A 60,948-nucleotide genomic window follows, 5' to 3' on the forward strand; every position below is an offset into this window, starting at 1 on the left:
GAAGAGGCCTCTGGTAGATGAGACAGGAGAAAGGTCAGGAGGTGCAAGCTGCCAGCAGGGAGCGGGGAGAGGTTATTAACCCTTTATGACATCCTTTAGGACACTGGTCCTATACAGTTTCCTAATTTGAGGCCCAAAGCTCCCCCTCTGCAATGGCCACCGAACATCCCCCTCACCTGTAGGCGATGCCCTCATCCTCCTTGAGGACACCGTATTCCTTGGCAATTTTGTGCTGAAGGTCAGACACCAGGGGGATCTTCATGTTGCCCAAACCGCCATCAGTGCGGGCAGTGTTGGTCCTTAGAAATGGAGGAACACAAAGGTGTTAATAACAACACGTGCTTGATGGATCAGGATCAGGTGTAGCAGAGCTGGTGTTGTGCCACACAGTTGAGCAGTGGTCACCCGGGACCCCCACACATCAGCTGTGTGATCGTTGGAAAAGCTCGGAGGTGTTCAGTTTCATTTAGTGAAAGAGGCAGATATGCCGAACCAAGCATGGCCACTACACAATGTGCGGCGCTGTGTCTTGTAGGATGGAAAGAGGCTGCAGGACTTGTCTGAATGCGGTCATCCCTTCATTCAGAGGATTATAGGGGTGCCAGCGTACGGTCTGATCAGATAAGCACTCTCTAGGATAGGGGATCAATATCTCCCGATCACCTCTTGAAGTCACACAAGTGCAGCATTAGAGCTCACTGACAGGAAGCAGAGATGTGGACAACAAGTCATTCAGGGGGGCACCTACCAGGCCAAGTGACTGAAGTGAGAGTCCACGGATGCCCCAATGACCTCACAGTTCAACTTCTTGAACTCCTCCGCGCGTTCACTGAAGGAGATGATCTCCGTGGGACAGACGAATGTGAAGTTCAGAGGGTAGAAGAAGAAGACCACGTACTTCCCTGCAGGAGGAGAGACCACGATGAGATCAGGCTACACACATTACAGGTGGGGAAGTCACTTTCTTATGGAAGTAGCGCCTCCCCTCTCCGCAGGTTGTATGTGGTACTACACTACAGTCTCCTTTACATTCAAAGGAGCTGAGCTGTAGTACCAGGCACAATACATGGACAGGGGAGGCGCCGTTTCTATAAAAAACGCTCCCACGTCATTAATCCTGGACACCCCATTAACAGGTCCCTGGCTCCGCACCTCTATAGTCCGAGAGCTTCAGGTCCTTGAATTGTCCATCTGGCATCAGGGCTTTGGCGGTGAAATCAGGAGCAAGAGCTCCAATCTTCGCGTTTCCGGCAGACATGATGATTTTTACTCTAAGGATGGGGAAAAAAAATCCATTATTATTCCCTCCGGAGCTGAACTTCCATCATTATTAAGAATTAACAGCCACAATTTAGTAAATTAATTGGAATCATGTGACGCAGAGCGCAGGCAGAATACGATAATGTTCTAAGCCTTAGGGTGATGGCACACATGGCGTTTTGAACACGTTTTTGGTGCGTTTTTAAACAGTCTTAAAAAATGCATGAGTTTTTACCAATTATCTTAATTAATACTGGTAAGAACGCAAGTGTTTAACGGACTGCTTAAAAACGGACCAAAAAGGGGTTCAAAACGCCATTTGTGGCATCACCCTTAACGGCGCTTCACCCAAACCAAACACCTGGACAAGGGGCAGGATACAGCGCAACACAGGAGGGGGAATCTAAACGGATCTGTTACTTTGTGTCACTATAATAAGAGGTCATCACCTTGGAGATTGATGGTGGTTCCCACTCCAGAGCAACAGGATTCTCTCCAATACAATGTAGGGTAATGTACTGCACCCCCTCCCCAACACAGGAATCATCCTCTCCAGCAAAGCGGGGCCCCTCTCCCACCATGACGTATGACCCCAAATACAGAAGAGCTCGGGGGTGTATATAGCACCCCCCAATGTATTACAGCGACCATACAAACACCTGTCATACACTAGTGGATTGTGACCACAATAAGATTGAATAAAGTTTTAGTATTTGGAATAGGATTTATCCGATGATTCTGCAGGATAATGAATAATGCAGACGGAATTATTCGGGAGATGAGGATCTATTAGATGGGATATAATCCGGTCTGTATGGGGTTCAGATTTTATCTCTTCTTTGTATTATGACATTTTTCATGCTGTGTCAATTATACTCAATATCATGTTATCTAACGACTGGAAGAATTCGGAGTCTCCTAGATGACAACCCACATCCGGAGCTTCTCCTGGTACTGGAGATATGTGTGTCTCTCCCCTCCCCCCCCCCCCCATGTACATTCACCCCCAGATTATCTGACCCTTAATGGTAATTTGGATACATTTTACACCAATGTCCCCCCTGCATACACCGTGTAGCACCCCCCAGGTCTATTGGTGATGTCCAGCCCCACACTAACATCTGAGGTTCAATCAGAGATAACATGGCCCCACAGCAGGTAAATGAAGCGTCAGCTCTTCTGCTCCCGCATTTTACGCCGCACTTCAAGTCATTCATTAACTTTATCTTATGGCCAAGGTTCACGTCTTCAACCTCTACACATCAGCATCAATAACATGATCCAAAGGGCGACAGACCCTGACCCCAGCGCGGGCGCACCAGTGGTCATACACAGATAGGGGGCATCAGTATACAGGGGGTACATGATACTTGGTCCCCCCTCCCACTTGGACACAGCAAGACCCACCACAGGTCACGCCAGTCCATTAGCCCGTCCACCATGACGGTCGAAAATGGGTCCATGTGGAAAACTAATAAGTCTGTGGTGTGTGAATGAGCTCCCGTGAAATAAACATGGCCTCTACCCACTGACAGCAAGCAGATTATAGGAAGCAATAAGAATGTGCCCCCCACCGCAGAGGCTCCGAAATCTGAGGAAAGTTATGGGAAAACTCTAATCCTCCTCATAAATAATCACAATGTGACAGACAGATCCAGTTACCAGAGGAATATAATCCCGGGATATAATCCGATACAAAGTTACACTGCCAGAAAGACACAATCCTATATACAGCCTGATACATTGTAACACTGCCCAGGGCCATCTATACACAATACTATAATCATCTCCACTGACTGACACATTGTATCTGGTGCTCTGTCTGCCGTTACAATGTATCAGTCAGCGAGTCCTGGTCCAGGCTCCACTGACCGCGCCGCTGCCAAGAGACAGAATTTCTCCATCCAAATCTCCTGCCAAATCCAGAGACATCAGCCTCACCGGGATCAGGAGACGGATACAATCACTACAGGGGCTGCCGGACCACAACACAGGGGGACCCTCACCTTACCGGATCAGGAGACGGATACAATCACAGCAGGGGCTGCCGGACCACCCCAACACAGGGGGACCCCCACATTACCAGATCCAGAGTCAGACAACATCTCTTCAGAGAGCTGCTGGACCCCGACAATTCTTCCAGCGACACATTATTGATCAGGGTGTGAGGACGTTGGTAATGCCCCTGGCACCGGGTGCAGCCCCCCCTCCAGGATCCAGAAGTTTCTCTCACTGAAGTTTGTAGTTACAGACAAATATCCAGCAGCTGAATCCTCCTGGTTATAACTGCAGCAAGTGTCCCGAGACATTAAAGGCGGCTCCCGGGGGCCTCCATGTACTACAGCCCCCAGCATGGACCCCCAGGGGGCAGCCGCACCATCACCCCCAGAGAGGCTCCTGGAGCGCTCCGTGTACTGCAACTCCCATCATACTGACAGCCGGAATAGGAGCCAGAAACTTCTGTGAAATAACCAGAACTTAATGTACAGAGAAGACAAACTGTATACAGCCCCCCCTCAGATAAATACCATATACTAGACGCCAACCTATATACACCATATACCGCCCCCCCCCCCTCAGATAAATACCATATACTAGACACCCATTATATACCGTACACCGACCCCCTCACACAATATATAACAATCCTCATATCCCACATGGGCCCCCCTATAGGTACCGGTATATACTGGGCACAGGCCCCCCACATATACTGTATACAAGCCCCCACCAGGACCCTATAGGGGGCACGTGACGCCAGATATTTGGGGAGGGGTCACATGCTGCGGTTTTGAAAGAGGAAGTTCTAGTCATAAATCTCTGCTGGAGGGAGGGGGCCGGGGGGCTGTCAGTAACATTTACCCCCCTGCCTCCCCGCGGTCATGTGACGGGGGGGGGGGGGGGCAGCCGGTACCGGGATGTGGAGGGGCACGTGGTGGAGGCTCCAGGTCTCCCCCCGGGCGGACACTCACCGGTCTCTGGGCTCAGGCGCTCGGTCTGTACAGGCGGGAGGAGAAGCGGCGGGAGCTCCTTATATCCTGCTGCTGCATGACCCCGCCCCCTCTGCAGAGCATCACCCCTCCTACTCTCATCCTGTATCTCCTACCCAAGAGCATCTCACCCTCCTCCTGCACCTGCTGCAGAACATCTCACCCTCCTCATCTCACACTCCTGCACCTGCTGCAGAGTATTTCACTCTACTTCTGTACCTGCTGCAGAGCATCTCACCCTCCTCCTGTACCTGCTGCAGAGCATCTCACCCTGCTGTATCTCCTACCTAAGAGCATCTCACCCTCCTCCTCCAACACCTGCTGCAGAGCATCTCACTCTCCTTCTGTACCTGCTGCAGAGCATCTCACCCTCCTGCTGCAGAGCATCTCACCCTCCTCCTCCTGTACCTGCTGCAGAGCACCTCACCCTCCTCCTGTACCTGCTGCAGAGCATCTCAGGGCGCGTTCACACGTTCCGCTATCCCCTACCCAAGAGCATCTCACCCTCCTCCTGCACCTGCTGCAGAGCATTTCACTCTCCTTCTGTACCTGCTGCAGAGCATCTCACCCTCCTCCTCCTTTTGTACCTGCTGCAGAGCATCTCACCCTCCAGTATCTCCTACCCAAGAGTATCTTGTTCTTCTCCTATACCTACTGCAGAGCATCTCACCCTTTTCCGGAACCTCCTGTGAGTTCTGCAGAGTATCTTATTCTCCTCCTATACCTGCTTTCAAGAATCTCACCCTCCTCCTGTACCTGCTGCAGGACATCTCACCCTCCTCCTGTACCTGCCGCAGACCATCTCACCCTTCTCCTGAACCTGATGTAGATTATCTCTCCCCCTATGCATGCTGCAGAAACTTCTCACCCTCCTGTGTATTTTGCAGAACATCTCACCTTCCTGTTCCTGCCGGTGGTCCTGGAGGTCCTGGGAATGAAGGGGTTAACCCACTGATGTTCAGTCACAAAGTATAATACAGGTAAAATATATAGATAGGAGCAAAGGAGCTGACAATCTAGACGCAGCGCGTCTACTGAATAACAGCCACTACCATGGAACCTACCGCAGTGCGGAAAATACAATCTATTACTCTCTGTTATCAGCCATTTCATCCCCAGGGAGGGAATACTGTACAGGGGGATACAATCTATTACTCTCTGTTATCAGCCATTACATCCTGGGGAGAGGAGACTGTACAGGGGGTTACAATCTATTACTCTCTGTTATCAGCCATTACATCCCAGGGAGAGGAGACTGTACAGGGGGGGATTCAATCTATTACTCTCTGTTATCAGCCATTTCATCCCGGGGAGAGGAGACTGTACAGGGGGGATACAATTTATTACTCTCTGTTATCAGCCATTACATCCTGGGGAGAGGAAACTGTACAGGGGGATACAATCTATTACTCTCTGTTATCAGCCATTACACCCCGGGGAGAGGAGACTGTACAGGGGGGGATACAATCTATTACTCTCTGTTATCAGCCATTACATCCTGGGGAGAGGAGACTGTACAGGGGGTTACAATCTATTACTCTCTGTTATCAGCCATTACATCCCAGGGAGAGGAGACTGTACAGGGAGATACAATCTATTACTCTCTGTTATCAGCCATTACATCCCGGGGAGAGGAGACTGTACAGGGGGGGATTCAATCTATTACTCTCTGTTATCAGCCATTTCATCCCGGGGAGAGGAGACTGTACAGGGGGGATACAATTTATTACTCTCTGTTATCAGCCATTACATCCTGGGGAGAGGAAACTGTACAGGGGGATACAATCTATTACTCTCTGTTATCAGCCATTACACCCCGGGGAGAGGAGACTGTACAGGGGGGGATACAATCTATTACTCTCTGTTATCAGCCATTACATCCCGGGGAGAGAAGACTGTACAGGGGGATACAATCTATTACTCTCTGTTATCAGCCATTACATCCCAGGGAGAGGAGACTGTACAGGGGGGGATTCAATCTATTACTCTCTGTTATCAGCCATTACATCCCGGGGAGAGGAGACTGTACAGGGGGGATACAATCTATTACTCTCTGTTATCAGCCATTACATCCCGGGGAGAGGAGACTGTACAGGGGGATACAATCTATTACTCTCTGTTATCAGCCACTACATCCCGGGGAGAGGAGACTGTACAGGGGGGATACAATCTATTACTCTCTGTTATCAGCCATTACATCCTGGGGAGAGGAGACTGTACAGGGGGGGAATACAATCTATTACTCTCTGTTATCAGCCATTATATCCCGGGGAGAGGAGACTGTACAGGGGGATACAATCTATTACTCTCTGTTATCAGCCATTTCATCCTGGGGAGAGGAGACTGTACAGGGGGATACAACCTATTACTCTCTGTTATCAGCCATTTCATCCTGGGGAGAGGAGACTGTACAGGGGATACAATCTATTACTCTCTGTTATCAGCCATTTCACCCTGGGGAGAGGAGACTGTACAGGGGGGATACAATCTATTACTCTCTGTTATCAGCCATTACATCCTGGGGAGAGGAGACTGTACAGGGGGATACAATCTATTACTCTCTGTTATCAGCCATTTCATCCTGGGGAGAGGAGACTGTACAGGGGGGATACAATCTATAACTCTCTGTTATCAGCCATTACATCCCGGGGAGAGGAGACTGTACAGGGGGGATACAATCTATAACTCTCTGTTATCAGCCATTACATCCCGGGGAGAGGAGACTGTACAGGGGGGATACAATCTATTACTCTCTGTTATCAGCCATTTCATCCTGGGGAGAGGAGACTGTACAGGGGGGGATACAATCTATTACTCTCTGTTATCAGTCATTTCATCCCGGGGAGAGGAGACTGTACAGGGGGGATACAATCTATTACTCTCTGTTATCAGCCATTTCATCCTGGGGAGAGGAGACTGTACAGGGGGGATACAATCTATTACTCTCTGTTATCAGCCATTTCATCCTGGGGAGAGGAGACTGTACAGGGGGGGATACAATCTATTACTCTCTGTTATCAGTGAGTTGCAGTTGTAGTGGTATAGAATCCTTCCTCCCCTCGGATCATACATCACGTGTCTCCGGGGCTGTAAGCTTCCAGCTTTTAGGGTAGTGGCTCTTTAAGAAAACCTGATGCGTCAGATTTGTAACTCTATACTCGGTGTTCTTGGACCACAACACCCATCATCCCTATCATTAATGTATGAGGTCGTTGAATAGCAGCGAGTGTCTTGTGCGGTGTCATGCTGTCTGGAGTCCCCCTGATGTTTCCTGGGCAGCCCCCTCCCCTGGGTCATCTTCCTCTTCCTCTCGGTCTGCACAGGCAGCATGACTCTGCACTTTGCTGCTGCGGCCTGGGTCTGGGGGACGACTCCCCTGAATCTGCAGGGCTGATACTCGGCTGGAGATGACTCTGAACCTGTTGCTGCCTGTTCCCCCTGGGCGTCCGCAGAGAGTGGAGAAACCTGTTTCATTACATTATAAGGCGATTATTTTATTGTGAAGTCCTGGAGTCGGTGACAACCCTATGGCTGCAAATAACACATTCCTGGGGCCCCTGAAGATCAGGGGCCCCAAACAATATAACACATCCCTGGTTTCCTCATATGGGGCCCTCCAGGCTGGGCGCAGCTGCTGTCATTGCACCTCCACCCCTGGCGCTAGGCCAGGTCCGCACATCACTGCACTTCATATATATATAGAAGCCACTGCAGGTGGCAGCCGTATACAGGTCACATGACCAGAGAGTATATTGGCTGCCATTGCTTCCAGTGATCTAAGGTGTATGTAGGACTGGTCTCTATATATGGGGAACTGACACCTAAGGGTCCTGCTATGGCTACACAGTAAGGAGATGTGGCCCCAGGGCCCCACGTGCCTCTGATCTGGCAGATTTGCTTGGCATCTGCTGGGATGAATGGAGCCATTGTGTGACGCCGCTGCCATTGTCAACACGAAAATATTTCAGGAACTGGATCAACACAGCAGGAAAGCTCAACGTCTTCATTGTGTCTCCGCGAGTCACTTGCCCGATGGCCGCCGAGATCTTAGAAACTTGTCACTGCAAATATTGTTATCTGATGTGAGGACAGAACTTCCTAGGAATCAGCAGATCAGCGCCAAATCATTTATACCGAAGTGCCAGCCGCACCTCACCCATCTGTTACATCACGACGCTGACACATTGTATATAGGGAAGGGTTCACACACAGAGTTACTGCTCTTAAAGGGGCCTCCACCAAGCTTTCCTGGAGAGCTGAATGGCAAATCTGAAAAATTAAATGCCCCCTCATTAAAAAAAAAAAAAAAAAAACAAGTTAACAGCTATGGGATCGTCTACAATTAGGACTACCAGCAGTAAATCCCCCCCCCCCAGTATATATATTACCCAGTATATAGGTAATCCCACACATGCCCCCAGTTTATAGGTAAACCAGTAAACTCCACAGCATACAGGTAACCCAGCACACTCCCCCCAGTATATATGTAACCCAGCACATGCCCCCAGAATATAGCTAACCCAGCACACTCCCCTAGTATATATGTAACCCAGCACATGCCCCCAGAATATAGCTAACCCAGCACACTCCCCCCAGTATATATGTAGCCCAGCACATGCCCCCAGAATATAGCTAACCCAGCACACTCCCCTAGTATATATGTAGCCCAGCACATGCCCTCAGTATATAGGTAACCCAGCACATGCCCCCAGTATATAGGTAACCCAGCACACTCCCCCCAGTATATATGTAACCCAGCACATGCCCCCAGAATATAGCTAACCCAGCACACTCCCCTAGTATATATGTAACCCAGCACATGCCCCCAGAATATAGCTAACCCAGCACACTCCCCTAGTATATATGTAACCCAGCACATGCCCCCAGAATATAGCTAACCCAGCACACTCCCCCCAGTATATATGTAGCCCAGCACATGCCCCCAGAATATAGCTAACCCAGCACACTCCCCTAGTATATATGTAGCCCAGCACATGCCCTCAGTATATAGGTAACCCAGCACATGCCCCCAGTATATAGGTAACCCAGCACATGCCCCCAGAATATAGCTAACCCAGCACATGCCCCCAGAATATAGCTAACCCAGCACACTCCCCCCAGTATATATGTAGCCCAGCACATGCCCCCAGTATATAGGTAACCCAGCACATGCTCCCAGAATATAGGTAACCCAGCACACTCCCCTAATATATAGGTAGCCCAGCACATGCCCCCGATATATAGGTAACCTAGCACATGTCCCCAGAATATAGCTAACCCAGCACACTCCCCCTAGTATATATGTAGCCCAGCACATGCCCCCAGTATATAGGTAACCTAGCACATGCCCCCAGAATATAGGTAACCCAGCACACTCCCCCTAATATATCTGTAGCCCAGCACATGCCCCCAGTATATAGGTAACCTAGCACATACCCCCAGAATATAGGTAACCCAGCACACTCTCCCTTTTATATATGTAGCCCAGCACATGCCCCCAGTATATAAGTAACCCATCACATGCCCCCTGAATATAGGTAACCCAGCACACTCCCCCTAGTATATATGTAGCCTAGTATATAGGTAACACAGCATATGCCCCCAGCATAAAGGTAACCCAGCACATGTACCCAGCATATATGTAGCCCAGTATATGCCTCAGTATATAAGTAGCCCAATAGATACCCCCAGTATATATTTATCCCAGAGCATTCCCCCAGTATATATGTAACCCAGTACCCCCCTAGTATACAGGTAGCCCAGCACATGCCCCCAGTATATAGGTTGCCGCAGCACATGCTCCCAGTATATAGGTAGCCCTGGAACATGCTCCAGTATAAAACTAGCACTGGAACATGCCCCTGTATATTGGTTGCCCAGCACATGCCCTTCCTGGTGGAAGACACAATGAGGAATAATGTAAATTCTTTTTATAATGTCAACAGTTTAACCCAGGAAGAGGTACGGCGCCGCCTCGCAACCACTAAGATAGATAAATCACCTGGGCCAGATGGCATACACCCCCGGGTTCTGCATGAATTATGTACGGTGATAGACAAACCGTTATTTTTAATATTTGAAGATTCACTGAGGACTGGTTATGTTCCACAGGAATGGCGCATAGCAAATGTGGTACCAATATACAAAAAAGGATCAAATAGCGATCCTGGAAACTACAGACCCGTGAGTCTAACTGCTGTGGTGGGGAAAATATTTGAGGGGTTTGTTAGAGATGCTATCCTGGAGTATCTCACTGTGCACAACCTTATAACCCAGCGTCAGCATGGGTTTATGAGAGATCGGTCCTGTCAGACTAATCTGATTGGTTTCTACGAGGAGGTAAGTTCAAGACTGGATCTGGGGGACGCTGTAGATGTTGTATATTTGGACTTTTCAAAGGCATTTGACACCGTGCCACATAAAAAGTTGGTATATAAAATCTGCTGGGAATAGGAGAAAATCTGTGTATTTGGGTAAGTAATTGGCTTAGTGATAGAAAACAGAGGGTGGTCATTAATGGCACATTCTCAGATTGGGTTGATGTTACCAGTGGAGTGCCACAGGGGTCAGTATTGGGCCACTTCTTTTTAATATTTTTATTAATGACCTTGTAGTGGGTTTACACAGTCAAGTTTCAATATTTGCAGATGATACTAAGCTGTGTAAAGTAATAAATACTGAGGTCGATAGTTTAGCATTACAGAGGGATTTGTGGAAGCTTGAGGGATGGGCAGAGAAATGGTTGATGAGGTTTAATGTAGATAAATGTAAAGTTATGCACTTGGGCCATGGAAACAAAAAGTATAATTATGTTCTAAACGGTCAATTACTTAGTAAAACTGAGGCTGAAAAGGACTTGGGGGTATTGGTGGATGGTAAACTTAATTTTAGTGACCAGAGCCAGGCGGCTGCTGCTAAAGCAAATAAAATAATGGGATGCATCAAGAGAGGAATAGATTCTCATGATAAAGACATAGTTCTGCCCTTATACAAATCCCTGGTCAGACCACACATGGAATATTGTGGACAGTTTTGGGCACCAGTGTATAAAAAGGATATAGTAGAGCTGGAACGGGTGCAGACGAGAGCAACCAGGATTATTAGGGGAATGGGGGGACTAGAATACACTGACAGATTAAAAAATTTGGGATTATTCAGTTTAGAAAAAAGACGACTGAGGGGAGACCTCATTACAATGTACAAATACCTGAACGGACAGTACAAGGATCTCTCCAAAGATCTTTTTATACCTCGGCCTGTGACCAGGACAAGGGGGCATCCTCTGCGCTTAGAGGAGAGGCGATTTTACCATCAACATAGACAAAGGTTCTTTACTGTACGAGCAGTGAGACTGTGGAACTCTCTGCCGCAGGAGGTTGTTATGGCGGACTCTATGTACATGTTCAAGAGAGGCCTGGATGACTTTCTGGAGAGAAAAAATATCACGGGTTATGGGGATAAAACATTTATTTAATTCTTAAAGGTTGGACTTGATGGACTTGTGTCTCCTTCCAGCCTTATATACTATGATACTATGATTATATAGGTAGCCCCAGCATATGCCCCCAGTATATTGGTAGCTCAGTACATGCCCCAGTATATAGGTAGCCCATTACATATCCCCAGAACATAGGTATCCCATAACATTCCCCAAATATATATGTAACCCAGTACCCCCCCCCCCCAGTATATTAGTAGCCCAGTACATGCGCCCAGTATATAGGTAGCCCTGGCACATACCCCCAGTGTATAGGTAACCCTAGCACATGCCCCCCAGTATATTGGTAGCCCAGTACATGCCCCCCAGTATATTGGTAGCCCAGTACATGCCCCCCAGTATATTGGTAGCTTAGTACATGCTTACAATATACAGGTAGCCTAGCACATGCCCCCAGTATAGGTAGCCCAGCACATATGTCCAGTATATAGGTAGCCCAGTACATGCCGCCATTATGCAGATATCCCAGCTCAAGCCGCCAGTATACAGGTAGCCCAGCACATGCTACCCTTGCATGCCCCTCACAGCTCTCTGATCCAGCTCCACTCTAAGTCACTGCTGTCATTACATACATTGAAGCAATGCAGCAGTGTGAGGATACAACTGCAGTGCTTTTGGAACAGCTACAATATTGGAATATTAATCCATATATCACAGTCCTGCTGATACACACAGGTAGGAATACACATCTCTCCAGGGAAAGGACCTACCATTGGCTGCAGTCTACCAAACCAAAACACAAAAGATAGAAGCTTGTCACCAAAAATGTATAGTAAAAATGTATTATCTTTATAAAAAGTCATGTCATGAAACAGTAACAGCACTGAACGGCACTTTATAAAATGACAGAAAAAGGACATATTAATGTAAGTAACTGTGCCAAAGACATATGATTACAAGCACAAGGTATACAAAGAAACTGTACAATTATACAGGGTTATCCTAACAAACATGTCAGATTGGAGTGATAGATAAACTACCTGAGCAGCTACTCCAGTCTTCTTCCAATGGGGCAGTATTATTGGTGAGCACTTTCCTGTGTAATTAACAGAGATTAGTGTAATAATATGGGAACAGGGAAGGCTCATTGTATAACTATGTATAGCATTATCCTATTATCCTAAATAAAGCTTTATTAGCAGCCATATTTGTGCTCGGTCACTCAGCTTTCTCAGGAGCAGATAGAAATAAAGGTTTTATCAGTCCGTTCCCAGGACACTGAGGTGTCGGCGTCCAGGCACGTAATGGCTGGTCCCCCCAGGTATCAGTCCCCGTATTATACAGTAATGAGGACGAGGTGTGATCCCATAATGAGAGGCCGCTATCTGATCAGGATCCTGGGAGAAGCGGCTCAGACCATCACCTTTAATAACTAGCAGGATTTCATTTCCTCTTCAATGATGCAAAGAAGATAAAATCTTACAGCAACTCTAAGAAAAGCATCACCAGACACCAGTATTAGGCTACATTCACACTGCCGTATGGGGGACGTATATACGGTCGACGTATATACGGCCGATATGCGTCCCCCATAGACGGCAATGGGCGCACGGCGCCCAGGGGTGTGCCTAGCCTGTCTGCTGCCTGAGGCGAGCCATTGAGAGACGCCCCCCCCCCCTGCACATATATGTAATATATCAGGGAGTGTAAGGACCAGATCCATCATATTGGTTTGGGGTAAAAATAAAGCAATGCAAAATGCATACAGCGTGCCGCATAGCATAAAATGCATACAGCGTACCGCCATGTAGTATAAAATGCATACAGCGTACCCCCATGTGTATAAAATGCATACAGCGTACCGCCATGTAGTATATAATGCATACAGCGTGCCGCCATGTAGTATAAAATGCATACAGTGTACCACCATGTAGTATAAAATGCATACAGCGTACCCCCATGTGTATAAAATGCATACAGCGTACCGCCATGTAGTATAAAATGCGTACAGCGTGCCGCCATGTAGTATAAAATGCATACAGCGTGCCGCCATGTAGTATAATATGCATACAGCATGCCGCCATGTAGTATAATATGCATACAGCATGCCGCCATGTAGTATAAAATGCATACAGCATATCGCCACGTAGTACAAAATGCATACAGCATACCGCTATGTAGTATAAAATGCATACAGCATACCACCATGTAGTATAAAAATGATACAGAGTACCACCAAGTAGTATAAAATGCATACAGAGTACCACCAAGTAGTACAAAATAGAAGCCCTGATAAATATCAAACAGCATATACACACATACACAGATATATACATATATACACATATATATATACACAGATATATACATAGATATATACATATATACGCACATATATATATATATATATATATATATATATACACACATATATACACACACATATATACATATATACACATATATACACATGTATACAAATATACACAGATACACACATATATACATATATACACATATATACACACATATATATATATACACACATATATACACACACATATATACATATATACACATATATACACATGTATACAAATATACACAGATACACACATATATACATATATACACATATATACAAATATACACAGATACACACATATATATACAAAGATACACACATATATACATAGATATACACACAGATACACACATATATACATAGATATACACACAGATACACACATATATACATGCAAAGATAAATTTACTTTACCTCTCTGTTGTGTTCTTGTGTTCGGCGCCTAGTCCTGCAGCGGCGGTGTCGCGGTGGAGAAACCGGGAGCGGGAAGACTGGATAGCCGGTCCGGTGAGGGGGGGTGCGCTAGGGAGCTCGGAGCTTGAGTGGGGGCCGTCGGAGCAGGGAGCCGAGAGCCTGGAGTGGTGGGGGGAGACGGGAGCGGAGCGGGGCTGACACGGGAGCGGGGTTGACACGGGAGCGGAGGTATGCGGGTAGTGGCAGGCGGGAGCACATTGTCGGCCGGGAGAACGGTGTCCCCGGCTGGAAAGTGGCGCTGGCTGGCAGGGGGGCGGAACATCAGTGCCGGCGGGGGCGGGCGCAAGGTGCCGGCGGGGGTGGGCGCAAGGTGCTGGCGGGGGGCAGGCGCAAGGTGCCGGCAGCATCGGGGAGAAAGGTGCCGGGCGGAGGGCTGCAACGCGGTCCCATCGGTGTGCGGAGCGGAGCTCAACTCGCCTCATGGCAGGTGCGGCCCTGACGGCGCCCTACGGCACCGTACCGCTCCGTACCCGGGAAAAAGAGAGGACCTGTCCTATCTTTTCCCGTAATACGGCGCTGTGCGCCATGTATCTCTATGGAGAGGGACGGGGGTGAGCTGCGCTCACCTCCTCCTCCTCTCCCCGTCCACTGCCGTTGCCCGCTACGGTACGGTATGGGCGGGCAACAGCAGTGTGAATATAGCCTTAGGGCCTCAGACTCAAGGAGACTTTAATAACATGGCCCAATATTAAGACTGTGAATAAGGGTTTAAAAAGTTACAATGTAACCATCTCCTATAATACTCTGCGCTACAGGGGAGATACAATGTAACAATTTAAAAACACACACATATGCGCATGATCAATGACCAAAATCAATGGTCAATGCGCATGACCAAAATCAATTTCCCCTATGGGGACAATAAAGCATTCTATTCTATTCTATTCTATGAAAAAAATGGAAGTCTGAAAAAAAACATTGATTACAATGGGTCAGAGTGCAATGCAAGTTCTGCACATGAAAAGCACGTGCAGAACGCATGCGTGAAAAACACAAGTGTGAAAGGGGACTAGGCATCTCCTCTGTCACATACCTCCCAAACTTTCATAGTGGTGAAAGAGGGACAAAAGATAAGGATTTCCCTCCTAAACCATGCCTTTTGCTCCGCCCCTTGTGCCACCCCCTCACCATATAATTCCCCCCTTAGTGCCACCTTCTCGTTCACATTGTGGCCCCTCCGATATTGTACTCAGCAGTTCCCTCTCTTATTTTGCCCCCATTTCCTCCCCCTCGTGTTGTGCTTCCGCAGCAGCTTCCCCTCTTATTGTGCTTCCCAGGAGCTCCCTAACTTATTGTGCCCCCTCAGCAGCTTCCCTTCTTATTGTGCTGCTCAAGCAGCTTCCCCTCTTATTGTGCCCCCAGTAGCTCCCCCTTTTATTGTGCCCCCCAGTAGCTCCTCCTCTTATTGTGCCCCCCAGTAGCTCCCCCTCTTATTGTGCCCCCCAGTAGCTCCCCCTCTTATTGTGCCCCCCCAGTAGCTCCCCCTCTTATTGTGCCCCCCAGTAGCTCCCCCTCTTATTGTGCCCCCCAGTAGCTCCCGCTCAATTTGTCTCCCCACAATAAAAATATCACTTTAATCAGCCCTGGATTCTGACAGAGTTTAAGTCCTTTCACATACCTCCAGCCGGGAGGACAGCGCTCAAAAACCATGACTGTCCCGCAAAATCTGGGCCGGTAGGGAGTTATGCTCTGTGATGCAGAACAGATTCATTGTAACAACACATATAATATGATGAGACCATCACACAGGATGAGTCAATAGAGGGTTACTTGTCATCAGTGATAATGAGGCGTCACCTTCAGATAATTATCTTCCTTGTTCCTCTCATTGAGTTCTGTCTATTCCCAGTACTCAGGGTTCAGATGTCACAGTCATGATGAAACCTGTAACATCCTCCAGAGACGTGCGGCGTGGCACAGTGATACCTGTACCTGGCAGCCCGGGCACCTTATATAATCTCAGGGTATAGACTGGGTGGAGGGGACTGTATGTAATACACTGCATATAGGGGAGCATTACATCCTGGAATATAAATCCATATTTCACAGTCCTGCCACTAGTAACAGCAAATACAACCCATAACACATCTCTCCAGGGAAAACACCCAAGATGGCTGCAGACAGCACAGAGCACAACAGTGTGAGGATACACCCGCAGTGCACTTGGAGAAGCACTAGAAATCCAAATAGCACAGTCCTGCTGCTGTCATAGAAAAAGGTCTGATTACACATCTCTCCAGGGACAATACATAACACTGCAGTCTCCAGAATCATACCTACAGACAGGGCCGGCGTTTTGGTGCGGCAAACTGGGCATTTGCTCAGGGCCCCCTCTTCTAAAGGGGCCCTTTGCAAGTGGACTTTTGTGAGCAGAGGATGTATTGCTCCTTTAATACCTCTTGGTTGAATGCCCGGGTGAAGATACTTATCATTTACCTCCTGTCTATATACAGTATCTATTATCTATCGGTCTAGTTATCCATCTTGCAAAATTTGTATATTTCCTATCTATATATCTTTTCCTATCCTATCTATGTAGCTTTTTGTCTACTTATCTCTCTCTCTCTTTCTCTCTCTCTTTATATATATATATCTTCTATCTGTCTACCTATCTCATTTCTATTATCTATCCATTAATCAATCTTCTATCTCTGTTCCACTGTATCTTTCATATCTATCATTTATCGTCTATCATCTATCTAGCTATATATAATCTACTTTGTATTTCTCCATCTATAAAACTATCATCTATCTATAAATCTCTATCATCTTTCATATGTATCTTCTATCATCAATCTCCCTATCATCTGTCTATCTCTTACAGTTCCATATTACACATTGCCTTACCCTACTACTGTGTGTAACTACAAAGTGTTATTATTGTGCAGGGCTAAAGGAGCCTCTTACTGACTGTGGCTGTATAGTTTTATTTAGGGGCCCCACTTTTAGTTTTGCTCAGGGCCCCATTTTGTCTAAAACCAGCCCTGCCTACAGACAGGATACCTCTATGTGAAAAACAAAAGGCGTTGCAGAATATTTAGCAATATAAACAGATATCTATTAGTAGCATGCTGATTATTATCCCAGGTGGAGAGAGTCATATTGGAAATATCACCATACAACTATTGCAGAGGAGCCACAAGAGCTTACAATCTATACAGGAATGTAATGACGGCTGTATACATGGGCCTCCTCTCACAGTCCAGGGATTCTTGGTGCAGCTGTGTGATCTTATATCATGATGGATGTAACAGTGATATAAACATGTGTGTGCACAGTGTGTAGCTGCCCCCTGGTGTCTCTGCACAATCCTGATGGCTCATCACTGCCTGCAGGTGGCGCTCTGTGATCACTAGTGAATGGGGTGCAATATACAGGTGTCAGAAAGGGGGCGCAGTTGGGCAGAGAGGTGCCAAGTGATCCAGGATGGGAAAAGAAATTCCCCTGTTCCACCGTACATATTGCAGCGGCTTCAAAACCTACACCCAATGTGTGACTGACACCTTCCGTGTGATTTAGACATTACAAAGAGTTCACGCTGCAGATTTAGGACCCTGGCAGTAAAAGTATTTATTGTTGCTGGCATCTCAGGTACTATTCCTAAAGCTAACACAGCCAATATCCAGACGGGACACGCACATAAATTACGCATAGCTCCCAACCGTCCCGATTTTGCCGGGACTTTCCCGCTTTTCGTACCCCTGCCCCGCGTCACGGGCAGCTATGATATTGTCACGAATTTTCCCCCCAGGTCCCGCTTTGTCCCGGCGCTGTGTCCGCATAGTAAATACTTTGAAAGTCTGAACTCACAGTACAGAATGGCTTCTACAGACATCGGGCAGGGAATCCTTTTCAGAGAAGTGTCGGGCTTAGCGCAGAGCAGGGACCACGTCATCAGCTTCAGATCTGTCCATATATGGTCGCTGCATCTCCTAGGGTTCCCCAGAGCAGACATCGGGCAGGGAATCCTTTTCAGAGAAGTGTCGGCTCAGCCGGAGAGCAGGGACCACGTCATCAGCTCAGATCTCTATCTGTCCATATATGGTCTCCAGGGCTTCCCCAGACACAAGCTCTTTTTATAATTAAATTAAATAAAGTTTTGGCCAGGCTGAGATTCGAACCTGGGACCCTGTGCACTGCAGACAGGAGCTTAACTAACTGAGCTATAAGCCCAGTGATACATAGCTGAGGATTTCTGGTAACTAAGACATGTTATCTGCCATTTACATTGTGACACAGACTTACTGCACTAATATATAGAGAGGGATCTTCTCAGAGATTATTATTGTAATTATTCAGACTATTATTATTATTATTATTATTATAAATTTTATTATTATGGAGATGATTATTAATAATGGTAAAAATAATAATAATCATCTCAATAATAATAATAATAATAATAATAATAGTCTCAATAATTACAATAATCTGAGAAGATCCCTCCCTATATACCAAGGCAGTATATAGTTCTTAGTTACCAAAATTCTCCACCTTGTTAATCACTGAGGTTATAGCTCAGTGGGTTGAGGCGCTGTGTTATTATTGTACATGGACACTGCAGGTTCTGGGTTCAAATCCCAATGAGGATAATTTTTTTTTTTTTTTAAATTATGATTTTTATTATTTTTAATATGGTTAAAATTTGGGGCGTGGCCAGGGAGTGATTGGGGGTGTGGCTTAGGGGGATCGCCGCGGCACGCTACGCGTGCCGCCATTTTGTCCCTCTTTCCTTTTCCCAAATGTTGGGAGGTATGAAATTACATCCCAGCAGAGCCGGGGACAGTTCAAAAGAGAGCACCTCAGGTTACCATGAATATTTAAAAAACACAATATAACAAGCTAAGATTAGTGATAAGACAGTGTGTACTAGTATCTACCATCAAAGGAAGTGACTATTGACTACTGGGGACACTGTGACTACTGGCTAAAATGTAAGTATTGCAAAAACATTGGCTACTGTGGGGGTACCGTGACTACATTGGCTACTGTGGGGGTACCGTGACTACATTGGCTACTGTGGGGGTACCGTGACTTCAATGGCTACTGTGGGGTACTGTAAATTCATTGGCTACTGTGGGGTACTGTAAATTCATTGGCTACTGTAGGGGGTACCGTGACTACATTGGCTACTGTGGGGGTACCGTGACGACATTGGCTACTGTGGGGGTACCGTGACTTCAATGGCTACTGTGGGGTACTGTAAATTCATTGGCTACTGTGGGGTACTGTAAATTCATTGGCTACTGTGGGGGTACCATGACTACATTGGCTACTGTGGGGGTCAGGGCAGCCAGTAGGAATTTTGGGGCCCCTGAATGGAATATTTTTGTGGGCCCCCCTCCATTAGCACCTACATATCCCCACTCACTATATAGCAGTGATGGCGAATCTTTTAGAGATCGAATGCCCAAAATGAGACCTAAAACACACTAGCTTTTCCCAAAGTGCCAACACGGCAATTTAGGCTGTAATAAACTTATTGCGACCAGAATCTTTGAGCTCCAATCCGGCCCTGTCCACACCTCCTCACTCTTCAGACAGGACCAAGCAGCACAGGATGGGTCACTACTTGGACTGCCTGAGACTGCAGGAAGGTGTCATGTCAGGCAAACTCTGTGCCTGGGAGACAGCCCGTGTGCCCACAGAGATGCCTCCGAGTGCCATCTCTGGCACCAGCGCAATAGGTTAGCCACCACTGCTATATAGATAGCATATGCACGTGCCCACTCAGTACCTAGATAGCCCCCCAGTCCACAGGCAGCCCCCCCCCCCCCCCGCAGTCCAAAGATAGCCTCCCTCCAGTCCATAGCCAGACCCCCAGTCCATAGACAGCCAAGTCCCCCCGCGCTACTGCTACCCCCCTTCCCCCTCGGTCCACAGGCGCCTGGTGATAAGTATTCAGCCCCTGGTGACAAGTATTCACCCCCTGGTGATAAGTGTTCACCCCCTGGTGATAAGTATTCAGCCCCTGTTGATAAGTATTCGGCCCCTGGTGATAAGTGTTAGGCCCCCGGTGATAAGTATTCGGCCCCCGGTGATAAGTATTCGGCCCCTGGTGATAAGTATTCGGCCCCCGGTGATAAGTATTCAGCCCCCGGTGATAAGTATTCAGCCCCTGGTGATGAGTATTCAGCCTCCGGTGATAAGTATTCAGCCCCTGGTGATAAGTATTCAGCCCCTGGTGATGAGTATTCAGCCTCCGGTGATAAGTATTCAGCCCCTGGTGATGAGTATTCAGCCCCTGGTGATAAGTATTCAGCCCCTGGTGATAAGTATTCAGCCCCCAGTGATAAGTATTCGGCCCCTGGTGATAAGTATTCAGCCCCCGGTGATAAGTATTCAGCTCCTGGTTATAAGTATTCAGCCCCCGGTGATAAGTATTCAGCCCCTGGTGATAAGTATTCAGCCCCCGGTGATAAGTATTCAGCCCCTGGTGATGAGTATTCAGCCCCCGGTGATAAGTATTCAGCCCCTGGTGATAAGTATTCACCCCCGGTGATAATTATTCTGCCTCTGGTGATAAGTATTCAGCCCCCGGTGATAAGTATTCAGCCCCCGGTGATGAGTGTTTTGCCCCTGGTGATAAGTATTCAGCCCCTGGTGATAAGTATTCAGCCCCTGGTGATAAGTATTCAGCCTCTGGTGATAAGTGTTCAGCTCCCGGTGATAAGTATTCAGCTCCCGGTGATAAGTATTCAGCCCCCGGTGATAAGTATTCGGCCCCCGGTGATAAGTATCCGGCCCCCGGTGATGAGTATTAAGCCCCTGGTGATAAGTGTTCAGCCCCCGGTGATAAGTATTCAGCCCCTGATGATAAGTATTCGGCCCCCGGTGATAAGTATCCAGCCCCCGGTGATGAGTATTAAGCCCCTGGTGATAAGTGTTCAGCCCCCGGTGATAAGTATTCAGCCCCCGGTGATAAGTATTCCGCCCCCAGTGATAAGTATTCAGCTCCTGGTGATAAGTATTCAGCCCCTGGTGATAAGTATTCGGCCCCCGAGGATAAATATTCAGCCCCCGGTGATAAGTATTCAGCTCCTGGTGATAAGTATTCAGCCCCCGGTGATAAGTATTCAGCCCCCGGTGATAAGTATTCAGCCCCCGGTGATAAGTATTCAGCTCCTGGTGATAAGTATTCAGCTCCTGGTGATAAGTATTCAGCCCCCGGTGATAAGTATTCAGCTCCTGGTGATAAGTGTTCAGCCCCCGGTGATAAGTATTCAGCCCCTGGTGATAAGTATTCGGCCCCCGGTGATAAGTATCCAGCCCCCGGTGATGAGTATTAAGCCCCTGGTGATAAGTGTTCAGCCCCCGGTGATAAGTATTCAGCCCCCGGTGATAAGTATTCAGCCCCCAGTGATAAGTATTCAGCTCCTGGTGATAAGTATTCAGCCCCTGGTGATAAGTATTCGGCCCCCGAGGATAAATATTCAGCCCCCGGTGATAAGTATTCAGCTCCTGGTGATAAGTATTCAGCCCCCGGTGATAAGTATTCAGCCCCCGGTGATAAGTATTCAGCCCCCGGTGATAAGTATTCAGCTCCTGGTGATAAGTATTCAGCTCCTGGTGATAAGTATTCAGCCCCCGGTGATAAGTATTCAGCTCCTGGTGATAAGTGTTCAGCTCCTGGTGATAAGTATTCAGCTCCTGGTGATAAGTATTCAGCCCCTGGTGATAAGTATTCAGCCCCCGGTGATAAGTATTCAGCCCCTGGTGATAAGTATTCAGCCCCCGGTGATAAGTATTCAGCCCCCGGTGATAAGTATTCAGCTCCTGGTGATAAGTATTCAGCCCCCGGTGATGTGTATTCAGCCCCTGGTGATAAGTATTCAGCCCCCGGTGATAAGTATTCAGCTCCTGGTGATAAGTATTCAGCCCCCGGTGATGTGTATTCAGCTCCTGGTGATAAGTATTCAGCCCCTGGTGATAAGTATTCAGCCCCCGGTGATAAGTATTCAGCCCCCGGTGATAAGTATTCAGCTCCTGGTGATAAGTATTCAGCTCCTGGTGATAAGTATTCAGCCCCCGGTGATAAGTATTCAGCTCCTGGTGATAAGTGTTCAGCCCCTGGTGATAAGTATTCAGCTCCTGGTGATAAGTATTCAGCTCCTGGTGATAAGTATTCAGCCCCTGGTGATAAGTATTCAGCCCCCGGTGATAAGTATTCAGCCCCTGGTGATAAGTATTCAGCCCCTGGTGATAAGTATTCAGCTCCTGGTGATAAGTATTCAGCCCCTGGTGATAAGTATTCAGCCCCCGGTGATAAGTATTCAGCCCCTGGTGATAAGTATTCAGCCCCCGGTGATAAGTATTCAGCCCCCGGTGATAAGTATTCAGCCCCTGGTGATAAGTATTCAGCTCCTGGTGATAAGTATTCAGCCCCTGTTGATAAGTATTCGGCCCCCGAGGATAAATATTCAGCCCCCGGTGATAAGTATTCAGCCCCCGGTGATAAGTATTCAGCTCCTGGTGATAAGTATTCAGCTCCTGGTGATAAGTATTCGGCCCCCGGTGATAAGTATTCAGCCTCCGGTGATAAGTATTCAGCTCCTGGTGATAAGTATTCAGCCCCCGGTGATAAGTATTCAGCCCCCGGTGATAAGTATTCAGCCCCCGGTGATAAGTATTCAGCCCCTGGTGATAAGTATTCAGCCCCCGGTGATAAGTATTCAGCCCCTGGTGATAAGTAATCAGCCCCTGGTGATAAGTATTCAGCCCCCGGTGATAAGTATTCAGCCCCCGGTGATGTGTATTCAGCTCCTGGTGATAAGTATTCAGCCCCTGGTGATAAGTATTCAGCCCCCGGTGATAAGTATTCAGCCCCCGGTGATAAGTATTCAGCTCCTGGTGATAAGTGTTCAGCCCCTGGTGATAAGTATTCAGCTCCTGGTGATAAGTATTCAGCTCCTGGTGATAAGTATTCAGCTCCTGGTGATAAGTATTCAGCTCCTGGTGATAAGTATTCAGCCCCTGGTGATAAGTATTCAGCCCCCGGTAATAAGTATTCTGCCCCCGGTGATAAGTATTCAGCTCCTGGTGATAAGTATTCAGCCCCTGGTGATAAGTATTCAGCCCCTGGTGATAAGTATTCAGCCCCCCGGTGATAAGTATTTTGCCCCTGGCGATAAGTATTCAGCCCCTGGTGATAAGTATTCAGCCCCTGGTGATAAGTATTCGGCCCCCGGTGATGAGTATTTTGCCCCTGGTGATAATTACTCAGCAGCCCCTGGTGATGAGTATTCAGCTCCTGGTGATAATTATTCAGCTCCTGGTGATAAGTATTCGGCCCCCGGTGATGAGTATTTTGCCCCTGGTGATAAGTATTTTGCCCCTGGCGATAAGTATTCAGCCCCTGGTGATAAGTATTCAGCCCCTGGTGATAAGTATTCGGCCCCCGGTGATGAGTATTTTGCCCCTGGTGATAAGTATTCATCCCCTCGTGATAAGTATTCAGCCCACGGTGATAAGTATTCAGCCTCTGGTGATGTGTATTCGGCCCCCGGTGATGCGTATTTTGCTCCTGGTGATAAGTATTCAGCCCCTGGTGATGAGTATTCGGCTCCCAGTGATAAGTATTCAGCCCCCAGTTATACCGGTAAGTATCCAGCCCCTGGTGATGAGTATTCTGCCCCTGGTGATGAGTATTCAGCCCCCGGTGATAAATATTCGGCCCCCGGTGATAAGTATTCGGCCCCTGGTGATAAGTATTCGGCCCCTGGTGATAAGTATTCGGCCCCTGGTGATAAGTATTCGGCCCCTGGGTGATGAATATTCCACCCCTGGTGATAAGTATTCAGCCCGCAGTGATACCAGTAAGTATCCAGCCCCTGGTCATGAGTATTCTGCCCCTGGTGATAAATATTCGGCCCCCGGTGATAAGTATTCGGCCTCTGGTACCATCAGATAACCCGATAGGAAATGTTTATACTCACTTTTCCGTCCCAACCCGAACAGCAATAATGTTCTTTTTTCATGTTTTAAATTGACCCAGTTTCCTAGAAAAATAGCTTAATTAACCATGAAAATGACAATCCATAGTGTTGAGAGAGCTGGTGATGTCATCGGCTCTCCCTCTGCTATCCTTGCGCTATGTGTGATCATAGTATTATCTCACTACATTCTGCAATGATTTTGTTATCTTAACAATTGGCCGCAATGAAACAAAGGGTGAAAAATTTAAAGGGGTCTGAATATTTTCTGTAGCTACATGGAGATAGTGTTTTACTTCCAGGGTCAGTTGAAGACTCATAGTAATCAATGAAGTGCTTACAGGACGTGGATCCTGGAAGTCCCGTTCTACATGGGACAGGTTAGGTGGACTTGGGGTTTTGCAGATTGTTGGGGACTCCTAATGGGCAAACATGTATCCCCTATGAACAGTTCCTGGCACACAAGGCACATCTATATATGGACTATTACATGAGGCAGTGTGGTGTTATATATGCAGTGGTAGGGCACTTGGTACTCTTGGTACTTGTAGGATACTTTCAGTATCGCCAGAACGGTTCAATACAAGGTTTCTGTTACTTGAGGTACTGAGTGACTTCCACAGACTCTACAGACTCCTTGTATCTGCAGACATCGGGAATGGGATCCTTTGCATAGATGTGTCTGGTTAGTGGCAGAGCAGGGACCACGTCATCAGGGAGACATCACCATCAGTCCACATATGGTCTCTACATCTCCCAGGGCTTCCCCAGACACAAGGGGGCACATTTACTTACCCGTCCCGTCATGATCCCCGCCTTGCGTTGTCCGACCTCGGTTCGGAGCTGCCGCAATTTACTAAGATCCTGTGTCCAATTTCCTGCATGTGTCGCTTCCCCTGCTGAGGTCCGGCGGAGTTCACCTTCTTCTTCCCGGTGTATGATCTTGCGACTTGATTTGATTTTAACATTCCACGGTTTGTCCAAATCAGCCGGGTTGTCCGACGGCCACGCCCCTCAATTTGTGTCGCATGCAAGCCGGCGCTGATGCGCCACAATCCGATTGTGTGTGCCAAAAACCCGGGGCAATTCAGCGCAAAACGGAAAAATTTGCGAAACCCAACGGATATGCGGCCACGGGAACATTAGTAAATGTCCCCAAAGGTCTCTATTTTATTCAATTAAATAATTTTTTGCCTAGCTCAGGATTTGAACCCACAACCTCCACAAGAGAGAGCCTATTCATTAGGCTATAGGCTTCAATGTGAGAATTTGATGTAACCAAGAGCTTCACTGCTACAATGTGACACAGGCTCCATGCACTGGTATATGGAGAGGGATCTTATTATTAAGATGAATATTATTGTGATGATTATTATTATTATGGGGATGATTCTTTTTATTATTATGGGGATGATTATTGTTATTATTATAGAGATTATTATTATGGATATTATATTATTATCATTATTATTATTGAGATGATTCTTCTTATTCTTATTATTGAGATTATTATTAAGAGAATATATTATTTTTAAACATATAAGACAGGTAAATTAAATGAATAAAAATGTATAAGACAAAAAATTAGGACTAATTCAGACCGGCAATGGCGCTGCTCATCTGCAAAAAATATGGACGTGATGTCTGTGATCAGTCCATTTTGTATCCGCTATCCGTTATTTTCACATATACAAAAAAAAGCTGATGGGTTTATAATCTACTTCTTGCTCCGCCCAATTGGTTGCAACATTTGAGAAAAAAACACTTTGCATACGGATGCCATGCATGTGCCGTCCATTTATTTTGCGGATCCATGGATGTACATGGTCCGCATGTGAGACAAAATAACGCAGACTACAATATTTTTCTCACTGTCTGCATATCCGTGAAAAAAATGGACATGTGAACAGACCCATAGAAAACAGTGGGTCCGTTTGTCATCCGCAAAAAAAAGGATAGAACACGGACATCAAAAGCTCCCGTCTACATGAGCCCTTAATGATACTATTTAGTATTATATACTGTATACTACTATATACTATAATACAATATTTTCAAGAAAAGAAAAAAGTATCGTCGGTATCGAGTATCACAATACATTTCTGGGTATTGTATCGCACTCAAAATTCTGTTATCGGTGGATTCCTAGTGCCATTATATGACTAGAGGAGGCGGACAGATTGCAAAGGGGCAAAGGATGGGCAGGGGCTTCAGTCTGTAGAAAACATAAATCAGGGGAGTCACAAAACTCAGTAAGATACAGCGAGGTGTAGGACTACAAGAGTCAGCACAACCCCACAGACTGCAGTGACACAATCCTCCTCCCAGAGCATGCTGGGGTTTGTAGTCCTCACACACACAGTATGCTGAAGTTTGTAGTCCCCTGTATGCACAGGATGCTGGGGGTTGTAGTTCCTCTGGACAGGGCATGCCGGGGCTTGTAGTTCCTCCTGGATAAAGCATGTAGGGGCTTCTAGTCCCTCTGGGCAGGACATAGTCCCTCTGTGATCCCGTACATTTCAGGTGCCGGACAGGAAGGGGTTACAGGACGCCGCTGGTTACAATGTAACATTTTTGGGTTATATTATGTGCAGGATGTCACCCCCCCCCCCTGCTCCCGCCCTCTCCACACCCCCCGGGCCCTGACAGCAGCGGCTCCAGCAGCAGCGGGCACTCACTACCAGCCGGGCACCGGGATACAGGCGGTGAGCACCGGAATACGGAGGGTGAGCACCGGAATACGGAGGGTGGGCACCGGGATACGGAGGGTGGGCACCGGGATACGCAGGGTGGGCACCGGGATGCGGAAGGTGAGCACCGGGGGCTTCTGGAGCAACCTGGGGAGAGGGCTGCTGTCTTACATGAAGGGCTCTTCTGTGTGCGGGCCAGAGGGGGGAGGGGGCTCAAACTTCTGGTTATATACTTAGTGCAGTAACTTCTAATATACAGTATATATATTGTATACAAGTACTTGGATGACGCTGATGTTCTACAATATGGGGGGACGCTGATATCTTATATGGAGGGTGTAGATGTGTAATTACTCTTCTTTCAGTATATTAGTAATTATTCAGTAACTATTTTATCACTGGGGGCTTCTCCTTCTGCCACACACTATATATCGGGGTCGCACTGTGTATGGGGATTTCAGATTATAGGATTGATGTCTGGAATCCAAGAGGTTCTGCAGCTGTTCCCTACCAGTGAGTTTGTTCGGACAATGATTGGACTGAAGGGATGAGCTGAGGTCAGTTCATGAGTTGTAGATCTGGTAAATCCACTCTGACATGGAGCCAGTTTGTCAGAATAAATTCGCTGGTGAGGAAGCAGCCTTAGGCGCTGTTCACACTGCAAATTTAAAATGTAGAATCTTCATCTGATCAGATTTGCAGTTTGAATCCTTTCCTGTATGAACCTAGTGCCACAGTTTCCTCATATTTTCGGAGTGCGAGTTTAATAGTTTTCATATCTTCGGCAGAACGTCCTGTAGTGTATGGACAGTACTGTGTGGTCCTAGACAATGTGCACATGGATCTCTGTGCAGAATATGAGCCAAAATCTGCGTAGAAATCCCATGGTGTGAATAAGAGCTTATGGGACTTGTATACACATGTTCTGCGCCTTAATGGGGGATGAGCGATCGGTCACTAAATTTGGGGGATCATCCTCAGGACTGATTACAGAAGGCCATCAGTGAATGGGTTGCATTTTTGGTGACCCCAAGGCTATACAACCCCCCGCTATAACTGCTACTAATGGCTGCTGTATTGCAGCTTCAGGACAGCAGCATAGAATTTGGCTGACGCAAGATGAAAACAGCTGACTGTGTTCTGACTGTACGGCGCTAGAAGAGATGCCCAGGACTAGGGGTAAAGATGAGGCACAGGTACAAGGCATCATGGACACAGGAAGAATGTTACCCATATCAACCAATGACATCACAGATTACAATGTTTAACCCACTCTGGAAGGATGAAAGCTGCACTGTGATCGGCAGCTTTGGTTAATATGGCTGTATAACACTTTATCCATAAAAACAGCAGTAAGTGGAGGTGGCAGTTATTAACATATATTAACATATCTCACCCCAGCTGTCCTTAGTATGTAGGACAAAAGAGGGATCTATCAGCTATAAACTACACCAAGGCTTTATAATAAACATTAGGCCTCACAGTCCAGAGCTGCTTTACAGGGGATCCATAGCAACCAATAACAGCTTTGCTTACTCTGCATAACCTGATCTGCAAAGATGAAAGCTGCGCTGTGATTGGCTGCTATGGGAAACATGGTGATTCTTCTGTGGGCCCAGCTATGGCCCCTGAGGCCTATTGTTGTCTATAAAGCCTTGATGTATTTTCCAGCTGATTTTACATAAGACCTCCATGACAAGGCTGGCTTAGGGGTCAGGGGTGAATGCAATATGGGTCTCTCAGTAATAATCCGCCACGTGGTGCTCTGTGCTGCTGGCCGGCCTCCTATTATTGTGTCTACATGACCTCTCAGTCGACCAATTTGATATGCATTGTGCAGCGCTGCATAATCTTTGCGCACTATATAAATAAAGAATTAAAATTTAAAAAAATAACATCAGAATGGACACCAGAATATAAACAAGCCGCCCATTAGCATCCGATACACTGGGGCGTAGACCTGTGACTTCACTCGCTCTGTGTAACCATATAATGTTAGACCCCATGTCTATGCCCTTCTCTGCACGCCCTCCTGTGCACCTTTCCTAGACCAAGCAATTTTGTCTCCCTGGGATGAGACTTTGGTCGCCATGTCCTGGGTCTGGAGACGTTAATCATTAGATTGGATGTTGATGACTGAAGATTATGGAGCTTGGTATCAGCAGATTCCCTGGTCACTCATCCGTCTGAGACGGATCATGGACCCTGGCAGGAAGGAGGGTTGCAGCTGGACAAGCTGATGATGTCCAGACATCAGACAATACATGGCTCATGTTTTATATCAACCGCGTTCTCTGCAGTCACTATAGATCATGGCGTCTAAAAGGGCGGTGGCCACTGAATGGGCTCTTCGAGCCTGTGGACCTACCTCTGCAAATAAAAAAGGGAGCAGTGGCGTAACTTGAAGCTGATGGGCCCCAGTGCAAAGTCTGTGCAAGGCCCCTGACTATAACGTATGTTATATAGTACTAGTCCTCTCTTATGGGACAATGACTCCTTATGGGCCCTATAAACCTCTTGGGCCCGGTTGCGACTGCACCCTCTGCACCCCCTCAAGTTACGCCCCTGACGTAGAGTCATCTGCTGACCTTGCTTACTGTAGATTCATTGGTGGAATTACTTCCAAAGCCAGGACGGGTGGCCACACTCTGGGATACCACATTAATTTGAGACCCATGTGTGGAAGTGCGCCATTAACGGTCAAGACACAACCTTGGTGCTCACACTTTTATATGAACTAGCGCCTCAAAATCCAATCCATTTGAACAGAGCCCTAGGATAAAAACACGACTTCAGAAGAACCAGGTGTGCAGGGAGGCTGATCCGCTTCTAATGGTGGATGAAGTATATTCAGCCTCCACATCCGCATCCTGGGAGCTTTTCTATTTGTGTACATAAAGATCTAAACTGCGGGTCAGGATCTTGTTTTCCTGTGGAAAAATTTAGCTCCTTTTTTGACCCTGAATTTTATTTCACAATATTCCAGATTTGTTGACATGAGAGTAAAGAGCATAACAGAGGTGTCCATTGGGGACCCCATCTAGTGTGACCTTCCCTCCCTGGTGTCCACAGAGGAAGGCCCTGATCCGAGTTATCTTCCTGCTATTCCGTACAGGACATGGGATGGTGACCTTCAGTTCAGTTCATCCTGCAAGGTTTGCTGATGTTCTCATGTTGATGACTATGGGGTCTCCTGTTCCGGAGCTGCAGGGACTTCCTCTGTGATCCTTTATACTTTGCTTCTCCTATAAACCCTTTTATTTTTGTTCATGTTTTTTTTTTTTTCTGAAGTATCTATAAATTTAAAGCAGCAGTGTCAGTGGAGTTGGCATCTGTCTAGTGGGGGCCCTTTTCACACATATAATTGGCCTTTTGAACGCTATAATATAGCTGTCTGGGCTGGTGACTCTTAGGGTGATGCCACACTTGGCGTTTTTGGTCCGTTTTTAAGCATGCGTTTTCAGTCCGTTTAAAAAGGCATGCATTTTGAAAACGCATCTGTTTTGGACCGTTTACCATGCTTTGCGCTGCTTACAACCTGTTTATCAATTAAGATAATTGGGAAAAACGGACAAAAATGGTAAAAAACTGATGTGTTTTTAAATGGACTGAAAACGCATGCTTAAAAGCGGATCAAAAACGCCATGTGTGGCATCACCCTTAGTAATCAGTGAGGTGTCAGGGCTGTAGTGTCATGTGACCCTTAGTGACTCTGCTGATTGGCTTATACAGGGGAGGGATTGTAATGTGGGCACACAGCGCCCCTCAGGTCAGGGACGGCAGTTTTTTGTATAGGTGACTGGATGCCTTTTAATGCCTCAGCCTGATGCTGGCGCCATGTGTTCCTATGCGTTTGCTGCATTGTGTATATGGTTGCGTCACCTTGTGTAACCTGTCACCGCTGCGGCCTCTTTTCTAGGGTTCTCCCACCGGTGCCAGGCAAGACCAAGCCTGTGTGTATAATCCCTGGCGTTATGATGCCAATGTGTTATATATACCCAGGTGCCCCAGAGCCTGCTCTCCTACCCCTCCCCCACTGTAGTAATGAGCAACCATTACTATGTCTGTACCGCTCATCACCCAGCTTTCCACAGCCCTGAATGAACTACACAGCCACTATACAGACACTTTGAAAATGTAGGTCTTTACTGAATTTTAGAATTCTGTTCATGGAGCAGGAGGGGTTTCTGTAAATCACAGCAGAACAACTTCCCCCAAGGACAGAGAGAAGAACTGACGAAGAAACAGGGAACTTGTGGCCTCACGGCTGTTGCATACACTTAGGGGGTCATTTACTAAGGGCCCGATTCGCGTTTTCCCGACGTGTTAGGGTGAAGACACACATGGTGTTTTTGGGCCGTTTTTACTAAGTGTGTTTTCAGATCGTTAAAAATGCATGCGTTTTTTGAAAACGCATGCGTTTTTGTCCGTTTTTCCGAAATTGCGCAATGAAAAACGGACAAAAACGCATGCGTTTTAAAAAAAACGGATGCGTTTTTTAACGCATGCGTTTTTAACGATCTGAAAACGCACTTAGTAAAAACGGCCCAAAAACGCCATGTGTGTCTTCACCCTTACCCGAATATTTCCGATTTGCGCCGATTGTACCTGAATTGCCCCAGGATTGTGGCGCACGCGATCGGATTGTGGCGCATCGGCGCTGGCATGCGCGCGACGGAAATCGGGGGGCGTGGCCGAACGAAAACCCAACGGATTCGGAAAAACCGTCCAATTTAAAAACCGAAAAAGTGTCGCTTGGGGAGCGCTTATCTTCACCTGGTCCGAGGTGGTGCATTCCGACGCGATGAGATGACTTTCAGCGCAGCAGCGCCACCTGGTGGACGGCGGAAGAACTACCTTCTTAAATCCCGGCCGGACCCGAATCCAGAGCAGAGAATGCGCCGCTTGATCGCGAATGGGCCAGGTAAGTAAATCTGCCCCTAAGTCTTCAGTCTATAGGAACTGGAAGCAGAGCATGATGGGAAATGTAGTCCGAAGGAGCAGGTCACTGGTGGCGAGAAACCCAACACCATATAGCAATAATGGATAAGATGAGCAGCTGAGACCTAAAGTAGGATGAAATGGCTGATAACAGAGAGTAATAGATTGTATCCCCCCTGTACAGTCTCCTCTCCCCGGGGTGTAATTGCTGATAACAGAGAGTAATAGATTGTATCCCCCCTGTACAGTCTCCTCTCCCCGGGGTGTAATAGCTGATAACAGAGAGTAATAGATTGTATCCCCCCTGTACAGTCTCTTCTCCAGGGGATGAAATGGCTGATAACAGAGACTAATAGATTGTATCCCCCCTGTACAGTCTCCTCTCCCCAGGATGAATTGGCTGATAACAGAGAGTAAAAGATTGAATTTCCCTGTACAGTCTCTTCTCTATGAGATGTAATGGCTGATAATAGAGAGTAATAGATTGTATCCCCCTGTACAGTCTCCTCTCCCCAGGATGAAGTGGCTGATAACAGGGAGCAGTAGTGAGGGTAGTTGGCATGATACCAGGGCTCAGGTGCCCTCTGGGGCTCCTCGGTTGGGTGCACTAGTAGCGGGTGGCGCGGGGTGAGTCAGCGCTCAGTATGATGTGGAGTGACGGCTGCGGTCTGGACGCTCATGTGATTTGTTAACCCTTTCTGTTCCTTGCTGATCTCTGCAGTCTAGCGTGAACATGGCGTCAGAGGTCCTATATGAGACATTACACACTGGTCAGAAGTTGCCGATAATCGGACTTGGCACCTGGAAGAGCGCCCCTGGCCAGGTAAGGCTGCTCTCATGATGCGTCACCAAACTTTCTCACACCCCTGAATGTATGTTTCTTGTTTAGCTTTTCTTGTGTACTGAATGGTAAACCTGCATATCCATGGGTCTTGGTTTTGTGCCCGTTGTGGTCCGATTGTTCTGGTCTCTGCTTTGATCTCAGGGTCTCGGGTCCTGATCAGATGCTGCACCTGTCCCTCCACACAACGCAGTGACACAATACTCCTGAGGAGAGGCGGGGGCAGCAACGAGTACACAATACTGAGAGCTGAATACATGAATAAGATCTGAAGTGAAGCCTCTCATCATATCCCTGAGGGTCACATCTGTTCATTGCAAAGTGTGGAGCGTCCCTCATCAAAGAGGAGCAACACGAAAATAGGGATCACTCACCGTGCGCTATAGAGAGATAGAGCTGCGTACTACAAACGGGGATTCATCTTCATATCAACAAGTCTGTGATCTATTCATTCACAAATCACCTGCAGAATAAATCTCAGAAGAGTCGCACACAGAGGCCCAGATTTGTCAAAGCCCCTGCGCCAGTTTTATGTCAGACATACCCTGCACAGTAATTTAAGACATGTCCACGCCACATTTGTGTCACACGCGACCCTTTTGTGTCGTGGCTGCACTAGTGTTTGCGTGACACAAATTTTTGCACTGAAGGGGCTTGTGACACATTTCTGTTGGACTTTGCATGTTAAATGTGGCACACGGTCCAACTGAGCACCGGAACGCTGTTAAAGGTGCACCAAAAAAAGTTTTTCGCATTCTGTCAGAGCAGTGCAGGGGCGTCAGATTAATGAAAAACACTACACAGGACACTGCACATAGTTCAGACTTCACTTTTCTTAGGATCAGTACAGGTTAAGTAATGTCATGGATGTACACAGTGACTGCACCAGCAGCAGAATAGTGAGTGCAGCTCTGGGGTATAATACAGGATGTAACTCAGGATCAGTACAGGATAAGTAATGTCATGTATGTACACAGTGACTGCACCAGCAGCAGAATAGTGAGTGCAGCTCTGTAGTATAATACAGGATGTAACTCAGGATCAGTACAGGATAAGTAATGTCATGTATGTACACAGTGACTGCACCAGCAGCAGAATAGTGAATGCAGCTCTGGTGTATAATACAGGATGTAACTCAGGATCAGTACAGGATAAGTAATGTCATGTATGTACACAGTGACTGCACCAGCAGCAGAATAGTGAGTGCAGCTCTGGTGTATAATACAGGATGTAACTCAGGATCAGTACAGGATAAGTAATGTCATGTATGTACACAGTGACTGCACCAGCAGCAGAATAGTGAGTGCAGCTCTGTAGTATAATACAGGATGTAACTCAGGATCAGTACAGGATAAGTAATGTCATGTATGTACACAGTGGGGCACAATTACTGAGTTACATCCTGTATTATACTCCAGAGCTGCACTCACTATTCTGCTGCTGGTGCAGTCACTGTGTACATACATGACATTACTTATCCTGTACTGATCCTGAGTTACATCCTGTATTATACTACAGAGCTGCACTCACTATTCTGCTACTGGTGCAGTCACTGTGTACATACATGACATTACTTATCCTGTACTGATCCTGAGTTACATACTGTATTATGCTCCAGAGCTGCACTCACTATTCTGCTGCTGGTGCAGTCACTGTGTACATACATGACATTACTTATCCTGTACTGATCCTGAGTTACATCCTGTATTATGCCCCAGAGCTGCACTCACTATTCTGCTGCTGGTGCAGTCACTGTGTACATACATGACATTACTTATCCTGTACTGATCCTGAGTTACATCCTGTATTATACTCCAGAGCTGCACTCACTATTCTGCTGCTGGTGCAGTCACTGTGTACATACATGACATTACTTATCCTGTACTGATCCTGAGTTACATCCTGTATTATACTCCAGAGCTGCACTCACTATTCTGCTGCTGGTGCAGTCACTGTGTACATACATGACGTTACTTATACTGTACTGATCCTGAGTTACATCCTGTATTATACTCCAGAGCTCAATATTTTGCTAAAATGACTGCAAATTCACCAAACCTCATGACATTGTAGAATTCATCCCTCATTATTAACCCCTTGTAGTTGTTGATGACAGGTGAACCTTGTTTTGTCAAGGGATGAGTCCACCACATCATCGCCCTCTGGTGGTGAATTACATGTACTGCACCTGTGTCCATAGCTGTGAGAAGAGGGTTCTTCCTTGACTCCTGACTGCAGGTGACAGATCCAGATCTCCAGAAGATGATTTCAGCTCTTGTCTCACATAATTCAGCTCTTTATCTGACTTCTCCTGACAGGTGAAAGATGCTGTAAAATACGCCCTCAGTGTCGGGTATCGCCATATAGACTGCGCCTCTGTGTACGGGAATGAGACAGAAGTGGGAGAGGGCATAAAGGAGGGTCTCGCCTCCGATCAGGTACAGTCAGGGGTCTTGTAGTGATCTGATTATTAGATATTATATGTAGATTATAACATGATCCCTGGTGTCTGCAGGACCTGAAAAGAGAAGATATATTTGTCACCTCCAAGCTGTGGAACAACAAGCATCATCCAGAGGATGTGGAGGAGGCGCTGAGGAAGACCCTGAAAGATCTGCAGCTCAACTACCTGGACCTGTACCTCATGCACTGGCCATACGCCTTCAAGTCAGTCTCATCACTATCATGGATGGATGGGCTAGAGGAGGGATGGACTGATGGGCTAGAGGAGGGATGGACTGATGGGCCAGAGGAGGGATGGACTGATGGGCTAGAGGAGGGATGGACTGATGGGCCAGAGGAGGGATGGACTGATGGGCCAGAGGAGGGATGGACTGATGGGCTAGAGGAGGGATGGACTGATGGGCCAGAGGAGGGATGGACTGATGGGCTAGAGGAGGGATGGACTGATGGACTAGAGGAGGGATGGACTGATGGGCTAGAGGAGGGATGGACTGATGGGCTAGAGGAGGGATGGACTGATGGGCTAGAGGAGGGATGGACTGATGGGCTAGAGGAGGGATGGACTGATGGGCCAGAGGAGGGATGGACTGATGGGCCAGAGGAGGGATGGACTGATGGGCCAGAGGAGGGATGGACTGATGGGCTAGAGGAGGGATGGACTGATGGGCTAGAGGAGAGATGGACTGATGGGCCAGAGGAGGGATGGACTGATGGGCCAGAGGAGGGATGGACTGATGAGCCAGAGGAGGGATGGACTGATGGGCCAGAAGAGGGATGGACTGATGGGCCAGAGGAGGGATGGACTGATGGGCCAGAGGAGGGATGGACTGATGGGCCAGAGGAGGGATGGACTGATGGGCCAGAGGAGGGATGGACTGATGGGCCAGAGGAGGGATGGACTGATGGGCCAGAGGAGGGATGGACTGATGGGCCAGAGGAGGGATGGACTGATGGGCCAGAGGAGGGATGGACTGATGGGCCAGAGGAGGGATGGACTGATGGGCCAGAGGAGGGATGGACTGATGGGCCAGAGGAGGGATGGACTGATGGGCCACAGGAGGGATGGACTGATGGGCCACAGGAGGGATGGACTGATGGGCTAGAGGAGGGATGGGCTAGAGGAGGGATGGACTGATGGGCTAGAGGAGGGATGGACTGATGGGCTAGAGGAGGGATGGACTGATGGGCTAGAGGAGAGATGGACTGATGGGCCAGAGGAGGGATGGACTGATGGGCCAGAGGAGGGATGGACTGATGGGCCAGAGGAGGGATGGACTGATGGGCCAGAGGAGGGATGGACTGATGAGCCAGAGGAGGGATGGACTGATGGGCTAGAGGAGGGATGGACTGATGGGCTAGAGGAGAGATGGACTGATGGGCCAGAGGAGGGATGGACTGATGGGCTAGATGAGGGATGGACTGATGGGACAGAGGAGGGATGGACTGAGGGGCCAGAGGAGGCATTGGACAGATGTTGGGCCAGAGGAGGCATTGGACAGATGTTGGGCCAGAGGAGGCATTGGACAGATGTTGGGCCAGAGGAGGCATTAGACAGATGTTGGGCCAGAGGAGGCATTGGACAGATGTTGGGCCAGAGGAGGCATTGGACAGATGTTGGGCCAGAGGAGGCATTGGACAGATGTTGGGCCAGAGGAGGCATTGGACAGATGTTGGGCCAGAGGAGGCATTGGACAGATGTTGGGCCAGAGGAGGCATTGGACAGATGTTGGGCCAGAGGAGGCATTGGACAGATGTTGGGCCAGAGGAGGCATTGGACAGATGTTGGGCCAGAGGAGGCATTGGACAGATGCTGGGCCAGAGGAGGCATTGGACAGATGCTGGGCCAGAGGAGGCATTGGACAGATGTTGGGCCAGAGGAGGCATTGGACAGATGTTGGGCCAGAGGAGGCATTGGACAGATGTTGGGCCAGAGGAGGCATTGGACAGATGTTGGGCCAGAGGAGGCATTGGACAGATGTTGGGCCAGAGGAGGCATTGGACAGATGTTGGGCCAGAGTATGGACAGACAGATGGGCTAGGTGGTGAAGGAGAGATGGATAGGCAGAGGGCTGTGTGGGAATAGGTGGCCTAGAGCAGGGATGTCAAACTCCTTTTCTCCGGGGGCCACGTCAGCCTTGTGATTGCCTTATAAGGGCCACATGTAATTTTAATATTTACATTGCCCCACAGCAGCCAATAGAGGATGGATGGGCTGGTGTGTAGGATGGAGGCTGGGTGGGCTAGGGGATAGATGAGGGTTGGGTTAGATGTAAGGATCAGGCTGGGTGGGAAGTCATGCTGTACACATATACTATGGGGGGCTGAGCTGCATGATGATATACTTTGGGGTCAGTGATGTGACAGGAGTCTCCTCATTCTCAGGAGAGGAGATAATATCTTTCCACAAAACCCGGACGGCTCTCTGCAGTACGACTACACCGACTACAAGGAGACGTGGAAGGCCATGGAGAAGCTGGTGGAGAAGGGCCTGACCAAGGCCATCGGCCTGTCCAACTTCAACAAGCGGCAGATCGATGACGTCCTGAGCATCGCTGCAGTGAAGCCAGCCGTGCTACAGGTATGAGCCCCCGGGGGTCCGGCAGGAGGGGTCCGAATCTTGTGGGTGTGTGGCCCCTGGGTCCTTCTCATGTGGACACCTCCTGTGGCAGGTATGAGCCCAGGTGGTCTCGTGTGGCCCCTGGGTCCCTCTCATGTGGACACCTCCTGTGGCAGGTATGAGCCCGGTGGTCTTGTGTGGCCCCTGGGTCCCTCTTCTTCTCATGTGGACACCTCTTGTGGCAGGTATGAGCCCAGGTAGTCTCGTGTGGCCCCTGGGTCCCTCTCATGTGGACACCTCCTGTGGCAGGTATGAGCCCGGTGGGCTTGTGTGGCCCCTGGGTCCCTCTTCTTCTCATGTGGACACCTCTTGTGGCAGGTATGAGCCCAGGTAGTCTCGTGTGGCCCCTGGGTCCCTCTCATGTGGACACCTCCTGTGGCAGGTATGAGCCCAGGTGGTCTTGTGTGGCCCCTGGGTCCCTCTTCCTCTCATGTGGACACGTCTTGTGGCAGGTATGAGCCCTGGTGGTCTTGTATGGTCCAGTAGGTCCGGTGTGTCCCTCTTCTTCTCATGTGGGCGCTTCCTGTTTACAGGTGGAGTGTCACCCGTACCTGGCGCAGAACGAGCTTATCGCTTACTGTCACCAGCGCGGCATGGTTGTCACCGGTTACAGCCCACTTGGATCACCAGATCGCAGCTGGAGGAAACCGGAAGATCCCGTTCTGCTGGAGGAGCCCTCAATCCTGGAGATGGCAAAGAAGTACCACAAGTCCGAGGCCCAGATCCTTCTCAGGTAAAAGAAGCAGAATTATCCCCCCCACCAAATAACTGCAGCACACCGGTATTATCACCCCCCCATAACTGCAGCACACCGGTATTATCACCCCCCCCCCCCCCCATAACTGCAGCACACCGGTATTATCACCCCACCCCCCCATAACTGCGGCACACCGGTATTATCACCCCCCCCCCCCATAACTGCAGCACACCGGTATTATCAACCCCCCCCCCCCATAACTGCAGCACACCGGTATTATCACCCCCCCCCCATAACTGCAGCACACCGGTATTATCACCCCCCCTCCCCCTCATAACTGCAGCACACCGGTATTATCACCCCCCCTCCCCCTCATAACTGCAGCACACCGGTATTATCCCCCCCACCCCCATAACTGCAGCACACCGGTATTATCACGCGCACCCCCCCCCCCATAACTGCAGCACACCGGTATTATCACCCCCCCTCCCCCTCATAACTGCAGCACACCGGTATTATCACCCCCCATCCCCCTCATAACTGCAGCACACCGGTATTATCACACCCCCCCCCCCCATAACTGCAGCACACCGGTATTATATCCCCCCTCCCCCCCATAACTGCAGCACACCGGTATTATCACCCCCCCCCCCCCCATAACTGCAGCACACCGGTATTATCACACACCCCCCCCCCCCATAACTGCAGCACACCGGTATTATCCCCCCCCCTCCCCCCCATAACTGCAGCACACCGGTATTATAACCCCCCTCCCCCCCATAACTGCAGCACACCGGTATTATCACCCCCCCCCCCCATAACTGCAGCACACGGTATTATCACCCCCCCCCATAACTGCAGCACACCGGTATTATCACCCCCCATCCCCCTCATAACTGCAGCACACCGGTATTATCACCCCCCCATAACTGCAGCACACCGGTATTATCACCCCCCCCCCCCCATAACTGCAGCACACCGGTATTATCACCCCCCATCCCCCTCATAACTGCAGCACACCGGTATTATCACCCCCCATCCCCCTCATAACTGCAGCACACCGGTATTATCACCCCCCCCCCCCCCCATAACTGCAGCACACCGGTATTATCACCCCCCCCCCCCATAACTGCAGCACACCGGTATTATCACCCCCCATTCCCCTCATAACTGCAGCACACCGGTATTATCACCCCCCATCCCCCTCATAACTGCAGCACACCGGTATTATCACCCCCCCCCCCCCCCATAACTGCAGCACCCCGGTATTATCACCCCCCATCCCCCTCATAACTGCAGCACACCGGTATTATCACCCCCCCCCCCCATAACTGCAGCACACCGGTATTATCACCCCCCCCCCCCCATAACTGCAGCACACCGGTATTATCACCCCCCCCCCATAACTGCAGCACACCGGTATTATCACCCCCGCCCCCCATAACTGCAGCACACCGGTATTATCACAAACCCCCCCCCCCCCCATAACTGCAGCACACCGGTATTATCACGCACCCCCCCCCCCCCCATAACTGCAGCACACCGGTATTATCACCCCCCCCCCCCCCATAACTGCAGCACACCGGTATTATCACCCCCCCCCCCCATAACTGCAGCACACCGTTATTATCACCCCCGCCCCCCATAACTGCAGCACACCGGTATTATCCCCCCCCCCCATAACTGCAGCACACCGGTATTATCACCCCCCATCCCCCTCATAACTGCAGCACACCGGTATTATCACCCCCCCCCCCCCCATAACTGCAGCACACCGGTATTATCACCCCCCCCATAACTGCAGCACACCGGTATTATCACCCCCCCTCCCCCTCATAACTGCAGCACACCGGTATTATCACCCCTCCCCCCCCATAACTGCAGCGCACCGGTATTATCACCCCCCCTCCCCCTCATAACTGCAGCACACCGGTATTATCACCCCCCCCATAACTGCAGCACACCGGTATTATCACCCCCCCTCCCCCTCATAACTGCAGCACACCGGTATTATCACCCCTCCCCCCCCATAACTGCAGCACACCGGTATTATCACCCCCCCCCCCCATATCTGCAGCACACCGGTATTATCACCCCCCTCCCCCCCATAACTGCAGCACACCGGTATTATCACCCCCCCTCCCCCTCATAACTGCAGCACACCGGTATTATCACCCCTCCCCCCCCATAACTGCAGCACACCGGTATTATCACCCCCCCCCCCCATATCTGCAGCACACCGGTATTATCACACCCCCTCCCCCCCATAACTCCATCACACCGGTATTATCACCCCCCCCCCCCATAACTGCAGCACACCGGTATTATCCCCCCCCCCCCCCCCCCATAACTGCAGCACACCGGTATTATCACCCCCCCCCCCCCATAACTGCAGCACACCGGTATTATCACCCCCCCCCCATAACTGCAGCACACCGGTATTATCACCCCCGCCCCCCATAACTGCAGCACACCGGTATTATCACCCCCCCCCCCCATAACTGCAGCACACCGGTATTATAACACACCCCCCTTCATAACTGATAACTGCAGCACACCGGTATTATCACCCCCCCCCCATAACTGCAGCACACCGGTATTATCACCCCCCCTCCCCCTCATAACTGCAGCACACCGGTATTATCACCCCCCCCCCATAACTGCAGCACACCGGTATTATCACCCCCCCTCCCCCTCATAACTGCAGCACACCGGTATTATCCCCCCCACCCCCATAACTGCAGCACACCGGTATTATCACGCGCACCCCCCCCCCATAACTGCAGCACACCGGTATTATCACCCCCCCTCCCCCTCATAACTGCAGCACACCGGTATTATCACCCCCCTCCCCCTCATAACTGCAGCACACCGGTATTATCACCCCCCTCCCCCTCATAACTGCAGCACACCGGTATTATCCCCCCCTCCCCCCCATAACTGCAGCACACCGGTATTATCACCCCCCTCCCCCTCATAACTGCAGCACACCGGTATTATCCCCCCCCCCTCCCCCCCATAACTGCAGCACACCGGTATTATAACCCCCCTCCCCCCCATAACTGCAGCACACCGGTATTATCACCCCCCCCCCCATAACTGCAGCACACCGGTATTATCACCCCCCCCCCCCATAACTGCAGCACACCGGTATTATCACACCCCCCCCCCCCCATAACTGCAGCACACCGGTATTATCACCCCCCATCCCCCTCATAACTGCAGCACACCGGTATTATCACCCCCCCCCCCCCCCCATAACTGCAGCACACCGGTATTATCACCCCCCCCCCCCCATAACTGCAGCACACCGGTATTATAACACACCCCCCTTCATAACTGATAACTGCAGCACACCGGTATTATCACCCCCCCCCCATAACTGCAGCACACCGGTATTATCACCCCCCCTCCCCCTCATAACTGCAGCACACCGGTATTATCACCCCCCCCCATAACTGCAGCACACCGGTATTATCACCCCCCCTCCCCCTCATAACTGCAGCACACCGGTATTATCCCCCCCACCCCCATAACTGCAGCACACCGGTATTATCACGCGCACCCCCCCCCCATAACTGCAGCACACCGGTATTATCACCCCCCCTCCCCCTCATAACTGCAGCACACCGGTATTATCACCCCCCTCCCCCTCATAACTGCAGCACACCGGTATTATCACCCCCCTCCCCCTCATAACTGCAGCACACCGGTATTATCCCCCCCTCCCCCCCATAACTGCAGCACACCGGTATTATCACCCCCCTCCCCCTCATAACTGCAGCACACCGGTATTATCCCCCCCCCCTCCCCCCCATAACTGCAGCACACCGGTATTATAACCCCCCTCCCCCCCATAACTGCAGCACACCGGTATTATCACACCCCCCCCCCCATAACTGCAGCACACCGGTATTATCACAACCCCCCCCCATAACTGCAGCACACCGGTATTATCACCCCCCCCCCCCATAACTGCAGCACACCGGTATTATCACACCCCCCCCCCACCCCCATAACTGCAGCACACCGGTATTATCACGCGCACCCCCCCCCCCCATAACTGCAGCACACCGGTATTATCACCCCCCCTCCCCCTCATAACTGCAGCACACCGGTATTATCACCCCCCTCCCCCTCATAACTGCAGCACACCGGTATTATAACCCCCCTCCCCCCCATAACTGCAGCACACCGGTATTATCACCCCCCCCCCCCCCCCATAACTGCAGCACACCGGTATTATCACAACCCCCCCCATAACTGCAGCACACCGGTATTATCACCCCCCCCCCCATAACTGCAGCACACCGGTATTATCACACCCCCCCCCCCCCATAACTGCAGCACACCGTTATTATCACCCCCCATCCCCCTCATAACTGCAGCACACCGGTATTATCACCCCCCCCCCCCCATAACTGCAGCACACCGGTATTATCACCCCCCCCCCCCCCATAACTGCAGCACACCGGTATTATCACCCCCCATCCCCCTCATAACTGCAGCACACCGGTATTATCACCCCCCCCCCCCCATAACTGCAGCACACCGGTATTATCACAACCCCCCCCCCCCATAACTGCAGCACACCGGTATTATCACGCACCCCCTCCCCCCATAACGGCAGCACACCGGTATTATCACCCCCCCCCCCCATAACTGCAGCACACCGGTATTATCACCCCCCCCCCCCCCCATAACTGCAGCACACCGGTATTATCACCCCCGCCCCCCATAACTGCAGCACACCGGTATTATCACCCCCCCCCATAACTGCAGCACACCGGTATTATCACACACACCCCCCCTCCCCTCATAACTGCAGCACACCGGTATTATCACCCCCCATCCCCCTCATAACTGCAGCACACCGGTATTATCACCCCCCCCCCCCATAACTGCAGCACACCGGTATTATCACCCCCCCCCATAACTGCAGCACACCGGTATTATCACCCCTCCCCCCCCATAACTGCAGCGCACCGTTATTATCACCCCCCCTCCCCCTCATAACTGCAGCGCACCGGTATTATCACCCCCCCCCCCATAACTGCAGCACACTGGTATTATCACCCCCTCCCCCCCATAACTGCAGCACACTGGTATTATCACCCCCCTCCCCCCCATAACTGCAGCACACCGGTATTATCACACCCCCTCCCCCCCATAACTCCATCACACCGGTATTATCACCCCCCCCCCCCATAACTGCAGCACACCGGTATTATCACCCCCCCCCCCATAACTGCAGCACACCGGTATTATCACCCCCCCCCCCCCATAACTGCAGCACACCGGTATTATCACCCCCCCCCCCCATAACTGCAGCACACCGGTATTATCACCCCCGCCCCCCATAACTGCAGCACACCGGTATTATCACCCCCCCCCCCCCCCCCATAACTGCAGCACACCGGTATTATAACACACCCCCCTTCATAACTGATAACTGCAGCACACCGGTATTATCATCCCCCCCCCCCATAACTGCAGCACACCGGTATTATCACCCCCCCTCCCCCTCATAACTGCAGCACACCGGTATTATCACCCCCCCCCCATAACTGCAGCACACCGGTATTATCACCCTCCCTCCCCCTCATAACTGCAGCACACGGGTATTATCACCCCCCCTCCCCCTCATAACTGCAGCACACCGGTATTATCACCCCCCCTCCCCCTCATAACTGCAGCACACCGGTATTATCACCCCCCTCCCCCCCATAACTGCAGCACACCGGTATTATCACACCCCCCCCCCCATAACTGCAGCACACCGGTATTATCACCCCCCTCCCCCTCATAACTGCAGCACACCGGTATTATCACCCCCCCCCCCCATAACTGCAGCACACCGGTATTATCACCCCCCCCCCCCATAACTGCAGCACACCGGTATTATCACCCCCCCCCCCCCCCATAACTGCAGCACACCGGTATTATCACCCCCCATCCCCCTCATAACTGCAGCACACCGGTATTATCACCCCCCCCCCCCCCCATAACTGCAGCACACCGGTATTATCACCCCCCATCCCCCTCATAACTGCAGCACACCGGTATTATCACCCCCCATCCCCCTCATAACTGCAGCACACCGGTATTATCACCCCCCATCCCCCTCATAACTGCAGCACACCGGTATTATCACCCCCCATCCCCCTTATAACTGCAGCACACCGGTATTATCACCCCCCCCCCCCCATAACTGCAGCACACCGGTATTATCACCCCCCATCCCCCTCATAACTGCAGCACACCGGTATTATCACACCCCCCCCCCCCCCATAACTGCAGCACACCGGTATTATCACCCCCCCCCCCCATAACTGCAGCACACCGGTATTATCACCCCCCCCCCCCATAACTGCAGCACACCGGTATTATCACCCCCCCTCCCCCTCATAACTGCAGCACACCGGTATTATCACCCCCCCTCCCCCTCATAACTGCAGCACACCGGTATTATCACCCCCCCTCCCCCTCATAACTGCAGCACACCGGTATTATCACCCCCCTCCCCCCCATAACTGCAGCACACCGGTATTATCACCCCCCCCCCCCATAACTGCAGCACACCGGTATTATCACCCCCCTCCCCCTCATAACTGCAGCACACCGGTATTATCACCCCCCCCCCATAACTGCAGCACACCGGTATTATCACCCCCCCCCATAACTGCAGCACACCGGTATTATCACCCCCCCCCCCCCCCATAACTGCAGCACACCGGTATTATCACCCCCCCTCCCCCTCATAACTGCAGCACACCGGTATTATCACCCCCGCCCCCCATAACTGCAGCACACCGGTATTATCACCCCCCCCCCCCATAACTGCAGCACACCGGTATTAACCCCCCCCCCCCATAACTGCAGCACACCGGTATTATCACACCACCCCCCCCCCCCATAACTGCAGCACACCGGTATTATCACCCCCCCTCCCCCTCATAACTGCAGCACACCGGTATTATCACCCCCCATCCCCCTCATAACTGCAGCACACCGGTATTATCACACCCCCTCCCCCTCATAACTGCAGCACACCGGTATTATCACCCCCCCCCCCCATAACTGCAGCACACCGGTATTAACCCCCCCCCCCCCATAACTGCAGCACACCGGTATTATCACACACCCCCCCCCCCCCCATAACTGCAGCACACCGGTATTATCACCCCCCATCCCCCTCATAACTGCAGCACACCGGTATTATCACCCCCCATCCCCCTCATAACTGCAGCACACCGGTATTATCACCCCCCCCCCCCCATAACTGCAGCACACCGGTATTATCACCCCCCCCCCCCCCCCCATAACTGCAGCACACCGGTATTATCACCCCCCCCCCCATAACTGCAGCACACCGGTATTATCACCCCCCATCCCCCTCATAACTGCAGCACACCGGTATTATCACCCCCCATCCCCCTCATAACTGCAGCACACCGGTATTAACCCCCCCCCCCCCCATAACTGCAGCACACCGGTATTATCACACACACCCCCCCCCCCCCATAACTGCAGCACACCGGTATTATCACCCCCCATCCCCCTCATAACTGCAGCACACCGGTATTATCAGCCCCCCCCCCCCCTCATAACTGCAGCACACCGTTATTATCACCCCCCCTCCCCCTCATAACTGCAGCACACCGGTATTATCACCCCCCATCCCCCTCATAACTGCAGCACACCGGTATTATCACCCCCCCCCCATAACTGCAGCACACCGGTATTATCACCCCCCCCCCCATAACTGCAGCACAGCGGTATTATCATCCCCTACCCCCTCATAACTGCAGCACACCGTGAGGATGGAGGGAGCTCTGTGTCACCCATACACTATACACATGAGCTGCACCTGACACCGTTTAACACCCAATGGGCCACATTTATCACTTTTGTGCGCCTAAGTGTAGTAGTTGCGCCTAAATTCTGGCGCAGTGTTTTGCCAGAATTATCACAAGCTACAACCATCTGTGATAAGTATATTTCCTGCCTCTTATTAATCACTTTACTTTAACACAGTTTAGGCGCAATTTTGGCGCAGTTTAGGCGCAGTTTAGGCGCAATGTTAGATTCAGGCACTTACATGTGATCCTGCTACAAGCTCCTCTCTGCTTCTCCCACAGCCCAGAATGAAGATAACACTCACAGCAGCACCCAGGTGTGTGACACCGTGCACCCAGTGACCTCCTCAGCAGTGGCTTCTCCTGGAGGGGATCCCCCAGTGCTGGTCTCCTGCTGCACCCCTGTAATTCTGCACAATATCCCCCTCAGACACTGTGCAGAATTACATGGGGGACACTTGTTTGTAGTATCTGCAAACTTCTGCAAACTTCTGCAAACTTCTCTTGCTCTTGCCGTGAGCTCAGGGTTTGCAGATTGTTTTGTAAATAGAAGGTGATGAACTGTAAATAGAGTCTGCAGCTCCTGTCTGTAATGTATCTAATGTATCTATTAGATGTACCAGTGTCTGCAGTGTATCTAATGTATCTATTATATGTTCTAGTGTCTGCAGTGTATCTAATGTATCTATTATATGTTCTAGTGTCTGCAGTGTATCTAATGTATCTATTATATGTTCCAGTGTCTGTAATATATCTATTATATGTTCCAGTGTCTGGCTGAGCTCTGCTGCTAGAAATGAGCTCTTCTGCACAGGGGCTCAGTGCTTTCTTCTCAGTTTACGCCACCTTCAGGCTGGAGTGTTTTTGCGCCCGTTTTTGCACCTAAATGAAAACGTTGCAAGTGATGAATATAATTAGGCGCAGCAAAACATCTGGATTGGTAAGATAGATGAGGGAAAGCTGCTTATTTTTGCTGCGCAGCTAGTTTGGCGTTTAATCGCAAAAATGGCGCAAAAACGGTGCGCCTGAATGAAAAGGCGCAAAAACAACAGAAAAAACGAGTGATAAATGTGGCCCTATGACGCCTTATAAGACCATATAAAATAACACTGGGACCCATTAACCTATCGATATCTGGGCCCCTTCTGTTGTTCCAGGTGGCAGGTGCAGAGGAGAGTCGTTACTATCCCAAAAAGTGTCACCCCTTCCAGGATCCTGCAGAACCTCCAGGTGAGTGTCCAACATCTCTGTAGCATATAGGGAACTACAACTCCCAGCAAGTCCTGTAGCTGTGACTATAATGGTTGTAGTTTTGTAGCAGCTTCAGTACCAAAGGTTGCACAGAATATATATTGGACTGTAACAAATAGATCCACATTCCAGGTGCACAGTGCACAGCAGTGTTAGTACACACCCCAGGAGAAGATACAAACCTGGAATATGAATTCATATATCACAGTCCTGCTGCTACTAACAGCACACACAATGCTATGATAAAGGGCTGATGACTTCTGTCCATATCCGTCTGTACCCCCTGCACATACGTGGGGAAGGTGCTGGTACGTTTGGTCCATCTCATGGTTCCGCTTCTTTCCAGGTCTTTGATTTCTGTCTGACAGAAGAGGAGATGAAGCAGATCGGATCACTCAACAAGAACTGGAGATACATCATCCCTATAATCACTGTGAGTCCACTGCAGACTGAGGAGTCCAGGGGGAGGAGCCCCACTAAGTGTCACCCGGAGGGTTATAACTACAGGGGACATCATAACTCTTACACATGTAGGATGCCTTAAAGGGGTGTGCGGGTGATCTGGGGAGGGTCAGTCCCATGAATCTGGATGGAACAGCCTGACACCCACGCTTATTCTTCGGTTTGGACTTTAATCAGTATTATAGTAAATGATTCCCAGTGTCTCACACCGATTTCTCTTTGCAGGTGGCCGGTAAGTCGGTTCCCCGGGACGCTGGACACCCCTTGTATCCGTTCAATGACCCATATTAAGTGTCTCCGCCTCCTCTGTGCCGCCATCTTGTTCCATCTGTAATAAATCTTCATCTCACGTTGTGTCGGTGTCATCATTCCACGGCTGACGTGTCCGTCTCCCCCCTGCCGCGTCGCCATATTACATTTATCACTGAGAGGTTCAGCCGACAACAGAACTGTGGTCTTAGTTCTTCAATATTTTCAAGAGCTCTGCTTGCTGGGAACATTCATGCTGACAGATCCTGCACCCACAGCTTCTGGATGTCAACATTTCCATTCACTGACAGCAAGACACAAAATACACGTCCCGCAGAAATGAACATATTGGGAGTTGTAGATTTACATCAGATGGAGGACCACAGGTTACACAGAACATAATGGGGCAGATTTACTTACCCGGTCCATTCGCGATCCAGGGGCGCGTTCTCTGCGCTGGATTCGGGTCCGGCCGGGATTCATTAAGGTAGTTCATCCGCCGTCCACCAGGTGGTGCTGCTGCACTGAAAAGCATCGGAACGCACTGGAATACACCGGCTCGGGCTGAGTGAAGGTAAGTGCAAGCTCCGCAACAGATTTTTTTTTTTTTTTTTAAATGTGGCATTTTTTACGAATCCGTCAGGTTTTTGTTCGGCCACGCCCCCTGATTTCCGTTGCATGCATGCCAGCGCCGATGCGCCACAATCCGATTGCATGCGCCAAAATCCCAGGGCAATTCAGGGGAAATCGAAAATATTTGGGTAACACGTCAGGCTGAGCGCAGGATTTAAATTTCAAATTGTATCGCAAGACAATGCACTTACATGCACAAGGAAGAAGAAGGTGAACTCCGGGGACCTGAGCGGGGAAGCGACACATGTAGGATATCGGGTGCAGGATCTTAGTGACTCCCCTCACAGCGCATTATACACGGACAATGCACTTGCATGCACCGGGAAGAAGAAGGTGAACTCCAGGGACCTGAGCGGGGAAGCGACACATGCAGGATATCGGGTGCAGGATCTTAGTGACTCCTTGCACAGCGCATTATACACGGACAATGCACTTACATGCACCGGGAAGAAGAAGGTGAACTCCAGGGACCTGAGCGGGGAAGCGACACATGCAGGATATCGGGCACACAATCTTAGTGACTCCTTGCACAGCGCATTATACACGGACAATGCACTTACATGCACCGGGAAGAAGAAGGTGAACTCCAGGGACCTGAGCGGGGAAGCGACACATGCAGGATATCGGGCGCACAATCTTAGTGACTCCTTGCACAGCGCATTATACACGGACAATGCGCAGGCGCACGATCTACATGGACAGGTAAGTAAATGTGCCCCAATGTCTCACCTGGAAGTGATGGGCCGTACGGCGGCGGTCTGCAGAATCCACTGCAGCAATGTCCTGTGTGCGCTGATGCCAGGATTACACGCTGCGTGTCAGGTCACATAACTTTATTTATAAGAAATAACAAAACTTATCCAGAAAAAAAAACTGATCAAATAAACTCAAACCCCAAATCCACAACAATGATATATCTGAGAGGGACACAACTGCAACGAACCCTCAGCGAAGGGTCAGGACAGGACCGCAGCCTCATGATGGAAAATAGAATCTCTACAGTTACTGACAGCAAGCAGAGATCCTGGAAAATGGACTGACACATACGGGGGACAAAATAAGGTACATATTTTGCAACTTTCACTGTAGGACTGGAGCCTCAGGATTAGCTTTGTGAATAAAGACCTGTTCACACTCAGTAGAGGTTGTAACCTGTAATAAGCCCACAGTGCAGGAGCGCAGCGGGCCGCCTCATGCCAAGTGTGAACACAGGCTTGAATATGACATCAATGGGCAGCGGATATCCGTGACTCCATCCTGCAGCATCTGGTGGCAACATCTAACCCCTTAGATGCCGCAGTTAATATAAACTCGCTGCATCTTAGGGCCAAGTTCATATCTGGGTTCAGGCTTCAATTTGTACTTCGACTTGTAATGATGAATGTTCATAGTATCATAGTATGTTTGTCACCAGAACCGCCGCGCTCCACTCACCGAACAGTAGAAATGTCACCAGAACCACCGCGCTCCACTCACCTGACACTAGAAATTGTCACCAGAACCGCCGCACTCCACTTACCTGACAATAGAAATTGTCACCAGAACCGCCACGCTCCACTCACCTGACACTAGAAATGTCACCAGAACCGCCGCACTCCACTTACCTGACAATAGAAATTGTCACCAGAACCGCCACGCTCCACTCACCTGACACTAGAAATGTCACCAGAACCGCCGCACTCCACTTACCTGACAATAGAAATGTCACCAGAACCACCGCTCTCCACTTACCTGACAATAGAAATGTCACCAGAACCGCCGCACTCCACTTACCTGACAATAGAAATGTCACCAGAACCGCCGCACTCCACTCACCTGACACTAGAAATTGTCACCAGAACCGCCGCACTCCACTCACCTGACACTAGAAATGTCACCAGAACCGCAGCGCTCCACTCACTGAACAAAAGATATGTCACCAGAACCGCCGCACTCCACTCACCTGACAATAGAAATGTCACCAAAACCACCGCGCTCCACTCACCTGACACTAGAAATGTCACCAGAACCGCAGCGCTCCACTCACCTGACAATAGAAATGTCACCAAAACCACCGCGCTCCACTCACCCAACAGTAGAAATGTCACCAGAACCGCCGCACTCCACTCACCTGACACTAGAAATGTCACCAGAACTGCAGCACTCTACTCATCCTACAATAAAAATGTCACCAGAACTGCAAAGATGTGTTGATAAGGTGCGGTGCTGTGCAGAGCTGTATGGATGAGGAGCCGTGCAGAGCTGTATGGATGAGGAGCCGTGCAGAGCTGTATGGATGAGGAGCCGTGCAGAGCTGTATGGATGAGGAGACGTGCATAGCTGTATGGATGAGGAGCTGTGCGGAGCTGTATTGATGAGGAGCTGTGCGGAGCTGTATTGATGAGGAGCTGTGCGGAGCTGTATGGATGAGGAGCCGTGCAGAGCTGTATGGATGAGGAGCCTTGCAGAGCTGTATGGATGAGGAGCCGTGCAGAGCTGTATGGATGAGGAGCCTTGCAGAGCTGTATGGATGAGGAGCCGTGCAGAGCTGTATGGATGAGGAGCCGTGCAGAGCTGTATGGATGAGGAGCCGTGCAGAGCTGTATGGATGAGGAGCCGTGCAGAGCTGTATGGATGAGGAGCCGTACAGAGCTGTATGGATGAGGAGCCGTGCAGAGCTGTATGGATGAGGAGCCGTGCAGAGCTGTATGGATGAGGAGCCGTGCAGAGCTGTATGGATGAGGAGCCGTGCAGAGCTGTATGGATGAGGAGCCGTGCAGAGCTGTATGGATGAGGAGCCGTGCAGAGCTGTATGGATGAGGAGCCGTGCAGAGCTGTATGGATGAGGAGCCGTGCAGAGCTGTATGGATGAGGAGCCGTGCAGAGCTGTATGGAGGAGGAGCCGTGCAGAGCTGTATGGAGGAGGAGCCGTGCAGAGCTGTATGGAGGAGGAGCCGTGCAGAGCTGTATGGATGAGGAGCCGTGCAGAGCTGTATGGAGGAGGAGCCGTGCAGAGCTGTATGGATGAGGAGCCGTGCAGAGCTGTATGGATGAGGAGCCGTGCAGAGCTGTATGGATGAGGAGCCGTGCAGAGCTGTATGGATGAGGAGCCGTGCAGAGCTGTATGGATGAGGAGCCGTGCAGAGCTGTATGGAGGAGGAGCCGTGCAGAGCTGTATGGAGGAGGAGCCGTGCAGAGCTGTATGGAGGAGGAGCCGTGCAGAGCTGTATGGATGAGGAGCCGTGCAGAGCTGTATGGATGAGGAGCCGTGCAGAGCTGTATGGATGAGGAGCCGTGCAGAGCTGTATGGATGAGGAGCCGTGCAGAGCTGTATGGATGAGGAGCCGTGCAGAGCTGTATGGATGAGGAGCCGTGCAGAGCTGTATGGATGAGGAGCCGTGCAGAGCTGTATGGATGAGGAGCTATGCAGAGCTGTATGGATGAGGAGCTGTGCAGAGCTGTATGGATGAGGAGCCGTGCAGAGCTGTATGGATGAGGAGCTATGCAGAGCTGTATGGATGAGGAGCCGTGCGGAGCTGTATGGATGAGGAGCTATGCAGAGCTGTATGGATGAGGAGCCGTGCAGAGCTGTATGGATGAGGAGCCGTGCAGAGCTGTATGGAGGAGGAGCCGTGCAGAGCTGTATGGAGGAGGAGCCGTGCAGAGCTGTATGGAGGAGGAGCCGTGCAGAGCTGTATGGATGAGGAGCCGTGCAGAGCTGTATGGATGAGGAGCCGTGCAGAGCTGTATGGATGAGGAGCTGTGCAGAGCTGTATGGATGAGGAGCCGTGCAGAGCTGTATGGATGAGGAGCCGTGCAGAGCTGTATGGATGAGGGGATTAGTACACACTCTGTTCTGGGGGAGATGGTTAGAATAATAATAAACTATAGTAAATAAATGACCTGAGTTCCAGAAAGAAGCCATTAAGAAAAATGCACTGCGAGCGGCGCTTTTAAAGGGAAATTGTCATCAGAAATTGTCCTAATAAACCACTAATCAGTATGTTATCAGCTGAGCAGCTTCCAGTTTTTGTTTCTTTCATGGCCTGGTGCGGTGGCATCATCCAGAAAATCAACTTTGAATTGAGGCTTAAATTGATTTTATAAAGTCAAGAGGGCGGAGAGTTTAACACGGAAGTCAAGCTCTCCTTGCCTCAGACTGTCCGCTACATTGTAACTTATGGTCCTGCGTCCAGGGACATCAGCGCATGATGTAAATCACATGGGAGGAGGTGCCCAGAGCTTGACTTCAGTGATAAACTCTCCGCCTCCTTGACTCTATACATCTCACTTCAGAGTTGATTTTCTAGATGATGCCACCGCACCAGGCCATGAAAGAAGCATCATCTAGAAGCTGCTCAGCTCCTGATAACATTCTGCTAGAGGTTTATTAGGACATTTTTCTGATGACAGGTTCCCTTTAAGGGAAAAAAAACACGCGGCAGCGCAGGGGTTAAGGCTCGGCACCACGTGACTCGCACACAATAGGCCGCCGCTAGCGCGGGAAACAGATCAGAGGTGAGAGGTCATCGGAAGGGGCGTGGTCTCGGCGCGGGCGGTATAAGAGCGGCTCCCGGCGTGGGGGAATACGATCTGACATCTTCTCCTCCTCAGGCAGCGGCGCACAGGCTCAGGACTCGGCTCTATGGCAGAACAGACCGCGGCGGCGCCCGCTCACACAGAGAAGTAAGTGCGGGAGAGACTGGGGCGGCACATGGCGGGGGGTGACCGCGGTCACGTGGCTGCGGCCCCCCTTCCTCCATCTCCCGGGCTTGTGTTCTGTCACAGGGGCCACTTCTGCTGCTTCTAAGGGCCACATAGCGAGTGGGCGGGACCTAGGGCTTTCCTGGCAACAGTGGAAACCGCGCTCATTCCCATTGGCTGCGATAGACAGACCGCTGCCAGGTAGCTTTCTGATTGGCTGCTGGTTGCCGGCGCCCTCCGCTTTGTGTGGTCAGGTGACAGCCCAGTGTTGGCGCCAAATATTGCCTTGTCTTTACCTCACGGTATGGGGGCGGCGTGTACCCCCCCCCCTGTGTATTATACCACCTATGTGCTGTGTATGGAGCCCTGTACCCCCCCAGCACCTGTGTATTATACCGCCAGCACCTGTGTGTTATACCCCCACCTGTATATTATGCCACCTATGTGCTTTATATAGACCCCTTTACCCCCCAGCACCTGTGTATTATACCACCTATGTGCTGTGTGAGGCCTGTACCCCCCAGCACCTGTATATTATACCGCCAGCACCTGTGTGTTATACCACCTAATGTGCTGTGTATGGAGGCCTGTACCCCCCAGCACCTGTGTATTATACCGCCAGCACCTGTGTATTATACCACCTATGTGCTGTGTATGGAGGCCTGTACCCCCCAGCACCTGTGTATTATACCGCCAGCACCTGTGTATTATACCACCTATGTGCTGTGAGGCCTGTACCCCCCAGCACCTGTGTATTATACCTCCCACCATATACAGCGTGTGATGCAGTCCTTCATGTCTTCCCTTATTCCCTTACAGGAAGTCCAGGCCTTGCCTTCGGAATTGTCTGCACTGATGCTGTATGCAGAGGGTTTGTTACACTGTATCAGTGCAGACAATGAGGTGTCTTCCTGGCAGCTGGTGCTAAGCCTATGGCTTGGTTACTCTAAAGTTCATAGGAAGTTGCTTGGCTTTGGTGCTCAGTTGACAAACCCTCAGCTGTGAGTAGTTTTGGGTGATTATGCTCTGTATGTTGTCAGCTGGACAGGTACCATGTAAATTTAGGAGGTTCTGATGCCCTAATTACCAAAGCATCATGAGGTTCAAGGGGGTGAGTCTGCTGCAGACACCACACCACATAATCATGTCCATAGCACCTTCATATTCAGCAGCGCAGTACAGATTGAGGTTAGTACTAAGAAAATACAACATTACAGGCCAATAACATGTAAGTGTGGGCCCTGATCCCAAGAGCTTACAATCTGAGGTGCTGTGGGTTGTAATTCTCCTGGGAATAGTAGTGAATGGGGTTGGACACCCCTAGATCACATTTGGGGGGGGGGGGGGTGAACTTGCTGCTTTCTGTTGTAGGGTTTAAGAATTGTAGTTGTCCCTGGCCTCATATAGATGACCCCATGGGAGGGGTTTTTGGCAATTTTAAAGTTTCTTTTTTTTTTTTTTTTTTTTTTCCCTTAGGATGGAAGAAGTTTCTGCCCCTTCAACATCTGCCAAACCAGTGGAAGGGTAAGACCCCGTATCCCTCCCCCGGACCCCTGTGCCTTGTATTATTAGTGACCGTCTCCTCCTTCCAGGGTTGTTGATGATGTCGATGCTGAAGCCAAGAGGCTCATGGCCTCAGGCACTCGCTTCATGGTCTTGAAGGATTTTCGCTCTGCCGTCAACTGCTTCCAGGAAACGTGCAGCATTTTGTAAGTAGCCCTGGTGGTCGGTGCTCGCAATGCTCCCTGTTATCAGCTGCTGATATAATGGCAGATATCTACCAGAGCTTCCCTCATACATCATTCATTCCTCACAATGCTACCAACCCTCCCAGTAAGTCCAGCTTATGTTCTTCAGGGGCAAGAAGTACGGAGAAACAGCTGACGAGTGTGCCGATGCCTTGTACTACTATGGTCTGACTCTCCTGGAGGTGGCACGGTAATGAGCAAGACCCTTCCCCCTCTGCCCAATATCTGCCCTGACATCTCTCACTCTGCCTTTATCTCTGCACAGAATGGAGGACAATGTCTTGGGAAATGCTCTGGAGGGAATGCCGGAGGAAGATGACGACGATGATGATGAATGTGGGAAGGAGGATCCTAATATCCCCAGTGCTGACAACCTGGATGGTACGTATAGCCACGGAACTGGTGTCTGAGCCCTAATTTAACATGTCTATCTGTTTAGTGCTACCTGTGGCCCATCACTGCAGACTCTGATTATATAGGAAGCACAAGCTTAACAGGCTCCCTACAGACTTCTGTGGCAGCCATAGCAGAAGCCTCAGGCCACTGTCGTCAGTGGTGTCTCAGGACTTCATATTGATGGACTCTTCTATGTAGGGTCAATGCTTTAGTTTGGGGATAGGAAGTTTATAAAAGCATATCTCCATTCCAGAAGAGCAGCAGATATCATTGGAACGATGTATATAAGATCCCTGGTAGACCCCTCTTTAGATTGTCTTATGCACAAAATGCTCATAATCCTCCAGTTGTACAGATAATTACTAAGGGCTGGTATTTGTCATGGATCAGAAGCCTTGCGGATGGTGCAGGACACTCCTGGTCCATGGTGTAGTGAAGGTTCTTCTGTGCAGTCGCACAGGTCATGTCTCGTCTCCCATGAACACCACTGTAGCAGCTGTCTATTGCTCTTATAGCTGTCACTAAAATGGAGGGATTTCTCTCAAATCTCTAGAAAAAGAAAGGGAGGAGTTGAGAGAGCAGGTATATAACGCCATGGCGGAGGAGAAATCTGACAAGGAGAACGGTGAAGACTCCAAAGAACCAAAGGCTGAACCAGAGGCTAAAGATGAGGAGATGGAGTGTGAGAAACCTTCAGAAGCTGCTGAGTCCAAAGATGAGGCTGACACTAATGGTGATGGAAAAGAGTCTAATGCTGATGTAAAGGAGACCAAGGCGAACGGTGATGGAAAAGAGGCTGATGCTCATGAAAAGGAGGCCGAGGCTAACGCTCATGAACAGAAGGCTGATGCCAATGGTGATGGAAAAGAGGTAACTGCTGAAGTAAAGGAGGCAGAAGCTAATGGAGAAACCAAGGATGGAGAAACTTCCAAGGAGGTAGAAGCTGCAAAGGAGGAAACAACTGCTGAAGATGCAAAGAAAGAACCAGAGTCCTCAGAAGTGGCAGCTGAAGAGAAGAGCACCACAGAAGCTACAGAGAAGACAAACTCTGAAGTACAAGAGGCCGACACTACACAAGGACCTGAGAAGTCTGAAGATGAGGCCAAAGCCAAGACTGAAGGAGCTGAAGAGTCAGAAGCTGCAGCTAAACCTGAGGAAACGGCTGCTGATAAAGACAAAACTGAAGGTGATGAGGAAATGGAACCAATGGAAGGGGATGAAGGTAACAGCTGGGATCTTGTAGAATTGGGTAGAGCCTTTCCTGCTGAACACTATGCACCCATCTAGTGACCCGGCAGCCATGGTCTGGAGCGTTCCTGCACCTGAGTCTGAGATACCGGTCTTTACCAGTCTGGTGGTGGCACCATGTGTCTGCACGCTGCATGCACAAGGCCTCACTCTTGTCTGATTTCTGTCCTGATATTTATGCTCTGCTTTCTCTACAGAGGAAGAGGCAGAATCTGACAATGAAGAACCAGAGGAAAAGGTAAGTTACTACAGTGCCAGAGACGACCTGTGTGTATATAGGAGCAGTGGTAGGATCCTTCATTGTACAGGTGGCAGGCCTGTGTCTAGATGACAAATGTTGTGGCTGTAATCTTCTATCCATGATGAAGTTTCATCTAATTACAGGAAAATGAGAAGGAAGAGGAAGATGTTGAGGGTCTGCAGCTTTCCTGGGAGGTGCTGGAACTGGCAAAGGTCATCTATAAAAGGTAGACTCCATATACAAACAGTAGTTCTTGAAAGATCTCAAAAGCAATTCAATCACCTGGGACTTGTTTGGTAGCAATTTCCTGGGGAAACATTGTGCATGCCTTACTACACATCATAACCTAAAGATGTATCTCCTACAGGAAACAGGACAAAGAATCTCAGCTGAAGGCAGCTCAGGCCCACCTGAAGCTTGGAGAAGTCAGCATTGAGTCTGGTTAGATATCTTTGACTTATGAAGACTTTTCCATGTTTTTGCAGCTTCAGATGTGACTTGTGCATTCCCTTCTTACAGAAAACTACAGCCAAGCAGTGGAAGACTTCCTGGCATGTCTGACCATCCAGAAGGAGCATCTAGAGGAACATGACAGACTTGTGGCAGAGACCCAATACCAGCTGGGCCTGGCCTATCAGTACAGCAGCAGACATGAAGAAGCCATCACCCACTTCACACAGTCCATTGATGTGATCGAGAAGAGGCTGGGTGAGTGCATACTGTATGTGGCTGTTCTCCCCTTTATGAACATCCCTGACCCTATAGATATCTGACTCGGGTTCATTCTCTAAACCCCCCCCCCCCCCCTTAGCTGTCCTCACAGAAGAGCTGGAGAAGGCTTCAGAGGAGTCCAAGGAGGAGACCCAGAAGGAAATGGAAGAACTGAAGGGACTACTGCCTGACATCAAGGAGAAGATTGAAGACTCCAAAGAAGCGAAGAAAACTGCAGAAGATAAAGCACTTCAAGATACTCTGGTTAGTAACTGGCTGCTGCAGTGGGACACACTGCTAATCCTGCCCATGGCCTATACAGCCCAGTGCTGAGCCCAGAATAGTACCAGCTAGATCAATTTCTGCACAGAACCTGCTGTGCATTGTGGGAAGTAGATGGAAATTGATTCTCTAAATACATCATAATCTGAGCCTGACATAGTTTGGGGCTGCTCATCCCATCATGGGACTCTTGTTTAAAAAAAATTCTTGACTTCTTACAGGTCGGAACATCGTCTGGTTTCCCAAAAGAAAATGGTGGCACTTCATCTACATCAACATCTACAGTAAGTGGTGACCTATAGATTATATAAGGTTGGTAATATCAGACCAGGTGACTAAGCCTTCATCTCCACAGGCCACAGCAGAGAAGAGCAGTGACTGCACCGTACCAGTCACCAACTGTGTATCCGACATCTCCCACCTAGTGAGGAAGAAGGTAAAGTCCTGTAATGTACAGCCCTAGGGTGCCTGACCTCAGGGCTGGTGGGGGCTCTGCAGTGTCCAGGCTAATGACCCTCTATCCTCCAGAGAAAACCCGAAGAGGAGAGCCCACAGAAAGAAGCCAAAAAACCAAAGTCTGAGCCTGTAGAGAACGGAGCTGGTAACGGTGATGCTGTGGTGCCTACAAGCGAGCAGGTGGAGAAGACAGAGGTGGGTGCAGTCCTGTGACTCCTGACCTCTATATTATAGGGTTATATTGTAATGGCCTCTGTCTTCACCCCCAGGAAGAGAATCAGACTCCCATGGAGACAGCAGCAGTGGAGAGTACTGCATGATGACACATCATTACAGACTGTATATATTTTTCCACTTTTGATTTTGAGCATCTTTTTGTAAAACAAAAATAAAAGAATAAATTCAAAACTTTGTCTTGAGACTTGTATAACTACAGGAGCCTCCCCCTGTAAAGCTTCTGTGGGGTAGTGATGGATCTGCCAAATTTACACAAGTGCCATGAAGCAGATGGAGTGTTACCAGAGGGCTAGCATAATCTATCTTCGGCCTCCTCTCTGCTGATTAGAGATGTCTAATACAGGAGAATATAGGAAGCTTAGAAATCTGGCATGCAAAGGGTTACTAATGATTTTCACCTGGGCTTGGGATTCTCTGGAGCTCGATGCATCTGGAATCCTAGGATGATGGGTTCTCCACACAAAACATTGAATAGATCCTATAACTTGTACTGCCAGGACCTCCTCACTTCACTCAGCTCTGCATGTATATGACAAGGTTTCCATTCACTGGGGCTCATGTATCTTATCACTAAGCTCCGCATGGTACTAGTACAGCATGGTGCTGATGCTTACCACGGACACCCTGATTCCCCAATGCCAGCTCCACTCCAGAGGTAATCTAGAGATTAAGTTGCTCTGAGGGCAGTGGGGTAACACTGCTGTGCTCTGTGCAGGAGGAAGGGAACCCATCGCCACATTTTTCACACATTTTACAACCAGTGGCCGGTTCCTATAGAGCCCTAGTAACTGACACCCTGCTTTTAGCTAAAAGGTTTCCCTCAGATCCCCATAAAATGTATAATCTTGCCTGGTATCTATTAATCTCTGTGCCATGCCCCCCTCAACACACTCCAATGTCATGTGACCAACGTCCTTAAGCAACTTAAAGTTGGCAAACTGTACCCCATGTACATATATGGCACTTTTTTTTTGCCATTTTGAAAAATATAAATCGCTGATTAAAAGGTTGTACGGTCCTAAAATGATTGCATTAAACTTCATCAAAACTTGCAAAACAGATACCACCCACAGCTCTGTACAGTAAAGTTATTAGCACCAGAAGACGGCAAAATAAAAACATTTTCTTGAGTTTTTAAATTTTTGTAAATGTATGAACCTTTATAACCAAAACAACTTGTTATCCCCCATGATTGTACTGACTCACAGAAAAGAGTAAACCTGTCATTTGTGGTGCAGTAAAATCACAAAAATGCTGCAAATGCGGTTTTTTCACAGCATTTTGCATTGTTGTTCTCTCTTCCCTATACACGGCATAGAAGAATAGTCACTATGAAGTGCAATTTGTTATGCAGAAAACAAGCCCAAATTGCGCTCTTTACGTGTAAATAAAAGTTAGATTTTTGAGTGAAAAATAAAAAGGTGAGGTCCTTAAAGGAAACCTACCATTTCAAATGGTAGGTTTAAGCTGTAAACACCATGCTGGCGCCGGTGCTTAGTTTCGTTAGTGTTAAAACCGCGGTTTTAACACTTTTTAAACTTTATAGCATAAACTGCTTCGGCGCTGCGTGCGCGCGCCTACATAGGAAATGCCGCAGGCGTTGGTCGCGCGCAGCGCCGAAGCAGCTTCTGCTATAAAGTTTAAAAAGTGTTAAAACCGCGATACCGCGGTTTTAACACTAATGAAAATAAGCACCAGCTCGCCCTGAGCTGGTGCTCGGTGTTTACAGCTTAAACCTACCATTTGAAATGGTAGGTTTCCTTTAAAGGGTTAAGATGTCCTAA

The 60,948-nt window shown here is 49.5% G+C and overlaps 3 protein-coding genes across 6 annotated transcripts in view; 2 read left to right on the plus strand and 1 right to left on the minus strand.

The window, feature by feature from the left end:
• PRDX1 (peroxiredoxin 1) overlaps positions 1–4,347 on the minus strand; it is a 6,226-nt gene extending 1,879 nt beyond the window's left edge. Inside the window, exons 1-5 of the mRNA XM_072126723.1 lie at positions 4,233–4,347; positions 1,153–1,271; positions 749–902; positions 177–299; positions 1–10 (exon numbers count right to left, since the gene is read on the minus strand). The exon at positions 1–10 is cut by the window's left edge and continues 121 nt beyond it. Of these exons, the coding sequence (XP_071982824.1) occupies positions 1–10; positions 177–299; positions 749–902; positions 1,153–1,258 (393 nt within the window). The 5' untranslated portion in view covers positions 1,259–1,271; positions 4,233–4,347. The remainder of the gene's footprint in view (positions 11–176; positions 300–748; positions 903–1,152; positions 1,272–4,232) is intronic.
• Positions 4,348–27,057: 22,710 nt separating this feature from the next.
• On the plus strand, positions 27,058–48,629 carry AKR1A1 (aldo-keto reductase family 1 member A1). 4 transcript variants are annotated; one of them, XM_072127154.1, is made up of 9 exons: positions 27,058–27,164; positions 32,812–32,913; positions 35,250–35,369; positions 35,447–35,598; positions 37,777–37,972; positions 38,545–38,744; positions 47,725–47,797; positions 48,165–48,251; positions 48,506–48,629. In XM_072127154.1, exons 2-9 carry the CDS (start codon positions 32,824–32,826, stop codon positions 48,569–48,571), a joined length of 984 nt encoding a protein of 327 aa, XP_071983255.1. In that variant the 5' UTR covers positions 27,058–27,164; positions 32,812–32,823; the 3' UTR covers positions 48,572–48,629. The 4 variants fall into 4 exon arrangements, with proteins under 4 accessions (XP_071983255.1, XP_071983256.1, XP_071983257.1 ...); XM_072127155.1 differs by having other exon boundaries at positions 27,060–27,185; XM_072127156.1 differs by having other exon boundaries at positions 27,083–27,206.
• A 5,040-nt stretch (positions 48,630–53,669) lies between these two features.
• On the plus strand, positions 53,670–59,335 carry NASP (nuclear autoantigenic sperm protein). The gene is made up of 15 exons (XM_072127240.1): positions 53,670–53,827; positions 55,322–55,369; positions 55,438–55,554; positions 55,703–55,783; positions 55,859–55,974; positions 56,543–57,211; positions 57,435–57,475; positions 57,622–57,704; positions 57,846–57,919; positions 57,998–58,186; positions 58,290–58,453; positions 58,693–58,755; positions 58,827–58,907; positions 59,000–59,122; positions 59,197–59,335. The coding sequence occupies exons 1-15, from the start codon at positions 53,787–53,789 to the stop codon at positions 59,245–59,247; spliced, it is 1,941 nt and encodes a 646-aa protein (XP_071983341.1). The 5' UTR covers positions 53,670–53,786; the 3' UTR covers positions 59,248–59,335.
• Positions 59,336–60,948: the final 1,613 nt, after the last annotated feature.

Source organism: Engystomops pustulosus, chromosome 10, assembly GCF_040894005.1.
Source record: "Engystomops pustulosus chromosome 10, aEngPut4.maternal, whole genome shotgun sequence".
Taxonomy (NCBI): Eukaryota; Metazoa; Chordata; class Amphibia; order Anura; family Leptodactylidae; genus Engystomops; species Engystomops pustulosus.

Excerpts from the sequence above, each read along its gene's own strand:
- AKR1A1 (XM_072127154.1), top strand. The coding sequence starts at position 32,824 with ATGGCGTCAGAGGTCCTATATGAGACATTACACACTGGTCAGAAGTTG. Across the intron at positions 35,599-37,776 it reads CACTGGCCATACGCCTTCAA|GAGAGGAGATAATATCTTTC; the intron begins GTCAGTCTCATC and ends CCTCATTCTCAG. Across the intron at positions 48,252-48,505 it reads ACATCATCCCTATAATCACT|GTGGCCGGTAAGTCGGTTCC; the intron begins GTGAGTCCACTG and ends TTCTCTTTGCAG.
- NASP (XM_072127240.1), top strand. The coding sequence starts at position 53,787 with ATGGCAGAACAGACCGCGGCGGCGCCCGCTCACACAGAGAA. Across the intron at positions 53,828-55,321 it reads GCGCCCGCTCACACAGAGAA|GATGGAAGAAGTTTCTGCCC; the intron begins GTAAGTGCGGGA and ends TTTTTCCCTTAG. Across the intron at positions 55,555-55,702 it reads CAGGAAACGTGCAGCATTTT|GGGCAAGAAGTACGGAGAAA; the intron begins GTAAGTAGCCCT and ends TATGTTCTTCAG.